Raw genomic sequence first — 71,626 nt, forward strand, 5'->3', positions numbered from 1 at the left:
GGCACCCTCCAGCCTCTCAGCTTGGCCAGAACTAGTGGTCTGTGATGGGCAGTGTTGGGTCCCTGGCCCCCCCAGGTGACACCTCAGACGCTGATGGTCCAGGGTGAGTGCACTGTGCACCCAGAGGTTGAGGGACAGCTGTGAGTGGAAGGGATTCTGAAGAGCCATCTTCCCTGTAAGAGAGGACATAAGACAGCCCCACTCCTATCTGCCCTCCTTGGCCCCCACTGGGAGGCTGGTGTGACAGACAGCATGCCCAGAGACCTGCACACCCCAGGCCACGCAAGGCAGAGCTGGGCAGCTGACTGCACTGTGAGTCTCAGCTCCCACGTCTGGCCACACTTCCCATGACTACACACGCCGGCGGCAATCAGACACACAGCCACTGGCACCTACAGGTTCCAAATCGCCAAGGGCTAATCTGAAGCTAAGTATGATCAGAAACAGCAGAAAAGGACTGATTTGCGGATTCACAGACACTAGGGCATCAAACGGCTTCCAGGGGGAATGCTAATGTTGACAACACCATTCATCCATCAGAAGTGTGGACGGAGACACTGCTGGGTTTGTTCTGGGCTCTGGGGCGCAGCCAGCGGCCAGTGAGGCATCCCTGGACACCCCACCCTGATGGAGATCACCAGGCCCAGAAGAGTGAGATCGCACACCCGCACTCACGGCTCGCGCTCATTCACGGCTTAGGTACGGGCACATGTGCACACACAGCTAGCACAGACCCAGGGGCCATGTCACCAGGAGCCTGTTGGGGACAGAGGACCTCTAAGCCAATGAGATAGCCCAGTAGAGACCAACTCCCCGAGATGTCATGTCTGAGCTGCTGGCACTGGAATGGAAGGTCACTCTTGAGGAGTGGAGGGGACCTTTTGAGAGCCCTGGGTGGCTCCTGGGAGCTCACTCGTCTCCCAGGAGTGCGCTGTCCAGACTGGGTGCAAACCCACAGCCCCGGGGACAGGTGTGGCATTCCCCCTGCTCCACCCCGGTGGCCACCCCACGTCCATAGCTGGGGTTGCCTTTGGTGCCCTCCACCTGAGGCTGCCCCAGCCCAGCGAGGCTCGTCCTGGGTGTCCAGCTCTTTCCTCTGCGTCCTGGGGAAACTGCAGGTCTCATCTCATCGTCTCACCTCTGAACTGCTCCGAGGCTTGCAGAGAGCCTGATCGGTGGCTTAGATGGCAGAGAGAATGTGGAGGCTCCAAAAGACGGATCCCTCATCTGGCATCACACAAGTGCAAAGAAAAAACGCGAAAACACCAATGTGTTCATCCATTCCAGAACCAGAGGGCCATGACCGCAATCCAACTCCGTTCAAGAACACAAATTGATGACATTTATTTAGTACCGTTTCTTGAGTACTCACAATGAACTAATTGCTTTGTAACTCTCTACCAATGACTATAATATAATCTGTCCTTCTTGCCAGCCTCGTCAAGCAGGTGCTGTTGTACTTCAAGCAGACGAAGAGTCTGGCGTGCTGAGAGCTGAAGTGACTCACCGAGGCCTGACCTACCTCTGATGTGGGGTCCAGGGATGGGTGTTGGCCCTCCGGACTTGCAGGGCCCACTGAGAGACAAGCCTTGGGTTTGACTCACGTCGTCATATGAGGATGAGCCAGAAGCGTCAGGCCCTCCAGGACGCACACAGCTAAGCCCAGTAATCACTTAACATGATGAAGATATTAGAGTTTGAATCCAAGTGATAGAGACTGGGTCCCTGCCCCAACGGGCTTAAAATCTAGAAGAATTACAGAAGTAATCCAAAGTGTCGTCAGAAAGAATGCTAAGAGAAGAAAAGGGAGAATCTGAGGCTGGACGGGATGCTCCCTGAACTGCGCCAGACGGGGTGGCTGGAACCTGGGGTTCTCCCGGTAGAACGGAACCTCCCCCATCCATGCACCCTTGGGAACGGGCTCGAAGGATGAGGCCAGGGCCAAGGGGAGCTGAGGCGCCTCCTTAATCAGTGAAGAAGACACCTTCACGAAGGTTCATGGCAGGTTTGCGGCCGAGGGACGCGGAGGCTGGGCTGGAGCCCACCCCACCTCTGTCGGAGCTCCTGACCACCTGAGGCCTTGTCCTCCCTTCTGATAAAGGACTGGTAAATATCCTCCTGTGGAGAGAATCCATGCTACACTTTCTCAGGAGGGATTGAGGGTGGAAGAGCACACAGTGAACGCACATGCTCACACGGTGTCTGGTACAGCAAGCCTCCTGGTGGAGGTGAGTGGGAGGAGTCCCTTCTCCCAAGAAGATGAGAGACCGGTTTCAGGCGGGTCTTCCTCGAGAGTCTGTCCTGCTGGGACTAGAGTCAACACGGATGAAGCAGGAAGACGCGAAGATCGGGTGAGCAGGAGGGGCGGAGTCTGAGGCCCACGTGGAGAGGCCTTGCTGGCACCCTCGATGCAGGGATGTCAGCCCAACGGTTCACACGCGACTGTCCCTTCTCTGGTGCCATGGGGCTCGTGGCCCAATCCCACCTGTGCCACACTCTTTGTCTCATTCCCTCAGCTTCCACACTCCAAGCAGCTGCTCAGCGGGCCTTCCAATCTGCCCCTTGGCTGAGCATTTGCACAGACAAATCTCCAAAAACTACACATGCCCTGGGGCCACCCCAGGGGCTCTCATGGACCGTGCCCTGTGTGTGTGCCCATAGCGGCTCTCCCACCCAAAAGCCACAGGATCCCCTGGCAGCTCCATACCAAGAGACTGCAGGGAAGTGTCAGGTCATGTGTCCTTTTCCACCTTGTTTCCTACCTATCTGGGACTAACCACATGGGAACCAAAGATGTGTGAGGACAAAGATGTCCACGGAGATGAGATGAGGGGATTCAGGAAGCCTGGGCAAGAAAGGGCATCACAGCTGAAGAGACAAACACCAGCTTCCGTGAACACAGTGAGCGGCACGTTGCCTGCCTTTGCTGTTGGGGCAAAGCAGGACCTGGCAGGAAGTGAGCAGACGTAAGGTATCCATGGGAACCCTGAAGAGCCCAACTTCCCCCTGACCAGACAGTCTCCCAATCAGATGCACTGCTGACCACGGCGTGGTCTCCTTCTCCCATGCTTCATGACTCTGTCTCGCTTTCCACAGTGGTAATTGATCTTTGTGATTTGGCCTTGATCAATAAAGGCCACGGAGGAGATTCATACGTTCAATTTTCACAAAACGGCAGAAACAAGCAGGGATCTGTGCAGAGCTTTATTTGGACCCTTCTAAAGGAAGCAAACCCATCAGAGGAAATACTTGCACTCCAAAATAGATCAGCAATTTCCTTTTCCCTGTGGGATTTACGTTAGCAAGTTTGCAAACGGAAAATGCATTCGCGACCGCCGGAGTCTTTACAGCACTCAGCTGGGAAGTGGGATGTTAATCCTGTCGCTATTTTAAAACCTGTCTCAGGGTTGGGAGTACCTGCCTGAAATCGTCTTGGACTTAATTCTGCATGACGATGTAGCAAAGCGTGTCAGGAAGAGAAAAGGAGAAAATGCTGGCAAAGGAGAAGCAGTCCTAAGAGGGAACCAGAGTCAGGCTGGGCTCAGAGAAGCATGAACCACGGGGCTGGAGGCTGCAGCCAGAGGGGGGTGGATGTGGGTGTGGGTGTGGCTGTGCTATCCAGAGAGACCACAGGGAAGCTGAAGCATGACAGGAAGCACAGGGCTGTGATTACAGCCCCTGGGGCCCAGCGTAGACGAGGCCTTGTGGAGGCTGCTCCTTTTGCCGGGGTGACATCTGCCCTGGGCATGATCTCTGGGTGGCTTGGCACATGGCCAGGCACCGCCCCACCCATCCTTTGCCTTCTCCCCATGATGTCTGGGACAGATGAGGAACCAAGGAAGTGAGGGCATACGGTCAGCCTAGAATAAAACCCAAGACCAATGCTATGGTTGCCTTCAGCACATTCACACGTGTGCACACTCACACACACTCACGCACGCCCACATGCAGAAACACGCCACATTCACATCACATTCAGGCCCACATGCTCCATCCCACGCTTCTGGGTCTGCCCGCATGCGCACTGGGCACAGCCCGGGCCCGGCTCACAGGCCCGAATAGAACCCGCCACAGGTGAGGGTTGGGTTGGCAGTCCGGGCCACCTGGGTGTCCTGGCACTGCTTACGCACCTGCCTCCTTCCCCGCAGGAGCTCATTACCTTCTTTTTCCACCAGCATTCTCTGCCCCTCGTCATCCAGGCCTGTGGCTGGACATTGCCCTGGGGCGAATAGGCCGTGTGGGTGACACTGAGGGGAGGGCAGCACGCACCCCCTCTGCTCCACGAGGGAGACTAGTCCAGCTGAACCCCTCGAAGGCGCCCTACCGCATGTAGCCCATTTCAAATTCTAGCTGCTGTGATCGCCAAGAAACCGGTTTTTTAAAGAGCTGAGCTAGTTACTTTTTACGCTTCTGTAGAAGTTCTGTATCGCAGAGCAAATCAGAGTGGCTTTCAGTGGCATCTCCTCCCTGCAGAGAGATGCCCAGTCCACCAGCACCTGTCACCATTTCTTCTGACAGGGAGAACTGCTGAACGGCGCTGGATGGCCGGGTGAGCATATGGCAGCTGCTTCCAGCGTGGTGCTTGAACAGCCACGTTTCTGCTGACGGCATGAATCAGAAAGTGGGGGAGATGTTCATTTCCACTCCTATACTCCGTTGGGTTTGGTCGTGGGGGGAAGTGTCTCTGTTCCTTGCTTCCCCTACATGTGTACTTGCACTCAGTCAGTCACGCCACAGTGGCTCAGTAAGTGGCTCTCTCGTGTGCAAATGCCATGCCGGGCCCCGGAGACTCGTGGGAATCACGGCGCCCACATGGTCAGACACACGGCTCCATTCAGACAGAGCAGGATCCAGCCCAGAGCAAGGCCACATGCTCCTGGGAGGCTGCAGAAGACTGTCGAGTGGTCAAGACCAGAGGCTGGGGGTCCCAGCTCCACCGCTCACCCACCGCGGGGTCCCCAGCTGCACCACTCTGTTCAGGTGGCACTGTTGATACCAACCCACTAGGACTTCATGAAAACCGCTGCTTGTCTGGAGTCTAATGCTCAGCGAGCAGCGACATCACCGGCCCTCAGAGGCACCGAGAGGGAGAGCGGCCAGCGGAGATGGTGCCCCAAAGACTCGGGCTCCAGTGGCAAGTGGCTGAGCCACGAGGGGCTTCCTGTCCGAGCTGCCCCCACAGGTTCCTGAGGCCATGTGGTCATCTCCTTGAACCACACATGCTGGGGAACCAGGGTCAAGAGGGTCGTCTGCAGGGGCGAAGCCTAACCTGGACAAAGGCGCTCTCATGGCCACACGACAATGAGGGAAGAGCCTGAGTTAGGCAGTGGAGCCTCCTCTCTTATTCCAGTGCCGTTAGAAGAGCCTTGTGTCTACCCTCTGACCCAGGGGACCTCTGCATGAGGGCCCCCGAGCTCACCACGGGCAGGCCGGGTGTGAGCACTAGCTCCTGCACCCCAATGACCTGCCACCCACCAGTGGTGCCAGCCGAGAGGGCCCCAATAGACCCCGCAGTGCAGCAAGACTGGTGGTCACCTGGAAGCCTCCCTCTCAAGCCTTCCCCACCCCTACCCAGAGCCAGGTGAGCCAGATCTGGGCCTACAGCAGGGACGGATGGGGAATCAGAGGACGGGGTCTGTTAGGGACCCTGGGAAGTGTAGTGAAAAACACCTGTTCCAAGTTTGGTTTCCAGGAGACGTGCGCTGGCTCACGCGTTCCTCAATTCCCCATTTGTTCATTCAGCGTATTTGTCTACACCAGACTCGAAGATCATGCAGGGTTCGTGGTCAAACCCCCAAGTCTCCCAGAGTCCTGCTGCTGCCCTAGGCTGCGGACTCCCCTTGAGGCCCTAAGATAGGCCTCGGTGGATCCCGGACCGCCCAGCACTGCACTCAAAGTGGGAACCCAGCCGTCACCAGACACCCCTGCTCAGGGGGACCTGGCCCCACCCACAAGAGGATCACACGTCCACCGTCCCACAGCCTGTGAAAGGTCAAGACTGCTGACAGGCAGCATGGGAAGCAACGGGTGCCTCCCAACAGGCCCCTGTGGGTGACCATTAGAAGCGAAGTGGCCCCCAGGGGGTTTGGTGGTCTTCCCAGCTGGAGGGTGGAGCCCCAGTCATCCTTGTCAGCCCACAGAGCAAAGGCCTTCACTGGGGAGAGAGCAAGCCCGAGTTTTGAACATACCTGAATGGGTTCTCCTGCAGCGTAACCAGTCTCCCAGCTCTGGTCCTGGAGCAGCCCTCTGGAGAGGCCCATGCAAAGTTCTCAGCTGGCTGCGTTTGGCACCCCAAGGAACAGAAGCAGAAGGGCCTGGCTCTCACTTAGCATGTTTCCTCCCAAATCCTTCTCACTGATTTTATCCAACTTAAGGCCTGAAATTTTACATCAAATTCCAAGAAGCTACTCCTCTGTCCTTGCTTTCTGCTTATGTATTTGTTTCCCAAGGCGCCCAGGCCACCTGCTTGTGAAGAAGGAAGGGCAAAGGGGTGAGCAGCGCCTGGTGGGAGAGGAGGGGGAAACTCACATTAAATCTCAAAGCCCTGCACCCTTGCCTGGAGCTTACACTGTATCTGACCCACAATCGATTGTCAGGCTGCTGCTCTCTGCCCTTCTGATTGGCACATACTTGGTTCTCACATTTCCCAGGATGGGATTCAGGTGTCTGCCTCGTCCCCGATGAGGGAAGCTGGTGGCTCTGTCCTGGGATAGGATTCAGGTGTCTCTGCCTCGTCCCCGATGAGGGAAGCTGGTAACTCTGTCCCGGGGTGGGGTTCAGGTGTCTCTGCCTCGTCCCCGACGAGGGAAGGTGGTGGCTCTGTCCTGGGATAGGATTCAGGTGTCTCTGCCTCGTCCCCGATGAGGGAAGCTAGTAACTCTGTCCCCAGGTGGGGTTCAGGTGGCTGCACTTCGTCCCCGATGAGGGAAGCTGGTAACTCTGTCCCGGGGTGGGGTTCAGGTGGCTGCACTTCGTCCCCGATGAGGGAAGCTGGTGGCTCTGTCCCGGGGTGGGGTTCAGGTGTCTCTGCCTCGTCCCCGATGAGGGAAGCTGGTAGCTCTCAGCATCTGAAGCCCAGGCGGGGTGGGCTGTGGGTCTGAGCGGGGGCCCTCCCTCGCCTGGTGCTGGATGCGTAGCAGGACGGGGCAGGAGGGGCAGGGCTATGTCCCCGCTGCCCTGGGCTGAGACAGCTGCTCCCTGGTCCACAGGCTGTGCCCTCAGCCCGAGGCTCGCAGCTGACTCGCGCCCTAGCCTCCGGGCTGGTCCCGGGTGAGGGCGGGTGGTCTGCTTCCCGCTGGCCGCAGCCGCCCTCAGACTGGAGACCTGGCAAGTCAGCACATCAGCTGCTTCTCGTCCCCGTGAGCCGTGCGACGCTGCCCTGCTGGCACAGAGCTGTGGACACCAGGGAAAGCGTCCGGACCTTCGATGTGCCCAGGTCCTGTCTGCCGCTCCCTTCACGCGAGTAAGGCAGGATGCCACGGAGAAGGCCAGCGGGGCCACACCAAAGCCTTCACCCTGTTAACAGGCCCTCAGGGCCACAGGGCGGCAGAGAGGTGACCTGATGAGAGACCGGTCCAGTCCCTGGGCGCCGCTGGCTCCACGGGGCTCTCATCAGCCTGGACTGAGGAATCACTCTTCTTGCAAAAGCCTTGGGGGATGGGCAGCACTTGATGTCTTAGGAGATGAAAGAGGCAAATGCTGCCAATTACGTATTTTCCCCCAAACACACGAAGAAGACCTGTCAGCACACAGGGCAGGCTGCAGAGTTCGTGCACCACCCCTGCCCCCCGCCACCAAGGAGGCGCTTCTGTTTTGCTGTTTCGACAGAGGGTGGCCGAGCACCAGCCCTGCGGACTTGAACCCTGGAGGGTCTGTCGGGACCAGGGGCAGACCCCACCAGCCCTGCACGACCTGTGGGAGCAGAGGGCAGGGGTCCGGAGTCTGTTCTCCAGTGATTCCCTCGGAGTCCTCTGTCCCCTTGAGAACTTTCCGTCTGGCTGATGCAGAATCTCCACATTCCTGGGAGTTCTGACCCAGGCCCTATGTCCGGGCCCACAGCAGGCTCTGCTGCCTCCCAAAGGGCCTGTCCTGCTGCTCAAAGTCCCCCTGAGGTCACCTTCTTGTAGACTAGCCCTTTGAGGCTCCCCTCTCCATTGCTGATGAAAACCTGGCCACCAGCGATTTCAGCAGGAGCCCCGAATGGCTTTTTTGGAGCAGAGGTTTGAGTAGGGCCTGGAGAGGGGGCAGGAGTCCCCGAGGAGAGGGGCAGCTGGACACGTGAGCTCTGGGGCTGCACAAGGAACCGCTCCCTCCTGCTGCCCCGGAGCCCACAGGGCCCAGTTCTCACCTTGTTCTGGGGATCCCACCCAGCAGAGGGTGCCATTGGCCACGAGCGAGCAGTGACTGCTGCTGTCTCTGCCTGAGGGCCTGTGTCTGCATGTATCTCTGTGTATGTGTCTGTGGGTATCTAGGTCTCTGTCCTGTGTGTCTGTCTGTGTCTGTGTCTACTTGCTCACGGGACAGTCAGAAGCCACAGCCCACGCCTTTCTCTGTCTGGCCTACTTTTGGGGCCACAGGGAGGTCAGTGTCTTGGAAGATGAGCCCCATAGGACCTCTGACTCAGAGCCACTTCCTCCTGCCCCCACCCGCCCCCAAGGCTGGGAACACAGGCACCCACAATGCAGACCCACAGCCTGACTCACCCACCTGCTTGTGTCTAGCTGGCTTGGGTCCCGGGAAGGGCAGTCGAGGACATGGGAGGGAGCCATGAGGAGGCGGATCCCAGGGTCCCTCTGCGCCCAGGGACCTTGCCGCCTTGGGGCCTGCAACACCCTCTCTGCCCAACGCCCTGATTGCTGAGGGGAGAGGGGTAAACCGTGGCTCCCCGGGGCTGACGCAAGTGCGGCTATCACTTTGTGTCCGCTCCTTCTGGTGTGAGCGTCTCATCTTGAACTCCCCCCTCACTTTCTTTAAGGTGATTTTCATTGACTGGGTTTTTAATGTATTCCAAAGTATTAGTCTCTTATTTTATAGTTAGAGCTCTTCACAGTGTATTTAAGAAATGCTTACTCCAACGTCGCGAATAACTCACTGACACATTCCAGGCAAAGTTTTTGAGAGCACCCCTGAATTTATGCCATGGGTCCAGGTGTGGCTGGTTCTGTGTATGTTGGGAAGCAAGGGTCCTATTTCTTGTCCCACACCCAGCGATTCCTCTCTTCTTTCGGGAGGGAAAACCCCACAGGAGAAAAGGGCAGTCAGATCCAAAAACATCCTTGGAGAAGGACAAAAGGGCTCCCAGGCCAAATGTCCACCCTGGGCAGGGCCCCACGTCTAGGGAGACGTGAAATTCTCCAGAATGAATTCCGTGTGGGATTGGATTGATTTCAATCCACTGTTATCCGAAGGAGAAACATGAGAAACTCTCTTCCGGGGGTGAGTGTGCAGTTTTCACAATCAGCTAAATGCCATGGATGCCAGACTTTGGTGGTTTTTGTTTCCTTCCACTGTAAAGGTCAGAGTAGGGGACTGTGGGCCCCAAGCTGAAGAGAGGTGTGTGTTTCTGTATATGCATGGGTGTTTGTGCGTGTGCGTGTGTGTGTGTGTGTGTTGCATGACCCTGTGTTTGTGCATATGTGTCTCCCTGTGACGGAGCTGATGGCAGAAGGGTTTCCGCTCCAGACCCCATTAGGCCCCTTATCCATGAGTGTAGAGACACCGGCCCCCACATCTGTGTGCCCGGGGGAGGGGGTGCGGTGGGGAGTCAGAGGGCGACCCGGGGGCTCACGTGGAGCATCTGCTCCCAGAGCCACGCGGTTTTCCTTTTGGAGGCAAACCCCACCTCCCCAGCCAGGAATCCGGCTCTGGGAGCTTCACCCTGGGCCCAGCACCTTCTCTCTTTTAGAAGCAGGAGTGAGTCCCAGGCCCGGGGAAGGAGCAGCCTGTCTCATGCAGGTGTAATGTCTACCCCACGCATCTTTTCCCCAGCTCCTCGGCAGGTCCAGGTGTCCACGCGACTGCTCCCCTCCCTCCCTGGCACCCTCTCCCCTCCAGGACAGCCTCACGGGCCAGTCCACCCACTCAGGGCCTCCTCCACTGTCACTCAGGCGGGAAGATCCAGGGTGGTCTCCCTTCCTTTCCCCCTTGCGTGGGCCCTGCCTTCTATGTCCCAGAAGGGCTCCTGCAGGTTAGCTTCAGGCTGACGTCTGGCTCTGCCATTCCCAGCAGCTCATCCTCCTCTCTCAGGTGGGACACATAACACCTGCCACAGAGGGTAGCCTTGGGGGCAGGTCTCCCGGACGGGGGGACATGCAGGCACACATCCCCAGGTCCTGGGCAAAACCCCTAAGTAAATGCAGAGGAAAGAAGGGATGTGTGAGTTAACGGTTGTGGGCCCACAGCGTAATCCTGGTCCCTAGTTAACTGAAACCCCCTCCCACAGAAAGCTGCTCTCCACACAGAGGCTGGAAATGCTTCTTAATGAACAATTTGCTGCAAACACCTTTCACTTCCAACCTCGGTCTTGGAATCAAACCTGGCATTTGAAACAATAATACAGAGAAGGGAGCTCTGTTAGCCAGCAGGACATTAAGAAAATCAAATTAAGTCATGCATTTTAACTCCCTTGCCTGCCTGGGCTCATTGCTGGAGAAAGGGAGAGAGAGCATGCAGCTTTGTGTAGTTTGCACAGTCCAGAGTTTTACTTATAAAGCCCAAAAGAGCTGTGACCAAAATGGGTAGACCAAGCAATTCATTACAGATGAGGATCTTCAATGCTCATCTTTGGCCAGTGCAGACAGAAGGTGCTGGGCTAAAGAGTTTAGTCTGTACAAAAAGGAAATTCATTTCATTTAGGAGTTTCTCACTGATAAACCCCCGGGCAAGGGACGCCTCTGGCCACCTGGCAGGACAGCCCATATGTGGTCCCAGGAGAAGGAAACCGACTGGACACCCCGATTAATTAATCTCTGGAATCTGAAGACACCAAAGCGTCAGGTCACAAGACCAGTTGAGTGTTTGCCTGTGTGGACTTGGGCACGAGAATAAGCAGATTTGTGGATGATCCAGGAAATCTGAAGACAAATGATGTCGTAGCTTTGTGGCTCTTTGGACCCAACTGGCCTGGGAGACACGTCGTGTTCTCACCTCTTCACAGTGGACCGGATGGCGTACGTCACAGCCCAGCCTGGGCATCTCTTCTTGAAATGAGCATATTTTGTGTGGGGTCTCTCCATCGATTTTCTGCATGGACATATCCTGAACACATCTTTCTTTTCTAAAATCTGTTGAGATCTCTAGTTTGCTCATAACTTCTGTCTCTACTGGAACCCTGGTTTTTTTGATGCCATGGACATTTCTTTATATGCATCAATAATTACACTTTGAGTGTAGATATGCTGGAGCCAAACATGTTGAGCAGTCCACCATCATGAACTGCAACAGTGATGCCCAAGCAGTCGTCACGGACACACGTTCGCTTCAAAACCTAATGAGCGCAGGAAATGTTTCAGGCCAGTTCTCTGGGTTCTAAGACCAGGATGTGGATGTCAAAACATGGTGAGTTCCTCTGAGTATTTTAGTGTTGATGTTCATAACGTTACATTCTAGGGTTTCTGTACTGAGCATAGACTGTGTTTAAAGTCAAAAGAATGTCACACAAGTAACAAAAAAGAAAGAAAGAAAGGAAAGGAAAGGAAAGGAAAGGAAAGGAAAGGAAAGGAAAGGAAAGGAAAGGAAAGAGAGAGAGAGAGGGAGGGAGGGAGGGAGGGAGGCAACCAAGCCCCTCATTACCTCGTACCCATTAGGGGGGCCACTATCAGAAAAACAAAAGCACAGGAAACAACCAGGGCTGGCAACCCGCATGGAGAAATGGGGACCCTTGTGCACTATTGGTGGAAGTTGTGAAATGGTACAGCTGCCATGGAAAACAGTAGGGTTGTTTTTGTTTTTGTTTTTCCAAAAAGCTAACAATAGATCATCATGTGATCCAGCAGTCCCACTTCCGGTCTATCCCCAAAAGCACTGGCAATAGGGTCTTGAAGAGATATTTGTAGGGGCGCCTGGGTGGCTCGGTTGATTAAGCGTCCGACTTCTGCTCAGGTCACGATCTCGCCGTTTGTGATGCCCGAGTTCAAGCCCCACGTCGGGCTCTGTGCTGACAGCTCAGAGCCTGGAGCCTGTTTCGGATTCTGTGTCTCCCTCTCTCTCTGTCCCTCCCCTGCCCATGCTCTGTCTCTCTCTTAAAAATAAATAAACTCTAAAAATTAAAAAAAAGAAGAAGAGATATTTGTACAGCCATGTTCACAGCAACACTGAATAGTGTTCCAGCTGATAACTGGAAGCAACTCAAGACATTGGCGATGGATGAATGGATAAGCAACACAGGCACACAATGGGATATTACTGAGGCTTTAGAAAGGAGGACATCCTGTGATGTGCTACCACATGGGTGAAACTTGAGGACACTGTGCTGAGTGAAAGAAGCCACACAAAGAAGGACACACACTAGGACCTGCTCGCATGAGGTCCCAGAGTCATCAGACTCACGGACACAGAAGGACACACACTAGGATCCACTCACACGGGGTCCCAGAGTCGTTAGATTCACAGACACTGAGTAGACAGTGGAGCCGGGGCTGGGGGAGCAGGTGTTACACCATGTCTGTGTGTAACAGGGCCAGTGTCTCAGTGTGGGGAGATGGAACATTCTGGAGATAGACTGTGGGGATGCCTACACAATAGTGCGAATAGGCTGACTATCCTTGAACGATTGGTTTAAAAAGACTAATATAGAAAATTTTATGTTGTGTGTTTTTACCACCAAACAGTGAGTCCCCTCGAGCTGCCGTCACAGATCACTCAGCCTGAGTGGCTTAGGAAGAGCAGACGATTATCCACCAGTCTGCGGGCAGAAGGTCCAAGATCAAGGAACCAGCGGATCTGGTGTCTGGTGAGGTTCACAGACGGCGTCTCCTCGTGTGTGTGCAGGCTCGGTGGAAGGGGTGAGGGGCCTGCTTTGCAAGGGCGCTAAGCTCCAACCCATGACCTAATCACCCCAAAGGCCTCAGCATCTAACAGCATTACACGGAGGATTCAGTCTCGGTGTATGCATTTAGAGGGACACAAACATTTGGTCTGTAGCAGACCTCTTTTCTCTCCTAAATATGCTGGGTAGGGAATCTGTCCACAGAGTCGATTCCTGTGGGCCGGGCCAGGCTCAGTAGGTGCCCCTGCCTTCTCTCCCAGTCCTGCCAAGAAGCCAGGACGGTGGATGATGTTGCCTGAGGCTCCATGGTGGTGACATCGCCTCCCTTTCCAGGAAGACAGCTCCTCTCTGGGGCGTGGGGAAGGGGGACGGCCACCTGCCTGAGGCCTCGACGCTGCCAGGAAATCAGGGTGTTGGCTCTGGCTCAGTGTAGGATCTTCAGGCATTAGTGAGTAAGAGGGGCTCCTTAGCTTGTCCCCCACCCCCACCCCCATCTCCCACACCCCTATCACGTCCTCCTGGCAAAGTAGCAGGCTGCTCTGACGCTCTCTGCTTTCAGAGCACCCAGGTCTCTGCGGGAAATTGCTTCCCGTGACCTCCCAAATTCAAGCTCAAGTAACCAACGGCATGCACAGCCTCCCCAGACTGACATTTGGGGGCACACAATTGTCCCTCCACATATCTCAATAAAGCAGCTTAAGAAATAAAGGCATTGCGTGCATAATGACTGCTTTCCAAAGAGTACAGTGTAAGAGGAGGGGAATCAGTACCTTCACGGTGGAGAAATCTGACAGACACAACCTCAGTCAAGTGACCCAGGTCACATCCAGAGCGACGAGTTGTTTTGACAGCATGAACCCTACAGAGTGTGGTGAGCTGCTTCCCTTCTGTGGTCTGTGTCCCAAATGCCACCCCAGTGTACTCCTGAGAAGAGCACAGAAAGATCCTGACTGAGGGACCTTCCTCCTTAAAACTGCCAAAATCACCACAAAATGGGAGAAGTCTGAGAATCTGCCAAGAGACTTCTAAGGGGATGTGCTAACTAACTGGAAAGTGGTATTTTGGATGGGATTCTGGGTACAGATCGAGTACGTGGAGGAAAAAGGCAAGGAAAGCTGACATAATGTGTTATTTTAGTTAATGATAATATACCGATATTGGTTAATTAATTGTGACAAATGGGCCATACTAAAGTAAGACATTAATAATAGAGGAGCCTGGAGGTGACGTATATGAGAAATTATTCTCAGGATTTTGTCTAAATCTAAAAATAGTCAAAAATTAAAATTGTATTAAAAATAATTTTTTAAATAAAGGCAGGGCTCTCTGATATCAATATGTGCCATGAAAATGCATTCATTAATAACCAGGAAAAACACCCTCAATGCACCGGCATGCACACACACACTTAACATAGCCACAGGGGGCAACCTACGTTCACACACACTTAACATACGCACAGGGAGCACCTACACACACACACACACACACACTGAACATATGCACAGGGTGAGAGCCGAGGAGCTGACTCTGGCATCGCAAGGAACAGAATCCAAAAGGCAATCACATTGCCAAGTGTTATGCTAATATAATTATTGGAATTCCTAGTCAAAAACAGTTAATTGAATAATTAAGATAGATTGACCTAAAAGCTGATTTAAAATTAACCTGATATGTGCACATTATCTAAATAATGACTCTCTCCTACGACCTAGCCTCTCGTTAAAATAAAATCCCTTTGGGATAAATTATACACTTCGCACGTGATTGGGAAGAACAAGCCACACTCAGCCCCCCACTGATGAATGTGAGGGAACCAAGTGAAAGTGAACAAGCCTGGCCTTCCCGGTGTGGTGCCGCCTCTCGCTGTAACCAACTAGCCTCCCTCCCACCTGTCCTCAGGAAATGCTGGGGGCCCTATAAAATGGCACCAGCGAAGGACCTCAAACCACTAGGTGTGCTGCTGAAGCTCCTCCTAGAGGGGAGTTGGGCAGGGGAGGACCCATGGGGCTGGGGTCTTGCAGGTGCACTGATGCCAGGGAAGACAAGTGCACACCTCCAACACATAGGCACCTCTCGCATGATGTGGATGCGTCCAGTTCGATTTTCCAGAAGCGAGGACAGCAGGGCCAAGGAAGAGGAGGGGCTTATTGGAAACCCATCAAGGAACCTGTGGCCAGGGTGAAAGCAGAAGCTATGCTCAGGGTCGTGTTCCCCACTGCACAGCTCCTCCTCTTTCCCTCATGATTTCCTACAGGAGCCCATGGTGAGGTGTGCCAATCTATGAGGTCCTGCTGGAGCACTCCAGGCTCCCAAGGCTATGCCCCGGGCTTGGCCCATGGTAGGTGAGCTGTTTTTGCTCTCCCTGTATCTCCAGACAGCTGCCTGCCGGGATCCCGTGCTCCTGGAGGAAGACCTCACGGGGCACGGGGCTGGGTCCTCACTCATCGCGAGCCGGAAGTTACCTTGATAACATCGTTTAAAATGGGTCTCCCTCTCGACATTGTTAGGAGACAAAGAATCTCCCTCCTTAACATCATTCAGATTCTTAGCAGAGCGAGGAAACACGGGACACTACAAAATGATCTATTACTGAAAGGGTTTTTAACATTCTACTGAGGAAAACCACTCACCGCCATGCGTCCGTCCTCCTGGCCATCAGCATAAGGCAGGGATTGGTGACATTCTTTCTGTATCTGTCTGATTTCTCCAGAACCTTCTCTTCAAAGAGAAATCTCTGTACCTCCGAGACAGGCCAGAAGAAAAGAGGGGGTGGGAGGTGGGAAGTGGTGATAAGGAAAAGCCGGTGGTCACTTTCAGTCGCAGGCTGAGCGTCTGAGCTCATCTCCAAATCTCCAGAGAAAGTAAACACCACCAGGAGTCAGAGTGGTTGGCCCTGACACACAGCGTAGGGCAGACGGAGCCACCAGCCAAGCCGCCACGGCCACTTGCAGAGAAAGAAACCAGAGTGGGGGGGGGGGGGGGGTGGGTGGCACCATCGAACACAGCTTGGAAAGGGTCACTAATGTAAACAAGAAGACACACTTCTCAGAAAAGTGAAGACGGTTTCGTGGTTCTCAGAGATTTGCAAATACTGTGTGTTCTTCAGGAAGCACACCGAGGCAATCGGCCTTTGAGGGTGATAGTGGAAATGACTCTGAGCTCAATCACTGTTTCTGGATTACGACAATCCAGCACTCACTCCTTAACCACGCTGAAGATGACCAGGGCCCACTCGCCAGATTCCGAGGGGAGCAGGAAGGGTGACGGGGCGGCCCCCGGACCACAGACGGCTCGGCAGATGCGCGCTTCACAAATATTTTCTGCCATTCTGGGCTGTGGATTGTGAATTATCCTTTTCCTTTCTTAATTTTCTCCATTATGCACTAAAGTTTCTCACTTTAAGGGAGAAAAATTATCTGTTTTTCTTATGTTCCTGGAGCTTTGATATCATACCTAAGAAATCACTGCCAAATCCAGGGAGACAAAAGCAAAATGAACTACGGGGACCTCATCAAGATAAAAAGCTTCTGCACAGCGAACGAATCAATCAGCAAAACTAAAAGGCAACTGATGGAATGGGAGAAGATATTTGCAAATGACATATCTGATAAAGGGTCAGTATCCAAAATCTTATCAAACTCAACACCCAAAACACAAATAATCCAGTGAAGAGATGGACAGAAGACAGGAAGAGACACTTTTCCAAAGAAGACATCCAGGTGGCCAACCGACACATGAAAAACTGCTCCACATCACTCATCATCAGGGAAATACAAATCAAAACCACACTGAGATACCACCTCACACCTGTCAGAGTGGCTCCCGTTAACAACTCAGCAAACAACAGACGCTGGCGAGGATGCAGAGAAAGAGGATCTCTTTTGCACTGCTGGTGGGAAGGCAAACTGGTGCAGCTGCTCTGGAAAACAGTGTGGAGGTTCCTCCAAAAAATAAAAACAGAACTACCCTACGACCCAGCAGTTGCACTACTAGGAATTTATTCAAAGGATACAGGAGTGCTGATTCCAAGGGGCACGTGCACCCCAATGTTTATAGCAGAACTTTCAACAATAGCCTAAGTATGGAAAAAGCCCAAATGTCCATCGACTGATGAATGGATAAAGAAGATGTGGTTCATATATACAATGGAGTAGTACTCGGTGATCAAAAAGAATGAAATCTTGCCATGTGCACCAACATGGATGGAATTAGAGTATATTATGCTGAGTGAAGTAAGTCAGTCAGAGAAAGACAAATATCATATGGTTTCACTCATATGTGGAATTTAAGAAACAAAACAGATGAACCTAGAGGAAGGGAAGCAAAAACAATATAAAACCAGAGAGGGAGACTCTTAAATACAGAGAACAAACTGAGGGTTTCTGGCAGGGTGTTGGGTGCGGGGATGGGCTAAAGGGGGGAGGGGCACTACAGAGGGCACTTGTTGGAAGAGCACTGGGTGTTGTGTGTAAGATTCTATTCCTGAAATTATTATTACGCTATATGTTAACTAACTTGGATTTAAATGTTTAAAAATAATTAAAAACTTGAATAAAAACTCAATGAAATGGAAAAAAACAAAAAAGTCACTGCCAAATCCAAGGTCATGGAGGGTTATGCCTATGTTTTCTTCTACAAATTTTATAATTTTGCTCTTACACACAGGCCTTTGATATATTTTGAGTTCATTTTTTTATGGGGTGAGATAAGGGTTCAACTTCATTCTTTTGTATGTGGGTATCCAGTTGTCCCCTCACCTGTAGTAAGTGTTTGCAAGTTTTTTTAAGATTTTTTCCCGGGGCACCTGGGTGGCTCAGTCGGTTGTGTCTGACTCTTGATTTCGGCTCAGGTCATGATTTCACGGTTCCTGAGTTCAAGCCCTGCATCGGTCTCTGTGCTGACAGCATGGAGCCTGCTTAGGATTCTCTCTTTCCCTCTCTCTCTGCCCCACTCCCAAGCTCGCTGGCTCTCTCTCTCTCTCTCTCTCTCTCTCAAAATGAATAAAGAAACTTAAAAAAATTTCTTTATGTATGATTCTGGATACAGATGTATTTATGATATGTGCACAAAGAGGTGTAAAGAGGCGATTTACTTCTCCCTTCCCAATTTTTATGATTTTGATTTTGATTTTATTTCAAACTATCCGTGTCTTTGTATTTGAAGTGCAGCTTTCGTAGACAGCATATACTTGGCTCTTATTTTTGTATCCATCCTGACAATCGCTGCCTTCTAACCTTAACCTTGACCCACAAACGCCTACAATAAATATGAACCCAGATGGCAGTACAGAAGTTACCAGCACAGGTTGTTCAGGCAGTAAAGTGGGAGGCTTCCCACTACCTGATTTCACATGTACTAGAAAGCTATAGGGATCAGAACACCATAGTACTGGCATAAGACAGACATTTGGAGCAACAGAACAGAATAGAGGGCTCAGAAATAACTCCCCACATTTATGGTAAATTGACCTTTGACAAAGGTGCCGGGAACACACAACGGGGAAACTCTCTTCAACAAATAGTGTTTGGAAAACTGGTTTTCCACACACAGAAGGATGAAATTGGATCCTTAATTCACTCCCCATGTAAAAATCAACTCAAAATGGGGGCGCCTGGGTGGCTCAGTCGGTTGAGCGTCCGACTTCGGCTCAGGTCACGATCTCGCGGTCCGTGAGTTCGAGCCCCGCGTCAGGCTCTGGGCTGATGGCTCAGAGCCTGGAGCCTGTTTCCGATTCTGTGTCTCCCTCTCTCTCTGCCCCTCCCCCATTCATGCTCTGTCTCTCTCTGTCTCAAGAATAAATAAATGTTAAAACAAAAAATTAAAAAAAAAATCAACTCAGAATGGATTAAAAACCTAAATTTAAGACCTGGAACCATAAAATCATTACAAGAAAATATAGAGGAAAAGCTTCTTGAGATTGCCCTGTACAGTGCTTCTTGGCTATGACCCCAAAATTACAGGCGCCAAAAGCAAAAATAGACAAATAGAATTCAGTCAAACTGAAAACCTACCTCACAGCACAGGAAACCATCGACAAGTGCAGAGACAGCCTACAGATGGGGAGAGAATATTTGCGAATTGTACATCTGGTAAGAGGCTAATATTGAAAATATAAGGAACTCATACAACTCAATAGCAAGAAATAAACAACTCGATTAAAAATAAACAAAGGATGCAAAGAGACATTTCTCAAAAGAAGACATGCAGATGGTCAACAGATATATGAAAAGATGCTTAATATCACTAATCCTCAGGGAAATGCAAACCAAACCATAATGTCACCTCGCATACGTTAGAATGGTTATTATTGAAAAAAAAAAAAACAACACTCAAGATAGCAGGTATCAGCGAGGATGTAGAGAAGGGAACCCTCAAGCACTGTTGGTGGGAATGCAAACTGGTGCAGCCACTCCAAAAAACAGTATGGAGATTCCTCGAGAAATTAACAACAGGCCCAAACACCTTTGGGGTGATTAGATCATAGGGTTGGAGTCTTCATGAGTGGATCGGTGCCTTTTCAGAAGAGGCTCCAGAGAGATCTCTGGTCCTGTCCACCATGGGAGGACACAGAAAAGGTGCTGGCCATGAACTAAGAAGGGGCCTTCATCAGAACATGACCATGTTGGCATCTTGATCTTGGCCTTCCAGCCTCCAGAACTGTGGGAAACAAACTGCTGTTCTTTCGAAGTCACCCAGTCTGTGGCATTTTGTTATAGCAGCCCAAATGGACTAAGACAAATTCCCCACTCAGTTTATTTTTTCCATCAGTTTTTGTGGTCTTCAGCATATAGATCCTGTTTATATATGATTTATTCCTAAGTATGTTATGATTTAGAAATTTAGAGTTTAGAAATGTCAATTTCTAATCATTTATTGGTAGTGTATAGAAAAACAAATGATTTCTATATGTTGACTTTGTATCCTATGACCTTGTTACACTCATTTATGAGTTCTAGTAGCCTTTTTAGTTGTTTGTATTTTTTAGTACTTTATACTAGATATCATGCCGTCGACGGAAAAAGTTTTATTTCTTCCTTTTCAATCTGTTCCCCTTTTATTTATTTGTCTTGCTATTTCACACTTGCTAAGAACTGCAGCATGATGTTGGATGGAGAAATGAGAATGGATATCTTCGCCTTGGTCCTGATTCACAAAGAAGGCATTTAATCTTTTGCTATTGATGTTAGCTGTTGGTTTTTTGTAGATGCCTATATCATTTTAAAGAAATTCTATTTCTACTTCTCTGGACCTTGTTTTATTATGAATAGATGTAGAATTTTTTTGAATGTGTTTTCTATGTGCCATGTTTTTTTTTTAACCTGCCAACATAATGGAAGTGGATTGCATTATTTTATTTTTTGTCCCACTGGCTTCTATTTTTAGTCGTTTCTCCAGAGTTCACAATATCCATCTTTAACTTTTCAGATGCCGCTTACAATTAACATTTTACCGTTTCCGGTGAGAGGTAGACATATTGCGGCCATCTTGGCCACACCTCCCCCCCCTTCATGCTGCAGCGTGCAATAATACATCTACACACCTTATAAAGCTCAGAAGAAATATTACAGTTTTATCTGAAGACTTAATTTTTCTAGAGCAGTTTGGGGTTTACAGCAAAATTCAGAGGAAGGTACTGAGATCTCTCATATGCCCCCTGCCCCCACACACGCACAGCCTCCTCTGTTACGAGCATCCCCGCCAGAGAGGTACCTGTCCTCACATATCACACTCACCCACAGTTCACGGTTTACTCTCGGTGCTGTACGTTGAGTTTGGACAAACGTACAACACACAGGCATCCGTGGCTATAGCACCACACAGAGCAGTTTCCATGCCCCGGAAATCCCGAGCTTCACCTGTTCCTCCCTCCACACTCCCAATGATATCATAGGTCTTACTTTACAGAAGTTAGGAGGAAGAAGCAAAATAAAATGAGTAGCCTTTTACATTTACCTGTATGTTTATCATTTCTGAGGCTATTTATTCTATTCTGAGGATCTAAGTTTCCTTTTTCTGGTATAATTTCCTTTATCGTAAAGAACTTCCTTTAACTGTGAGGTTTTTTGGTGATAATTTCTCTACGTTTTATAAAATCTGAAAAAGTTCTATTTCAACAGTCACTCTTTAAGGGTATTTTTACTTGATATAAGGGAGATACAGAGGAATATAAAGGATATGGGGAAACATCGAGGACACAAAGGGTATAAGGGGACATAAGGGACATAGGAGATATGGGGAACATAGCAAATATAGGGGCACACAGTAGATACAGGGTGACAAAGGAGAAATAGGGGCACGTAGTAGATATAGGATGACATAGGAGATACGGGGGACATAGGAGTATAGGGTGACAGGGGACAGAGGGGGACACAGGGGACATAGGGCACATAGTAGATATGGGGGACATAGGAGAAATAGGGGTACATAGTAGATATAGGGGGACATAGGGGATATGGGGGGACATAGGGGATATGGGGGGACATAGGGGTATAGGGTGACAGGGGACATAGGGGAACATAGGGGCATGTAGGGGGATATAGGGAGACATATGGGATACAGGGAATATAAGAGATATAGGGAGACATAGAAATAGGGGGACATTGGGGCGCCTGGGTGGCGCAGTCGGTTGGGCGTCCGACTTCAGCCAGGTCACGATCTCACGGTCCGTGAGTTCGAGCCCCGCGTCAGGCTCTGGGCTGATGGCTCGGAGCCTGGAGCCTGTTTCCGATTCTGTGTCTCCCTCTCTCTCTGCCCCTCCCCCATTCATGCTCTGTCTCTCTCTGTCCCAAAAATAAATAAAAAACGTTGAAAAAAAAATTAAAAAAAAAAAAAAAAAAAAAAAGAAATAGGGGGACATAGGGGTATAGGGTGACAGGAATATAGGGTGACAGGGGATACAGGGGGACATAGGGGAATGTAGGAGATATGGGGAACATAGGGGGATATAGGGGACACAGGAGATTTAAGGGGACATAGGGGCACATAGGGGAATGTTAGGAGATATAGAGGGACATATGGGATACAGGGGACACAGGGGACATAGGAGATATAGGGGGACATATGGGACATACCGGGAAAATAGAAGATACAGGGTCCTAGATTGAAAGGTCTTTTTGTTTTCTGCACCTCAACTCTCATTTGTCATTCTCTTCTGATCCCCATAGAGTCTAATAAGAGGTTGGCTGTTCATGAAAGCATTATTTCCCTCTATGTAAAGTGCCACTTTTCCTCTTTTGCTTTCAATATTTGTTTTTGGGCTTTGCTGACCATCTGTTTGATCCTGCTGTGTCTGTGGCAGTGTCCTTATTCTGCTTGGCACGATCTGTCTTCCCACACGTGGATGGGTCCAGCCACGATTCCTTCCAATATTTTGGTCTATCGTCCTCCCTCTTCTCTCCTCCTCTGAAGCCACTGCATGCACATTGGAGTCTGATCTTACTAAGGGTGCCTGCGACTCTGTTATCTCCCTACGCTTTTCGCTGCTCTTTCTCACATTAGACCATTTCTGCTGCTCTATTCATTATCTACTCTGTCACCTCCGCATAGCTGTCAAGTCCATGTCATGAATTTGCTATTTCTGATATCGTATTGTTGAATTCTAGATTTTTTCAATTGTTCAGATTTTTCTGCCAACATTTCTGACTTTTTCATTTTTTACAAGCATAGTTATTTGTCTTCACTGAAGATATTTATGACAACGGCTTTAAAATCTTTCATACTTCCCCTGTCAGCCAAGACAAAATTAACAAGGAATAAATTCACCCTTCTTACTATAAAACTAAGGATTGTGGTGGAGGGAGAGATATATTGAATAGTTGTTTTTAGCAAGTGGGCCTCAGGCAGCACCAGACAGAAACCACTGGTACGTGCAGCTGACAAGGTGAGCCCTGTTTTGGGGCTGCTGTCTGCAGAGAAAGAGTTCCGGCTTCAGCACAGGGTGGAGAAGCCGGTGATCTCCCTGTGTGAAGGGATGGCCCTGGGAGTCCGGGAAGGGTAGGTGACTCATGCTTACCTGGAGGACCACGAGAGAAGAAAGAACTGTGGCAGGAGGGAAAGAGCTTTGCAGATTCTCAATGGGTCCCCTTGAGTCTTCAGCTGAATACTGAACTGTGTGCAAATGTAAGGGAACTACCCAACGGTACAGAATAAAATACCAAACGAGAATGAGAGGGAATAACCCGTGAAGCTCACGCGGAACCAAGAATGGCTTTGTGTTCCAACCAGGTAACATGTGGCTCAGGAAAGCCTCGTAATGCAGAGGATACCGTGTGGAGTATTCAGAATGCCGTTACCCCAGGAGAGGAGCATGATCAGCCCGAGACTGAGGTCACTCCGATCCCATCTCACAGTGCTTAAAATCAAACATAAATGTACAAGTTGTTTCAAAGTCACACAACTCTATCCCAGGAATAAGCTCAAGAATGGTTTCAGGAATACAAAACCGTCCAGGAGCCAACAAAGAAAAATATGCAATGTCTATCAGCCAAAGGGAAATCACCTGGTACAGAAAACAGCAGGAAAACACATCACGTGATGAGAAAAGTCATTGGTTGAAACCGACACACAAATGGCAGATGAAGTAACTCATGGACAAAGACGGAATGTCATTACTGTCACCGTATCCTGTGCTCCAGAAGCTATGAGAACATGGATGATGCTCAGCAGAGACAGGGAAGAAATGAAAAAGACCTAAATCAGACTCTGAGGGACGAATCCTACAGGGTCTGTGAAGAAAATTCACCAGATGAGATTAAGAGCAGATCAGGCACTGAGAAAGAGAAAGTTAATGGACTTGAATACATTTAATAGAAACCATCCAAAATTAAATATGGAGAGAAAACAGACCAGAGAAAATGAGCAGAAAGTTAACTGGGGGATGTCTTCAAATGGCCTAAAATACATGTCATCAGAGTCCCAGAAAGAGAAAGAAAAGAAGACAACAGGACAAAATATCTGAAGAAATAATGACTGAAAATCTACCATATTTGATTTTTAAAAAACTGTAAACCTGCATGTCCAAGATGCTTAATGAACCCTGAGTCGAAGAGGTCTGAAGGAGGCACATCATAATTAAATTGCTTATAGAGGATTATAACAAGATAATCTTAAGATCAGATAAAGACACATGCTACCCACAGGAGAAGGAGGGAAAGGTGAGGCAGATTCCTTATTGGAAATGGGGCAACAGGGGGAGGGGACCAAGGCCCGCAAAGCACTGAGAGAAAAGTGTTGATTCATGGTTCTATGCCCAGCAACAAATGGTGTGAAGAAGGTAAAACGACTTTCTCAGACCTACAGAATCTAAAATAATTCATCATCACCAGCATATCAACACTAAGAGATGTTAAAGAAAGTCCTTCAGGGGCGCCTGGGTGGCTCAGTCGGTTAAGCATCCAACTTCGGCTCAGGTCACGATCTCACGATTCATGAGTTCGAGACCCGCATTGAGCTTTGTGCTGACAGCTCAGAGCCTGGAGCCTGCTTCGGATTCTGTGTCTCCCTCTCTCTCTTCTCCTCCCTGGCTTGCGCACTGATCTGTCTCTGTCTCTCTCAAAAATAAATAAAACATAAAAAAAAAAAAAAAAAAAGAAAGTCCTCCAGGCAGAAAGAAGATGATGCTGCACAGAGACCTGATGTGAAGAAAGAGGTGCGTTCTTGGGGGGCGTCTAACACAGGAAGGACAAAATGCACGGGGATAGCACCACTGAGGCCACAGGCAAGGGAGGGAGCTGTGCCGCTGTGAGGTTACCAAACTGTCATCAAGGGGGAGTGATATTACGTGAAAATGGGCAGTGATAAGTTAAAGTTGTGCATTACAAACCCTAAAGCACGCGTGTGAGCGCACGCGCACACGCACACACACACACACACACACACACACACAATTACAGGGAACCAGGAAAGATATGATTAAATGGAATCATAAAAAATGCTCAAGTTATTCAAAAGAAGGCAGATTAAGAGGAAAAGGGAAATGAAAACCAGATGGACAATAACAAAAAATAGCAAGATCATAGATTTAAGGCCGACTCTACTCAACAGTAGCATTAGATGAAAATGCTCTACAAACCCCAATCGAAAGGCATAATTTGCGAGACTGAGTAAGAAAGCAAGACTCAGCTATGTTCTGCCTGCCCCATATCCACTTTAAATAGAAAGACACAAATAAGGGGCTCCTGGTGGCTCAGTCGGTTAAGAGTCTGACTCTTGATTTCAGCTCAGGTCATGATCGCAGGGTTGTGGGATCGAGCCCCATGTTGGACTCCACACTCAGTGTGGAGCCTGCTTGGGAGTCTCTCTCTCTCCCTCTCTCTCTCTCTCTGCCCCTCCCTCAAATAAATAAATACTAAAAAAAATTAAAAGAGATTGGAGAACCCTACCACTAACGCTAACTGAAAGAGCTGTAGTAGCTGTGTTATTATGAGATGAAATAGATTTCTGACCCAGGGACAAAGAAGGTCCCGGTGCAAGTCCTACAGTGTCACTTGTCAAGGGGACATAAGGCCAATGTCTCTGCAGCTAGCCGCCGAGAGTCGTGGTGCATGAAGTACAAGCCCCACCTGCTGTCCTCACCCTGGGGCACCCTGGGCTCTCTCTTCGTTCACGTTCCTTTCTCTGAGGAATATGTCCCACTGACTTAGTCTTTTGCATGTCGGGTGGCGATTTTGAATCGTGTCCACATTGTGAATGTGGTCTGGAGGCGGTTCTGGATTCTGTTATTTTTTGCCAGTGCTGTGTCTCATTTGGTTCAGCGGGTGGTGATGTCAGCTGCACTAACTCAGGTCCCTGGGGCCGCAGCTCCAGCCTCCGTTCAGGTCTTGTCCTTGCCCGGTTGCTTCCGGAATGCTGTGTGTATGCGGTCCGGTCAGTCGGGAGGGTGGGCAGGCAGGGGTGCAGATTCCCTGTACATTTCTTCCCCAAACCGCAGTGGCCAAGCTCCATCAGCCGTATTGATCTCATTCTCCAGGCCACAAAGACCGGTTTTCCCCTCAGACTGGCTCCCGCACGGCCCAACTGCATGCGGCCCCTGCACGTGGCCCAGCTGGAGGTGGAAAGGAGCATTCTCTTCTGCGCTGTTTGCTCCTCAGTACCCTCACGAGGCTCCTGTTTGCACTCTGTACAGATTTTCTAGTTGTTTTCTGTGAAGGAGTGAGTGTGGTGTGATCTTACAAAAACCATCACAGGAAGCAGAAGCAGCAGTTACCCGTCCAATTTTAGAACTGCCTCCGGCATGAACTTCACATCCTCTGGGTCACGCTTGGGGAAAGTGTACATTTCATCTGCTTCAAAGTCACATGGCTTCATGGCACTGATGAGAAACACACTGCTGTCTGGCAGGGGACACTGCAGCCTCGTAAACAGCCATAGTCCGCTGGTCCAGGGCTGGGGCTGGGGTGGGCACCGCGGGGAGAAAGCAGCGACAGAGGGCACCTGGCAGGCCTCTTCCATTTCAGATTCCGGGTCTCGGCACAACTTCCAGCTCTGGCCGAGGGGCCATGCCCCTCTTCCCTTCAACATCATCCCCTTCCACCCCGACCTGAAGTCTCCGCAGGACCTGCCTGACTTAGTCTCCCCTCCACCTCGTGGCCGCTCCTTGGCCCAGCCCCGTGCTCAGCTCCTTGCCACCTCTATTCCCCTCCACACCCGGAGGCTTCTCTAGACGGCACCCCACCCCTCCCCCACTCAGTGCCCCTCACAGGGCTCTCCCTGCTCCCTCCGGCCCCAGGTGCAGCCCCTCCGGGCCCAGCCCCCACCCTGCCTCATCCACCAGGACTATCTCAATGTTCCTTCTTCCCCCAAGAAGCCTGTCCTGACTCCCCAGCATGAGTTAGGGGCCTTCCACTCTCCTTACACTGCCCTTGTCTTCTTCAGCGCTGAAAGTCTGAGACCCAGGTGAGGCAAGCTTCCCTGTCCCAGCCAGACCCGTCACTGGGAAGGGGCACGGAGAGCCACACAGCAGCTCTGCCACGGTCAGGGAGAGTGAGAGGGGCCCCATGCTCTGCTTGCCCCGTGCAGCCCTCCACTCGGCCCAGCCTGGCCATCTCTAAAGGAGGCCCCACAGACCCCATGGGGTTGTCCAGTGGTCCCACTGAGCTGCCTGGGTGACAGAGTAGGAGGAAGTGAGGAGGGGACCTGGGCCGAGAGCCAAGAGCCTCAGAGTGTGCTGGCCGTGCCACAGCCGAGGGGCTTTGGGGCCTCAGGACCCACACGCAGAGGGGTGCTGCCACCCCATCACCGATGGGACACCCTGGCTGGGGTGGCTCAACAGCTTGGCCAGTCACATGGCTCTAGAGTGGGGAGCAGCCAGCCCAGTGGGATGGAGACGCTCCTGGAATGCTGCAAGCTGGGCCTCGGTCCGACCTCTCCACCCTTCTCTCAGGAGCAGCTATGGGGCCCAAGAGCTCTCTCTCTCATCCCAAACACTCGACTTTGCTCCTGTTTGAAGCTGACGGAGCACAGCTCAATGCCCCAGGAAACGCTAGGCTTTGTGAGGGTGAGCGGGCCCACCCACCTTGCAGAATAAGTGTGGCACGTAGGTATTCTGTAGACACCTTCGTTTTACCCAGCCCGTCTGCTGGCTATGAGTCTCAGGGAGGGAGCAGCACCTCGGCACACCTGACACCCTCCAGATAGTCACAGCCCTTGTCCCCAGTCTCCAGCCCTGCCTGCTCTTGCCAGTACACTCCCCACCTGCCCCATCCCCTTCCCTCCTACCCCGGCCCCCAGAACCCTGACCCCTGCTCCTCTAGGGCCAGTCCACAGAGTCACCAGGTCTCTTACCGCAGTTCCTGGGCTGTGGCCTTGACTCAGCCTAGCTCTGCTTCCTGACTCATTGCCCTGTGACCTGCTGGAAAAACAACAGTATCAGCCGTGGATTAGTCCCCATTCCCTGGGCTTCTTTCTGATACTCTCTGGAAGTCATGTGAAGAGCCCGGAATGTGTGTGTCCATCTTTTCTTTAACTATTTTCTGAGCAGGGCTGATTTTCAAATCATAAGTCACGCCTCTTTTGGTCAAATGCAGCGATTTCTCCCAGGTTGCAAATTAAATATATTTATTAAAAATAATTCTGCTGTGGGGCTGGCTCAGTCGGTTGAGCGTCCGACTTTGGCTCAGGTCATGATCTCACAGTTTGTGGGTTTGAGCCCCTCATCAGGCTCTGGGCAGACAGCTCTTGAGAGCTAACCTGCTTCAGATTCTGTGTCTCCCTCTCTCTCTGTCCCTTTCCTGCTCTCTCTCTCAAAAATAAATAAACACTTAAAAACATTTTTTAAATAATTCTGCTACAATGAAAACAGGGCTGGAGCAGATCTGGCCACAGTTAGTGTCAGTCCCCTACCCCTACATGCCAGGCCTGGATTACAGCCAGAGAAAAAAAGAAAGACAAGAATTGATAGGGAGAATGGGATGGCCAGGTGGGTCCATGCAGATGGTCACGTAGCAGAGAAGGGAGGAGGAAGGACAAAGACCTCAGTGCGGGGCCTTCGGGTTGGTGGAGGGGGTGGCACCCAATCCCCGCGGAGGCCAGCCCGCCTCAGGGCTGTGCCTCAGGGCTGTGCCCAGATACAGGGGCACCAGCAGCTGTTCTGCTGCACTGACTCCACTGGCAGGAAAACAGAGTGGGAAATGGACCTCAGTCAGTGTCGTCCGGGGACCCCTACTCAAGGCCAGACCTGCAGGCTGTGCCCGCTGCACCCGCTCAGGTGCCCCCGGCCGCAGGGCATCGCCACAGCCCTATTACCGTAGCGATAATGCAGAGGTGTGATAAAAGCCACCTGTCATTCATAAAATGTGGCGTCGCCTTTTTGCAAAGCCATAAGCCATCCTGGGGCTCAGCCAAGAAATGGCCTATAAAATCCTGAGTAATGACCTCAAAGCATACTTTCCAATATAAGGAATATTCTAGGCAGCTGTTTGCAGAATATTTATGTGCAATAACTTTACACACACCCCCGACTTTTAACATGTTCATAGTCTGACTCCCTCCGCCAGCAGCTTCCCCCCCCCCCCCAACCTTAGTAGCAGTAAAGCATCCAGAATGTGCTTGACAGTCCTGGGAGCACAGGGCCCTGTCCCCTGGGTGACAAGTGGCAGTGCTGTGCTCAGGTGCAGTGCCCTTTGCCATCGGATGCCTCGGCACGGCAGGGGCCTAGCAGAATGCCAGCTGCCTTCGGGATCTCCAAGCTACCAGGGAGGAGGAGCTCAGCCCTGTCCTGAATCTGTTCCTACGGTAACGCTGGGAACAGCAGGTTTTGTCTGGGTTGGACGAGGGTGGGCATCCTCCCTGGCAAGGGCTGGGGAGGGTGGGGGGGGGACCCCCTCGGACCACATGCCCCAGACAGAGCCTGAGGTGTGCAGAGGACAGGGAGCCTCAGGAGGAGGGCCCACCTGGGGCTTGCACCTGAAGGTCAAGGGATGATGAAGCTGGTGAGTACAGATCTTGAACTCCATCCCAGATGGACTCATTCCCAGATCAGCTGTCTTCCCAGAGGAGCCAAGCCTTGCCCGAATGCACTGGGGGAACAAGGCGGGTGGGCCCATGCCTGCCTCGGGCACCGCTCTGCAGCCAGAAGGCAGCTAAGCCTGCTGGTGCCCCGAAGTGCTTTCTCTGCCCATCCTATGTGAGGGTTCCTTCTGCCTGCGGGCAAGGGGATGCTGCCAGGCCAGCAAAAATGTCTGCATGCTTCACTCTCTTGAGCCACAGCTCCTGGATGAAGGAGCAGGGCCAGCGGCAACCCCAAATCCAGACTCAGCTGCCCAGGCCCCACAGTCTGTCCAGGGTGTGTCTCTGGGAAGGAGGGGGCAGTGGTGCCCAGGGCCTTACAGCCTCGGCTCCCAGGGGCAGAGAAACTGCAGGGTGGTGAGCACAGGCCAAGATGTCTGCCAGCATAAAGACACTGCGGCTGAAATGGGCATCCATAGAACCGATCGGTCAAATCTGCAACAGCAAAATCCCCATCAGCTCCTGTCACATGGGCTCAGCGACTTCAGTAATGTCGGGTGCGGGGCTTCACTGCGGGCCCCCAGCAGTGAGGTGGTGGCCACTACCAAGGGACTATGCTCTCCTGGTTGGCAGGCTGTTGACTGGACGAGTGTGGAAATAATCGCCCTTCACTTGCCTAAGGTTTCAATCCTTGAGGGCCTGATTTTGATTCACAGAGGGCCTCAGTAACTATTTTAACTGGGGGTAGGGTCCCTGGGTCCCATGCCACGTCAAGCATCCACAGCCACCATGGGAGGTTTTAAGGCAAACTGTGCTATGACCTTGGAGAACGCAGGGCAGGTGCCACTGCAATAGTTAAGATGAGGCCTGTCTATGCGATTCTTATTTTATGTTGGTGTTTTACCCAGGTCTGGACCACTTTATTGAGGCCCCGGTCCCACATTCCTGCCCCTAAGCAGGCATTCTGTACCAGGAGCTGGGCAGGGCTGGGAAGCACAGCAGAGCCGTAGCTGAGCTGGGTACCAGCAAGGGCAGGTCAGGGTCCATGGCACCAGGAGCCAAGCCACAGGTGGCTCTCCATGACACCTGGCCAACTGTGGCCGTATAGTCACTGTGGACTGCTAGGTAAAGCATACGGGCACCTGTGCTGGTGAAAATGTTCCAGAATTTACCGTGGCCAGTGGTTATGCATTTATGAACACACTAAGACCACAGGAGTATACCCTTTAAATGGGTGACTTGGGTGCTAGGTGAATCGCATCTCAGTGAAGCTGTTTGAGTGAACAAAAGGAAGAAGGAATGAACAAGGAAACAGGAAAAAGGAGCAAATTAGTGAGCACTGCCTGACATTGGATGCTGGGGACTGCGGCCAGCACCGGGGCCACCTCTGTGAGGCTGAGCAGCCTACCTCACTCGGGGAGCTGCGTCTGCCCTTCTGTGAGACAGTGCTCTTGCCGCCTGCAGGCCTGGGGCCGCTCGAGCGAGGGGATGTTTTTTTTTTTTAATTATTTTTTTTTTTAATTATTTTTTTCAACGTTTTTTATTTATTTTTGGGACAGAGAGAGACAGAGCATGAACGGGGGAGGGGCAGAGAGAGAGGGAGGCACAGAAGCGGAAACAGGCTCCAGGCTCTGAGCCATCAGCCCAGAGCCTGACGCGGGGCTCGAACTCACGGACCGCGAGATCGTGACCTGGCTGAAGTCGGACGCTTAACCGACTGCGCCACCCAGGCGCCCCAGAGGGGATGTTTTGAAAGCAAACGCGATAACACAATTTCAGTCTGTAGCACAGACTGACACGTGTTGTCTGGGTGTTTATATATTAGTAAAAGATTTCCTGAACCAATGGGCATTTCAGCAATGGTCAGAGGCTCCTTCTCAGCTACCGGGAGTGGGTCTGACAGAAAATGGGAACTGTGCTCCTGGGTGAAGGTCACGGCCTCAGCCTAGATCTGTGGGCCTACCACCCTCTCAGCAGTGGAGGGTTCACTTGGAGGCCCCTCTCTCTCTCCAAGTGGAAAATGAGATCAGCCTGACAGATGGGCCAATTCTAGACAATCCAAAGGAAGTGGGAGTCTGTGGACTCCATGAGTCATGGGTGACTGAGCCAGGCTGCTCAGGGCCATGGGGCCCTAAGGTCAAGGTCATGGTGAAGATGCCCACGGACAGGGGCTGGGGCTCTGATGCTAGTTGCTGGCCAGATGCAAATGGACACAGTGTGGAAAATGCTACTGCGTCCATACACAAGAATGGGACGTTCCAGGCCCTCGGGGGGAGCCGTGGCAAGAGCCGTGGATCCCGCAGGCATCCCTCTCTCCCTGAACAAAATGAGGAAAACCAAAGGAGTAGATAATACTGACAAGAGACTTCTGCAGGGCCAGCAGTGAAGGAAACATTCCTGTGCAATCAGGGCGCAGGGGGAAACGAGGCCTATTTCTAGGCCTGATGCTTGGCATTTGTGCAAAACTGGGTTTTGTATTAGTGCCCGCACACTGGAGCCTGGAACCCCCTGACGTTTGCTACCCCACCGCTCCAACATGTGCTGGAGCCCCTGCCCACGTGGACGGTTGTCTGGAGTGGCCTTGCTCTCAACGGGTCCCTGGGACAGTGTGCGCTGGTGGGTCCCACCTCGGAGGGGTAATTGGGGTGCCACCTCATTGTGTCAGAATAACAGCAAGATCTATGTGGCCTCCTCTGCTCTGCAATTGTGAAAACGAGTCCCAGAGCAAGAAAGGGGCTGTCCAAGGTCACAGAGGGGCCTCGCACAGGTCAGTACTGCAGGCCCCACTGTCAATGTGTTTTCATTTTTTTTTTTCTCTAAATACACATTTTTGGGCACCTGAGTGGCTCAGTCAGTTAAGCGTCCGACTTCGGCTCAGGTCATCATCTCACAGTATGTGAGTTCGAGCCCTGCGTCAGGCTCTGTGCTGACAGCTCAGAGCCTGGAGCCTGCTTCAGGTTCTGTGTCTCCCTCTCTCTCTCTGCCCCTCCCCTACTCATGCTCTGTCTCTCTCTCTCTCTCTCTCTCTCTCTCTCTCTCTCAAAATTTTTTTTAACATTTATTTATTTTTGAGACAAAGAGAACAGGGGAGGAGCAGAGAGAGAGGGAGACACAGAATCCGAAGCAGGCTCCAGGCTCTGAGCTGTCAGCACAGAGCCCGACGCGGGGCTCGAACCCACGGACCGTGAGATGATGACCTGAGCCAAAGTCCGACACTTAACCGACTGAGCCACCCAGGTGCCCCCCTTAAAAATTTTTTAATACAATAAATAAATACACGTTTTTACTGAGGTGTGGCTTACATACACAAAAGCTTTATAAAGTGAAAACATGTGTGTACTTTGTACTCAGATCCAGAAATAAAAAAGATCCCATGCACTTACAAACATCCACTTGCAGGCCCGCAGAATCTCGGCAGCTACACACCCGTGCTGATACTTAGTACTGTCAGTCTTTCCATTTCAGGCACTGGGTTCACTACGTATGGGTATTATAGAAGACAGTTGACCTGGAACGACACGGGGGTAGGGGCACCAATTCCCCACACAGTTGGAAATCCATGTGTAACTTCTGACTCCTCAGAAACTTAACTACTCATACCTTACAATTGACCAGAAGCTTTACTGATAACGTAAACAGTTGATTGCCGCATATTTTGTATGTTACACGTATTATATACTGTATTCTTACAGTAAAGTAAGCTAGAAAAGAAATGTTACTAAGAAATCATAAGGAAGAAGAAATGCATTTAAAGTACTATACTGTATTTATTGAAGAAAAAAAAAACCCTTGTATAAGTGGACCCATGCAGTTCAAACCCATGTTACTCAAGGGTCACCTGTAGTTATACTTCTCCTTTCCTAATGCACGACAAATGCTGAACTTATCAGTGATTAGGTGTTCCTATATTCTCACATATGCACTGAGGCTACAACTTTCCCTCTAGTTCCAGCCTTACCTGCATCTCTGTGCTGGGGTCTGCCTGGGAGAACTGCAGAGGGTGGCAGAAGACCACTGGCCAGTGAGCCTGGGCCTCGATCTGGCCAGAAAGCGCACATCCCTCATCCTCATTCCACCACTAGAAGTGCAGGTGTCCATCCAGTGAGACTCCTGTCAGGAGGAGATTCCCCCAGGCTGGCTATCTCCTGGGAGCCCAGGGACCCCTCGAGTTGGGCCACCATCAAGGGACACATCCCAACACCACTGCTTGCCCCGTGAGTCCAAGGAAGGGGAAACAACCTTGTTGTGAGGCCCAGGGCTCCAGCCAGTCCTTGCTCCCCAGATGGGTCAGAAAATACCACTAAGGAGAGCTGCTGAGGGGCTGGGCCTGCTAGACACATCCATCAGTCCACCCTTGGCTGCGAAACGCAGGTCACAGCCCAGCTCCCTGGCCTCTCATGGTCCAGGCTAATTAGATCAATTACAGGGGCACCTGGGGCACCAGAGCAGGTTGTGCCAAATGGTTGGGGTGAGTGGGGTAACCCTGGACCCCTCTCACTGTCTATCCTTCAGGAAGCAACCAACGGGTAGCTGTGTTTTTTATGGGCAGTGACAAAACTCCAGCCCAGAGCCCTTCACCTGCTCTGCACTGAGTGGCCAGAGGCCAAGTAAGGGCCCCACACATGCCTGGTGCCTACTCTGCTATTACAACTGACATTAGGCTGCTCTTACAGTCAGCTAACACTTCAGAGTGAGTTCCCTCCATGCCGGCCTCTGCTCTGGGAGTTTCTACATATTGTAGTTGCTTCTTAAAAGGTCTATGAAGTAGTTAAGTATTGTTATTACACCCATTGCAGAGTTGGGGAAACTGAGGCATGGAGAGAGTGACAAACTGCTGGGTTCTGAACTCCTATAGCCTGACCCCAGGCCCACAGGCACCGGCCCTGCTGTGGAAGCCCAGATCATTTGGGGCTGCTTCTCTTGCACCTGAATCCTCCTCTGAGCCCCCCACCCCACACACACTGGACCCAGAGACCCCAAGAAGCAGCATCACAGCCGCCAGAGAATGGGTTCATGCCCTTGCAAATCAGGCTTCGATTATAATCCTTGTCGGGAGATTCGGGTGTTGGAGAGAAACAGAGCTTGACAACTATCTTCTCATTACAGAAGCTCCCCGTCTCCAGTTCCTGGCAAATGACAGGCTGGCGCAGGCAGGGCCCAAGACAAGCCAGGCTGGAGACACAGACGCTAATCACGGTGGACACGCCCAGTGACAGAGACCTGTCCACAGCACCTGTCACCATGGCCCTGCGTTGGCTGCTGGCTGCTCCTGAATGTTCACTGTTGGCAGCTGTGCCTGGAGCTTCCTCCCAGAGCCTGGGCCTGCACTGAGGCTGCTCCCTTCCACAGAGGGATGGGGTCCACTCAGGACAGGAGAGTCATGGTGGGAGTCTGGGGGAGAGTGCTGTCCTTCCAGAAGGTGGCCGTATGCGGAAGGAGCAGCATGGAGGGTGGGGAGCATGTGGTCCAGCCTGGGGAACGCAACACTCCCTGAGAGCCCCAGCTGCAGCCCAGAGGCCATGGGAGACATGGGAGCGACGTCCTTGGAAGGCTCACTTCCTTTCGTGCTCGGCCCTGGGAGTGTGCCCAGCTTGGGGGGACTCTGAGTTTGAGCTGATCCTGGGGCTGGTTTCCCAAGGGAAGGCCCAGCCATAAGTAAGCCTGGGAGGGTCCCCCGTCGCCCTGCTTCCTAAAGGTGCTCTAGCCCCTCCCCCTCCTCCATCCTCCTGTCTCTGTGCGTGCCGAATCTCATACCAAGTCCGCCTGCTGCCCCGAACCTCCCCGACCTTCACATCTCTGCGTACTTGTTTGACCGGGAAAACTTTGGCTACACTAGTCTGTAAACTTACCTCCATGAACAGCATGCTGTGGACAGATTCCACTGTTGTCGAACATTCTTCATAAACACGGCTCCTAGTGATGAAACAGACATTCACCACACGATTGCGTCAGGACGCACCTCCTTGCTAGTAGGCACTCACCTGGTTTCCAGCGTGTCACGATAATGAAGTGAACCTCTTCCTGCACGCAGCTTGGGTGGGGACTCTAGCTACTGTCCTGGGAAAGATTCCTGAAGGAGAACTGCTGGGCCAAAGAGCACGTCTGTTTACTCCAAGGCTGCATGTGTGTGCGTGTGTGTGCATGTGTGCACGCTCACACATACGTGTGTGCGTGTGCCCACGTGTGCTCATGCACGCGTGTGCGCACACACTTGTGTGCTCGTGTGTGTGCACGCATGCATGTGTGTGTGTGCGTGTGTTTACGTGGGTACGGGTGACAATCTCAAACCTATGCAAAGGTTGCAAGTGTGGTGCAAGGATTTTTTTCTGACTGCTCTAAAAATAAGCTGCTGACTGGAAGGCTCCATCACCCCCAGAATCTTTCCACAAACGAGGACACTGTGCTACATCAGGGCGGCACAACCATCAAAATCAAACCAGGAAAGGGACACGATGCTTTGTTAATCCCGTTACACTGCACTAACCTAATCCTGGGCCCCATCCAAGTTTTGCCATTTGTCCCCATGCTGCCATTAGAGAAAGAAGGTCCAGCTTAGAGCTGTGTGCTGGCTTCTTTACCCTCTTTCTTCTCAGTCAGGAGAAGCTCTTAGTCTCGTCGGGACTCTCGCGATCTTGGTGCATTTGAAGAATACAGGTCAGTTATTTTGTGGAGCGTCTGTCCATTTGGGTTTGTCTGATGTCTTGCCATGATTAGATGCACCTCTAGCAGGAATGCTGCACAAGAAACTGTCCTAATCACACATCAGGTGGCAATTTGTCCCCTTACGGATGATGTTCCTGTCACCTGACTACCCCCGTGTCCCCTAGTCTTCTCCACTTATTTTCTTTGCAGTTAATAAGAATTTTGAGAGAGGGGCACCTGGGTGGCTCAGTCAGTTGACCATCTGACTCTTGATTTCAACTCAGGTCATGATTTCACGGTTCGGGAGTTTGAGCCCTGCACTGGCCTCTGTACTAACAGTACGGAGCCTGCTTGGGATTCTCTCTCTCTCCTCTCTCTGCGCAGCCCCCCCCCCCCCCCCCGCCGCCTCCCCGTGCATGCTCCCTCTCTCTCTCAAAATAAATAAACTTTAAAAAAAAAAGAATTTTGAGAGGAGGAACTTTGAGTCTATTTCAATGTTCCATTTCTCATGGAATTTTGAACTTATTTGTGCATTTCTTTACATCAGTTTAATGTGTGGTTTCTAGTATATGCAAGCTGTCCCTAATTTTACTTATTCTGATGCTGCAATTGTCCTACAGTTGGCAGGTGGGACCCTCCATACTGGCTTGTGTGGTGTTTGATGTGTTGCCACCATTCTGGAAGCATTTCCTGTCTCGCACAGTCTGATGTTTCCTGCTCATCTTTCCCTGCTCCAGCACCAAAATGAGCTGTCGGTCCAAAAAGTCCTCATTTCTTTTAGTGCAAGGGGTACTCGGGCCAATCTCTCGGGGTGCTGTGTGCAGAGTGCCAGGTTGCCTACTTGCGGGCTCCCCAGTGGATGCTGCCTCCTCCAAGGAAGCTCTGAGTGATGACCCACCATGCTGGCCTCATCCTGCCCTTGCCCCTGGGCTCATTCCCCGAAAAGAATGGCCCTGAAATCTTTAGGAAGGGACTGAACGGTGAAAGGGAAGTAGAAAAAAAGGAGCCGTGTCGACATCTCTCCTTAATTAAGGCTGAAGAAAGTCTGTATTTTCCTACCACCAGTACCACCACGAGAACTTGAAATGCCTCATTACCAACGCTGCATACAATCCTCTTAAAGTCAGTAACAATTTCCTATCTAAGTCTGATTTGCTCAGTAACGATGCTAAACATTTTTCCGTGTTTACTATTCTCATTTTTGTGTTTGTCTTCCATGTCTTTTGCCTTTTGATAATCATTTCTAAGAAATTCTTACATACTAGGGGAGCATGCCTATAAATTTTTTATAATTAAATTACCTTCCTAATTGTTCATCCTTATTTTCGTCTTAATTTATAATTTCAGTGTCAATTCAAATCTTTTTTGTGTGTGCTCGCTTACATTTTTTTCTTAAAAATGACATTTTCATCTTAGAGTTGATAAAACTTAAGAGTTTTCTACTTAGAGTAGACTCCTGTTTTGTCTTGTCTTCTTGTTCTTTTGTGGTTTTATTTTGAAATCAAATCTGCCTAGAATTTACTACATTCTAAGTACATTCTTAGCACATTCTAAGATCTACTTTTAGTGTATGTAATTTATTTCTTGGTCCCATATGATTGACTGAATAACTGTTCTTCATTGATTAATGATGATCCTATTAACATTTAGTAGATTGTTACATGAACACATAAAATTATTGCATAAATTCTGATTCTTTCCAGAGTGATCTATGATCTTCCATTGATATAAATGAGGGCTCCTGCAGGCACACTACCTTTTTGTGGCTGATTGTAGCTTGGACTACAGCTGGAGGCCTGATAAGTAATCTCTGACCTCAAGAGAGACCTCTTCTCTTTTTTTTTTTTTTTTTTAATTTTTTTTTCAACGTTTTTTAATTTATTTTTGGGACAGAGAGAGACAGAGCATGAACGGGGGAGGGGCAGAGAGAGAGGGAGACACAGAATCGGAAACAGGCTCCAGGCTCCGAGCCATCAGCCCAGAGCCTGACGCGGGGCTCGAACTCACGGACCGCGAGATCGTGACCTGGCTGAAGTCGGACGCTTAACCGACTGCGCCATCCAGGCGCCCCGAGAGACCTCTTCTCTTAAAGCGCTTATGGTTCTTCACATTCACTTCTTCTCCAGGTGAGCTTGAATCACATTAGCAGGCTTCAAAGATCGAGATATAATTTTGTCGTGACTCATACGACATCTTTAAAACCCAGGAGAATTAACGCATATGCTATTCAGTCTTTGCCTTCCGGTGATGGTGTCTCTTTCACTCACTGTTTTAATAACCTCAGTGAGATAGTGAGCATTTTCCACATTAAGCCACTGTCTTTCTGGAGAAGTTAATTCCTAGGTACTTACCACTGAGATCAGGCCTCAGTTTGTCCCTATCACATTTTCCAAATCACTACTGACTTTCTTTGGAAACATGCTCATTTCATACATCTTGTTGCCATTGTCCTTACTACAAAATACTATGCATTTCCCACCTCCCCCCACCGCCCTGGCTCTATACCCCAGACACATTTGCTCAGGTCTGCAGTGGCCAGCCATGTAGCCAGCTCCCTGCATCTGGAAGGAGAGGTCCTGATGGGAAGGGCCCACCATGGTGGCCTTGGGGAAGAACCTCCCAGAAGACGCCCAGGCAGCCCTGCCCTCTGATGTGCCCAGAGCCAGCAGGGACCCTCTTCTGCCAAACCCACACCCACACACCCACCCGCAGTCCCTGTGCTCTTTGCTCATGGAAATACCTCCATGGTCTGTGATTACTCACCCACGTTCCCAACTTCCTGTGCTGTAGGCAACTTGTGTCTCTTTCTTTTTACTTCATTTGTTCTTCACATATTTTTCAACCTCCCAGCGTCCCTGTGAGAAGGAAGGGCAGCGAACAACACTGAACACCACCAGCTCATGACCATCATAGCCTGCCGTCTCTTACAGGGGAGCCTTAGAAACCGAGACCCTCCCCACACTCACTTAAGGAGCAAATACGCAGTACGAGATGAAGACCTATAGCACACACACCTCCCTCCCGTCTTTTCACGAAAGACTGCGCTCAGTGGCGGTCAGAGCGACACTGCATGACGGTCACCTCTCGCTCATCTCTCAGGATAACAGAGGCCCGCGCTCCCACTGTCAGCCTGTGGTCATGGGATCATGTGCCCCTCCTTGCACAGGGGGCAGACTAGGCAGAGACCTGGCTTCCGAGGTCCCGGGGCCCTTTGGCCCTCCTATGACCCCTGGTGATCTGCATCTGGGCGGCTTCCCGAAAACCCATCTCGTCAAGTGTATCCGGTCTCCAGCAATTGTTTCCTGAAGATGTGGATTACAGAATGCAGGGACCTTTGGTGAAATCTGCATTGTGCATTTTCCTGCAAGGACATCTCCAAAGACATTTTAAAAATACATGTGGAAAAAAATCAGGTTTTCAAAAATAGTAAATGTTACAAACTAAGCTGCACATTTCCTCTTTTCTGTATAAAACAGAACACGCGTGGTTATTTTTAGCTCCTGGAGCTCCACTGGGAACGTGGAGCATTAGTATGTGCCAGTGTATACACAGAGAAGTCCTTGTTTTGTCAGCCGCTCAAGCCCTGTAAGGGCACGTGTCTTCCTAAAGGATGCGTGTAAGCAAACCACTGTCCTCCCTTATGCTGATGCTGGTCTGAGCATGAATGGGCTGAGGCGGGAAGGAGATGGGTGGGTGCTGTGGACACAGATCATTTACTCGGCAGACAGTCCCCACTTCCTGCCCGAGGGGCTCTGGGACTGAGGAGTCAGTGGGAGGGAAGCAAGATGGACGACAGGGTCCTGCACTGGAGGCACTCCGTCTGGTGGAGGGAGGAATGCCATTCTCTCAACCCTCTTGGGGTCTCTGGCCTGGGCCTGAGACTTAGCAGGAGAAACACACACAAGTTTATTTTACATAAGTTTTTCATCACATGGGAGGGAACCCTCATAAGGAGAATGAAGACCCAGGATTGGCAAAAACGAGAGGTTTCATGCTAGTGTGAACAGAAAGGGACAGTGGGAAAGTATCCAAAATACCTGGATAGGAGTTATTTCAACAAGAATTCTCTCGGCCTGGGCTCCCATCCCCTTGGCAAGACCACTTCCTTCCCCCTGGTGCAGGGACAGCGACTTCACCCTGGTCTGTGTCCTGCTCTCAGGAAGAAAGGGGGAGATACAGACGTTCTTCTTGTAGCTGCTGTTTTTCAAGTGCCTTTTGCTCAAATCATCTTATGCCAAAGTGGGGTGGCCGTCTTGGGGTGGCGTGTTTGGCCACCGTTTACGGTGAACAAGTAGGAAGACGAGTGACAGTTTGCACCGTGCTGTGTTCTGGCTGAAAGACACATAAGGGAAGCCCTTCCAAACCTGCTCCAGACAGACTCCAGGCAAAGGCTGGGGGTGGGGGCTGTAAAGGACGTTTGTTTTCAAAGTCATGAGTCCTACGCAGGAAAAAAAAAAAAAACAAAAACAAAAACAAAACAAAAACACACGGCAACACGGCACATACTTTGTTTAACTTGTGAGGAACACGTAAGATATTACAACCAGTTCAAGGCAGAGTTCAGACACATTTGTATACAGGCAATCAGAAATGCTGAAATAAATCTACAAATAGATGTCAGTATCAACAGGGCAATTGCATTCCAAAGGACAAAATTTAGTTGCATTTCTATGGGCGATAATTAGTTGCATTATTATAAGTTTTCCTACAGTTTAAAAGCTGTAAAATAGCTCAAGGCAATAAAAGGCACAGGCCCGAACTGAATCACAAAACCTAGAGGGGAACGACAATAATTTTTTTGTTTTTCTATCTTAATGTTTCACATTTTTTTCTAACAGGGCAAACATTCAGTTCTGTCTCAGCATGGCTAGGCCTCTGCATGAGGTGATATGGTGTCTTTCAGAAAACTGAGCCAGAGACCAGTGCACTGGGAATGGGGTGAGGGCTGCAATCCCAGGGAAGGATTAAGAGGCAGGAGCAGGAGTGTCAGTGGGAAGAAAGGGGAATAAATACAAAGTGATGCCCTTTGGTTTTGTTGGTGGTGGGTTTTTTTGTTTTTTTGGGTTTTTTTTTTTTTTTTTTTTTTTTTTTTTTTTTTTTTTGGCTTGCCACAGATTATAAAGGGAACAGCAAGATGATGGCTCACTGAGTTATCTTCAGGGAGACTTTAGGGAACCACTGCCTCTCTAGACCATCTAGAGAAAAGGCAAGCAATTTATCTGCCAGTCTCTTCAGGTTGGTCAAGACCCTTCCAAGCATCTACTGGCCTTTGCCCAAAGCAGGAGCTGTGACCACCGGGGAAGTCATCACAATAGAGGCAGGCTTCTCGAACCATAAAGAGGTGAACCTGCACACACTCTGGCTGGTCCATGTGAGGTGGAGCGGATGGGGCAGACAGAAGGGGTGGGGTCGATGGGGCCAGTGAGGCAGGTGGGGCGGATGGAAGTGATGAGGGAGCTTGGGGCACAGCGAGGGCAAATACAGGCTGGCATCACCCCCACCCCGCTCCCCGGTGGAATATGTATGATATTCCTCAGACACTCCTGGCTGCCCAAGAACAAAGGAAAGGGGTTTAAGTGCTTGCCATGGTGATGTGGGAAACTGCAGCAAATGAAAAATTAAATTTCCTTACTGCCTACAGCCCACTGACAAGTCCTTGAGACCCGCAGAACGACCTCCCTCTAGGAGCTCAGATGCCTGGATGATGACACTTTGCTGGGGCCAAAAGAGAACCCTAGCTTAACATTATCCCAACCTCAAGGTTCCTGTAAGTCTACTTCCTTTATCTCAACTGCCCCAAGATACATGCTGGCAATCACACTCCAAACTTACGGCCCCCCGATAAACATCTGGGGGGGGGGGGTCTCATGACCGACGTTTTACTAAATGGTAATAAACGGTGTTTCCCTAGCAACAGCTAACCCCTCAAGGTCCCAGAAACCTTGTTTCCAAAATTCCTTAGAGATTTACTCTATCCCTGACCCCCTCCCAACCTACGGGTAAAGATTGAGTTACCTGTCACGACCCCAGAGCAGCTCTTCCCGCCATGGGTCCTGTCCACATACTTTAAGAAAATGACCTTTTTGCATCAAAGATATCTTCAAGAATTCTTTCTTGGCTGTTGGCCCCAGACCCTATGAACCCATCACCCCAAAACATCATCAGGACGGATGAGACAAGTGGGACAGACGGAGAAGATGGAAAGAGCGGAATGGGCGGGCCAGATGGAAGGGCATTCCTGCCGGCAGAGATCATTTTACGTCTGTCACCATGTTCTACTTGCCTGCTAACAGTACCTGGGCAAAGTCTGAGCTTCTGTGGCATCTAAAGGAAGGAAAACACTCCCCAACCCGACCATCCCTGCCCAGCTTGCCAGAGGCCAACACCAAAGCACATGTGGCCCAGGGGCCCAGTGGCCCAGTCTGGGCTCTGGTGAGGACACGTGGATGCCAGGGAGGACTGCTGTCCAGAGACAGCTGGGAGCTCTGTCTGGACTCTGCCCCGTGGCCTTCTCCTTGTGTTACGTTCGCCTGTATCCCTCTGCTGTAATAAACCACGGCCCTGGGGCACCTGGGTGGCTCAGTCGGTTAAGTGTCCAACTTCGGCTCAGGTTATGATCCCATGGTCCATGAGTTCGAGCCCCGCGTTGGGCTCTGTGCTGACAGCTCAGAGCCTGGAGCCTGCTTCAGATTCTGTGTCTCCCTCTCTCTCTGACCCTCCCCCGTTCATGCTCTCTCTCTGTCTCAAAAATAAATAAACGTTACAAAAAATAATAAATTTAAAAAAATAAACCATGGCCCTGAGTACATCAGCTCTCACTGAGCTCTGAGAGTCCTACTGGGGCACCCCCTACTTGCAGTCTGTTCCCTCAAACCCTGCAATAATGTTAGCTCTATGCGCATGAGAGCACTTGAGAGCCCGGAAAACTATCTGGAAAAATGCTGAAAGTAGATACCTCTGGGGTGCAGCACGCACATGTGTGTTCTCATCAGTCTGTATGTGTATGTAAAGCACCTGTAACACACCCGCCTCTGCTCTGCCACTCACGTGGTTGCGGGCTCAGCGGGCTCATCACTTCAGTGAAACGCAGTAGACCACTTCTTACTGTGAGCTTCACCAGGACACTTAGGTTTGCACCCAAGCACGTTTATGCCGCTTGTCCACACTCTCCTTACTGCTGAGCTCGTTTATTATTATGGAAACCAGCTTCCGGCTAGTGCTAATGAAAGAAAGTGGTTTCTATGAAAACCAGGATAAACTTGACTTGGAAAATCAAGATAAAGGCAAGTTGAAGTTCTTTTAAAAATGGATCTTGAATTAGGTATAGACAAGATAAATATTAAACAGAAAATAATTTTTGAATATTTGGAAGAATTCTGGTCTTAGACTGCCTTACAAATACACTCGATTCTCAGTCCACTTTAGAAAACCACTGAAACCACACATCTTAGGAAGACAAATTAAGGATGCGGTTTATACTAAAAATGGAGACTAAGAATGCAGTTGTGAGACAAGTGCTCACTCAGACTCTTCAGCCCCATACAGAAACATCCAGAGTTGTGACAGGAGCCAGAAGTGGCCACATTAGGAAGGCGGCTAGGGGTGTGGTGGCCTCTGGGCGGGATACTGACCAGGAAGGAAGCAGGGGGCTTTCTGGAGCCATGACATTGTCATGCATCTTGTCTGACTTTCCACGTTTGTCACAACTTACCAACATGTGCAGTTAAAACCTGAAGGTTTCACTCTATGAAAAGTGATCTCAATAAAGTTGTTAAAAATTAATGCACAGATAGCTACATATATATCTTTTTTTTTTTTTTTCTCAACGTTTTTTTTTTTTTTTTTTTTTTAATTTTGGGACAGAGAGAGACAGAGCATGAACGGGGGAGGGGCAGAGAGAGAGGGAGACACAGAATCAGAAACAGGCTCCAGGCTCCGAGCCATCGGCCCAGAGCCTGAAGCGGGGCTCGAACTCACGGACCGCGAGATCGTGACCTGGCTGAAGTCGGACGCTTAACCGACTGCGCCACCCAGGCGCCCCAGCTACATATATATCTTAAGTCAAGATATATGTAGCCTGTATCTCCTTCCTGTCTATTACCTATTTTCACAGCTTTTATATTTAAATGACAGATCATGTTGGCTTCACAGAACTGTTTCTTCTAGCCATATATGAAAGGCCCACACTAATATCATCTTCAATGGGGGAGAAACTGAGAGCTTTCTCCCTGAAATTAGGAACACGACAGGGTTGGCCACCCTCACCACTGTTGTCTAACATAGAGTTGGAAGTCCTAGCTACAGCAATCAGACAACAAAATGAATAAAAGGCATTCAAATAGGCAAAGAAGTCAAACTTTCACTTTTCACAGATGACATGATACTCTACATGGAAAACCCAAGAGGCTCCACCAAAAAACTGCTAGAATTGATACATAAATTCAGCAAAGTCGCAGGATATAAAATCGATGTATAGAAATTGGTTGCATTTCTATACACCAGTAATGAAGCAACAGAAAGAGAAAGAATCGATCCCGTTCACAATTGCACCAAGAACCATAAAATACCTAGGAATAAACCTAACCAAAGACGTAAAAGATCTGTATGCTGAAAACTATAGGAAGTTTATGAAAGAAATTGAAGACAACAGAAAGAAATGAAAAAACATTCCATGCTCATGGACTGGAAGAACAAATATTGTTAAAATGTCGGTACTACCCAAAGCAATCTACACATTCAATGCAATCCTTATCAAAAGAACACCAGCATTCTTTGTAGAGCTAGAACAAACAATCCTAAAATTTGTATGAAACCACAAAAGACCCTGCATAGCCAAAGAAATGGTGAAAAAGAAAAACAAAGCAGGAGGCATCGTAATCCCAGACTTTAGCCTTTACTACAAAGCTATAATCATCAAGACAGTATGGTATTGGCACAAAAAACAGACACCTAGACCAATGGAATAGAATAGAGAACCCAGAATTGGACCTACAAATGTATGGCCAATTAATCTTCGACAAAACAGGAAAGAGTATCCAATGGGAAAAAGACAGTCTCTTCAGCAAGTGGTGCTGGGAGAACTGGACAGCAACATGCAGAAGAATGAGGGGCACCTGGGTGGCTCAGTCAGTTAAGCGGCTGACTTCAGCTCAGGTCATGATCTCACAGTTCATGAGTTCGAGCCCCGCATCGGGCTCTGTGCTGACAGCTTGGAGCCTGGAGTCTGCTTCGCATCTGGGTCTCCCTCTCTCTCTGCCCCTCTCCCACTTGCACTCTGTCTCTGTCTCTGTCTCTGTCTCTCTCTCTCTCTCTCAAAAATAAATAAACATTGAAATAAATAAATAAGATGCAGAAGAATGAAACTGGACCACTTTCTTACACATACACAAAAATAAATGCAAAATGGATAAAAGACCTAAATGTGAGACAGGAAGCCATCAAAATCCTAGAGGAGAAAAGAGGCAACAATCTCTTTGACCTCGGCCATAGCAACTTCTTACTCAACACGTCTCCAAAGGCGGGGAAGTAAAAACAAAAATGAACTACAGGGACCTCATCAAGATAAAAAGCTTCTGCACAGCAAAGGAAACAATCAGCAAAACTAAAAGGCAGCCGACGGAATGGGAGAAGATATTTGCAAATGACATATCAGATAAGGGGTCAGTATCCAAAATCTTATCAAACTCAACACCCAAAACACAAATAATCCAGTGAAGAAATGGGCATAGGACATGAAGAGACACTTTTCCAAAGAAGACATCCAGGTGGCCAACCGACACATGAAAAACTGCTCCACATCACTCATCATCAGGGAAATACAAATCAAAACCACACTGAGATACCACCTCACACCTGTCAGAGTGGCTCACGTTAACAACTCAGCAAACAACAGACGCTGGCGAGGATGCAGAGAAAGAGGATCTCTTTTGCACTGCTGGTGGGAAGGCAAACTGGTGCAGCTGCTCTGGAAAACAGTGTGGAGGTTCCTCCAAAAAATAAAAACAGAACTACCCTACGACCCAGCAGTTGCACTACTAGGAATTTATTCAAAGGATACAGGAGTGCTGATTCCAAGGGGCACGTGCACCCCAATGTTTATAGCAGAACTTTCAACAATAGCCTAATTATGGAAAAAGCCCAAATGTCCATCGACTGATGAATGGATAAAGAGGATGTGAGTTATATATAAAGTGGAATACTACTCAGTAATGAAAAAGGATTGAAATCTTGCCATTTGCAACAACATGGATAGAACTGGAGGGTATTCTTCTAAGTGAAATAAGTCAGTCAGAGAAAGGCAGATATCATGTTTTCACTCATATGTGGAATTTGAGAAACATAACAGAAGACCATAGGGGAAGGGAAGGGGAAAAAATGGTTACAAACAGAGAGGGAGGGAGGCAAACCGTAAGAGACCCTTAAATACAGAGAACAAAACTGAGGGTTGAGGGAGTAGAGAGGTGGGGGAGAGGAGAAATGGGTGATGGGCATTGAGGAGGGCACTTGTTGGGATGAGCACTGGGTGTTGTATGTAAGCGATGAATCACAGGAATCTACTCCCAAAGCCAAGGGCCCACTGTATACGTTGTATGTAGCTAACTTGACCATAAATCATATACATTTTTTTAAAAGTGCTACTTCTGTTACTTTCACAATGAAAGAATCAGTGTATTTTAAATAAAATAAATTTTAATAATTTTCATCATTGTCAGGGGTAGGAGCAGGATCCTGTATGAAAGGGAAATACCATCCACCTTAGACTAAGAACTTTTCCAGTTAGAGATTTAAGTGAGGTTGAGGGAACACAAATGTCCTGGAGAGTTGCCTAAAATACAGAAAATGTTCCATCTTTTAGATTTCTAAGCAGAGGGCAGAAACTCACCCCAACTCTCCTTTCATGATGGGTGACTGGTGCCCAGGACCCAGGAGGGGAGCCTGCGTGGCCACAGCTCTCTAACCGGCCACCTGGGGCCATGACAGGACCCCTGGAAGGCACCCAGGTGGGCTTCCTTGTTGGGCAGAGGGCTGCCACTGTTAGCAGTGGTGGAAGACGTGCTGAATATAAATGTGACAATGTTTCTAAACATTGTTGGAAGAGCCAATTTCACCCTCGCACGCGCTGCAATCGGACATGTGGCCTCTGACTGCAGGAATGATCACAGAAGCAAACGAGCCTGCGAGGCCCCCTCCCTCTCCTCTACATCGGCCTCAGTATTCGCTTCTCATCCTTCCCTCAGAAACAAGTCCCCAGGCCCCCAGTGGGCTGCAGAGACCCAATACCAGGCTGACCGTGATGGTGTTGACTTCTGGAGGGAGTCCTGCAGACGGGACAGTCAGTGCCTTCTCTGCAAGCCCAGGTGTGATACACGGGGCAAAGTCCCTTTGCCAGTGAGGCAATGAGGCCAGGGGCAGATGGCTGTGGCTCTGGAGGCTGGACTGGCCCTCCTGGGCCTGGGACCCTGGTACATCTCTGGTGGGGACACTGCACTACACCTGGGTCCACAGTGGCCCAGCTGACTCACATTTACAGGGAGCAGTGGATGGAGCCCCGGCCAGTGTTCTGGGCAGTTCCAGGCAATGCTGCAGCACGGGTCACTTCCCACCCTGCACCTCCCAGACAGGGGACCTCTAGCCATTGAGATTCTTCTGCCCATTCCAGAGTTTAGACACTACTGGGGGGCCTGGGAGACCTGATGGGACAGACTCACTCTTGTTAGGACTTAAGGTAGGAAAAGCCCTGAAGTAGGCTCCCTAGGAGAGAGAGACTGATTTCCTGACCTCGGCCTGGGAGTCCAGCGCTACCTGTGGGGCTGATTCTGGCCTCACCCCAGGACCCAGGAGGTACCTAAAGTGAATGTAGAGAAGCCTTCACCAAATCCCAGTGAAGAAGAAGGATGCTTCACTGATTGGTGGGATAAAGGAGTGAATTGCTGAGAGGTGCTGGGTGCAGGCCCTCTATGGGTGGGGGTCACTTGTGCTGGTGCAGGACCCCCCCATACACCCCCACCAAAGTCAGGGCTCAGCACAGATTCAGCATAGACTCAGCACAGACCCAGCACAGACCGAGCACGGACCCAGCACGGACCCAGCACGGACCCAGCATAGACTCAGCACAGACCCAGCACGGACCCAGCACGGACCCAGCACGGACCCAGCACGGACTCAGCACGGACCCAGCACGGACCCAGCACGGACCCAGCACGGACCCAGCACGGACCCAGCACAGAGTCAGCACGGACCCAGCACAGACCCTGCACAGCTGTGCCTGGCCTTGACCCTCTCTGATGCCAGGCTCAGCTTGGAGGCTGCAATCTAGTCCCTCCGCAGCTGCTCTGGGGCCAGGCGCCCGCTGCATTAATCCGTGCACTTCCAAGATCCCAGGGTCCGAGACCAGGGAAGGCAAGGAGGTGAGTGTATGGCGATGTCTGGAGATAGCAAGTCCAATGGGGCCACAGAGGGGACACCCTTGGACAGTTCGGGGAGCGCCAGCAAGTTTGGGCCACTTTTAAGGGTGGTGTGGGGGTAAAACAGACACTCTCTCACTTACAGTACCTGCAGGAACACTCCTTCCAAAGGAACAAGTCATACACAGTGGACACCGAGGAGTGGCAGCTCCTCCCTCTTACTCGGCCCTTTTCAGTGTTGGCATCACCAGGATTACAGCCTTTTCAGAGGGATCTCTGTCTGGTTTTCAAATTGCTGGTGATCACTTTGTATTAAAGGTAATCTTGCATTTGGGGAGAGGACTTAGAATACGTATGAAGGCTCGGGCAGAACTTTGAGAACACGCTCTGTGCATCTGCATGGCTGGAGCGCAGGGGCTCGTGGCCTGACTCCGGACACGTCCAGACAAGTCTAACTGCTGTGGGCAGCGCTCAGCTTCATACCAGAGAAGTGGGCCCCTCCAGAGGGAGGAGGAATGTGAAGGCTTTTGTGGTTTTGTCCTAGCATTCCTGAGTCTAGACATGGGATAAGAACTTGGGAGGATTCTCAGCGTGGGGAAAGAGAGCTAAGGGCATGTGATATGAGCACAGCGCGTGCAGAAATGTGGGCAGCAGGGATGGGAAAGTCTGTACGGCCATGCACCTGGGCCCTTGTGGATCCTCTCAGCCATCGCTGCCCCTGAAAAGGCCAAGAAGCCACACTTATGCATGATTCCTGAATCCTTGCGCAGTGGAAGCCTTTTACGCGGGAAGAAACTGAAGAAAGTCTTTTCAGCTTGGTGGCCTCACGTCAGGGAGGACAACCCTGGGTCCAGGGGAGCATCCCCACTGGGCACGACCACTGGCAACCAGCATCCTGGTGGCCTAGGTCCTGTGCCTGTTCCAGCTTCTTTTCCCAGACGCTTCAGGGCCCCCGTCTTGTACAGGAGAAACACGCAAATCAGAGGGCAGGGGGACAGCAGGGCGAGGGGACCTGCCATCTGCCCACAGAAAATGCCACGAACCAACACACAGTTTTCCATGCGACTTACACAACCCTGCGTGCCAAACGGCCCCACGGTGGCTCTTTCTTCACCTAGATGCCCTGACCCAGGCTACAGGAGGTCATCTGGTTTCTTTCCAAAACATCCCAGGTGCACACTAGGGCATTCATCCATGTATTTTAAGGTCTAGGTGTCCCCCCACACCCCAGTTTTGTTGATCTGTGGTGTACTCTGCTTAGGGAATTCCCTCCTTAAGCTCCCGGAGGGACTTGGGGCTCCCTGGGAGGCCGGGGTCCTACCTACACTCAGGCTGCTGGTGTCTACCGTCCAAGCAGGCCCGCAGGTCCAGGGCAACAAGGGGAGGAGCGGGTACTCCCTTTCCTCACGAAGGCAGGGCTGCGACTGAGTCAAAGGGAGACCAGCACCTCAGCCTCCCAGAGAAGAGCGGACTCCCATGCCCCTGCACCCACACTCCCAAACACGCACAGCTCTCAGATGGGACTAGTCCCTGGCTGGCCTGACCCGGCTCCACATGACCCTTCAAACAACCACAGAGAAGCCAAAGAGGCCCAGGATGAACTAAAACCCAAGTGGGGAGGAAACCTGAAGACATTAGCAACCGTCCACGACACAACACTGGCCTGTACCTCCTACGCTGCCTGTTCGTGACATCGTGCTGCACCAGCCATTTGACGCCAGGTCCCCTCCTCAGGCCTCCCCCCGAGCGAACGGAAACTGCTCCCAACCTTCGTTTCTCCGTGTACTGGTCTGCCCCTGTCCCTAAATACAAGCTGCAAGAGGCTGAGGACTAAGCCCGTCTTACCCTGAGGCCACCAGGTAGAGCCGGACAGTGTGTGCCACCAAGGGGGTGCTTTGTCCACCAGGCCTGGTGCCCAAAGGGGCACACCTGCCGGAGTGGGCACACATCTTCTAGCCATCTCCCCAGTGGAGGCCTTCTTCCATCGGCACAAAGGGTCTGTATGAGCTAGAGGTGGCCCTGTGCCCTCCTCAAGCACACAGGACCCACCCCAGTCACCACTCCCGGTGTGTGCAGATCCCCATCACTGTCACATGGGGGTGAGGTCGCTCCTGGGAGCTGCCCTTCATCTCCTCCCCATGACCAGCCGCCCTTCATCATTTCTCAGCCATGAACCTCACACACGTGTTAAGATGCAGGCCTCCCGAACAGCACCCAACAGATGAGGAGTCTCCCCAGTTGTCGTTGTCAAGCATGACTTGCCCACACGTTTCTGGCACGTTTCAAGCACAAGATAACCAGCGTGACTCCAACAGGCTGAAATAAAACATAGTGGACACATCAGCAAGTGTGGCTAACTATGGATAAGTGGTGGAATTTCCAAAGCCTTTTAAAAATATTCAGAGAAAAACTTGAAGCATCCCATCGTCAACCTCTCCATATCCCTAAGAGGTACTGGAATTCATAACTGGATACCACTACTTTAAGATAATGGATAAAAGTAGAAACCTCTGGGGGCACCTGGGTGGCTCAGTGGGTTCGGTGTCTGACTCTTGGTTTTGGCTCAGGTCATGATCTCACGGTTTCGTGAGTTCGAGCCCTGCATCAGGCTCTATGCTTGTGGTGCAGAGCCTGCTTGGGATTTTCTCTCTCTCCCTCTCTCTCTCTGCCCCTCTCCCCCTCACACTGTCTGTCTCTCTCAAAAATAAACTAAAAAAAAAAATTTTTTTTTTAAAGTAGGAACCTCTGACTTAAAAACATACGTATTTTTCTCAAGGTTTATGAAAACTTTCACACACACATAAAAGATGTTTTATAATGTCCAGGGGTGCATGGTTGGCTCGGTCGGTTAAGCATCTGACTCTTGATTTCGGCTCAGATCACGGTCTCACAGTTCGTGGGATTGAGCCCCATGTCAGACTCTGTGCTGCTGGCCCAGAGCCTGCTTGGGATTCTCTCTCTCTCTTGCTCTCTGCCCCTCCACCACTCATGCTTTCTCCAATCAACCAACATTAAAAAAAAAAAAAAAGACTTACAATGTACAGACATAAAGGGATACTCCATCACTATTCCTAATTACCGTTACTAATGATATTATTATTAATACTTTCACTACATTAACACTTTGGTTCCTCACGCAATTCTATTTTTTCCATCCCTCTATGCATCTATCATCAGTCTTTTTTTGCCAGCTACCGCTTCACCCAGTGTTGCTCAACAGCAAACACATGCCGAGTGAAGAAACCACCAACCGGTACGTGCTGTGTGATTCCACTTACACAACATTATGGAAAGCGAGGCCAGACACTTGGTTCCGGGGCCTGCTGAAAGCAGAAGCTGTACAATAGTCGTATCACTAACCTAGCCTCCCATCCCATTCCCATTCTTTTCTTGTGTTTCCCTAAGCCCTGTGCATGACTCATCATTAACTGTGCCCTTTCCACTTTATCCCTTGTTTGCACATCGATTATAAGAATCTGACGGAAAACAGATGATAACATTTTTCTTAAAACTATCTGACGTACCAGGCAGATCCCAGATGGCGCCTCACTGTCCAGAAGAATGCATACCTTCAGTGGTTTCGAGACTACCCTCAACTTTCAAGAAGCCCATAAACTTCCCTTCACATACTCGCATTCCTAACCAATCACATATAAACTGTCCCTAGATTCAACAAGGCAAGGCAGCTTTGGGAATGACCCCCTGCCTCCTCGTTGGGCTGCCCTTCTGATAATAAAGCTTTCTGTGCTTCAAGAACTATGTCAATTATTGGCTTAGCACGCATCAGGTGCCTCAACAAAAGGACAAATCTCTATAGGGACAGAAAGAGGACGGGGCGCCTGGGGGGCTCAGTTGGTTGAGTGTCCAACTTCGGCTCAGGTCATGATCTCACGGTTCGTGGGTTCAAGCCCCACGTCGGGCTCTGTGCGGACAGCTTGGAGCCTGGAGCCTGCTTCAGATTCTGTGTCTCCCTCTCTCTCTGCCTCTCCACCACTCACGCTCTGTCTCTCTCTCTCAAAAATAAAAGGAAAGAAAGAAAGAAAGAAAGAAAGAGAGAGAGAGAGAGAGAGAGAGAGAGAGAGAGAGAGAGAGAGAGAGAAAGAAAGAAAGAAAGAAAGAAAGAAAGAAAGAAAGAAAGAAAGAAAGAAAGAAAGAAAGAAAGAAAGAGGAAGGGAGGGAGGGGATCAGAGGTGCTTGGGACTGGGGTATGAGGGCCTGGTTGGAAAGGAGCACATGGCAACATCTCTGGTGATGGAGAGGTTCCACGTCTCGAAGACGGTCATGGTTACAAGAGTGCTCACATTTGCCTAATTTTGTCAAAATGTACATCTAAAGTGGCTGCATTTTATATAAGTTATACCTCAAAGGGTTTTTCTTTCTTTTTTTTTTTTTTCCACGTTCATTTATATTTGAGACAGAGAGAGACAGAAGAATCCGAAACAGGCTCCAGGCTCCGAGCCGTCAGCACAGAGCCCGACGTGGGGCTCGAACTCACGGACCGTGAGATCACGACCTGAGCCGAAGTCAGATGCTTAACCGACTGAGCCACCCAGGCGCCCCAAGAGTTGATTTTTAAAAAGAAGTAAATGCTGCTCTGGACTCAATACCTCTTCATTATGTGACTCCTCTCTTCCTCTCGCCTGCACACCACCCACCAAGTCACACCTTCGCTTTGTGTCTACAGTCCCGGAGCACTGTCTCGACAACATCAACACCCTCTTCGTTCTCTCTAGGTGCCTGCCTTGCTGCTCTCTCCTGTGCTGAACAAGACAGAAACTTCAGAAAACAGTACATTCATTTATTCATTCATTAAGCTGGTCAGGCAGCAAGTATTTATTGTGTCTGTCAGCTCCGAGTCCTGTATTAAGAGAAGCTGGGAGTACAAATGACAAAGTCCACCCTGTACTTTAGAAGAAGTAAAGAGACACAGAGTGAAATCAGCACAGTACTGCTATCAGTAACCGGTTGTGCCAAGTTCTGGAGCACAGTACGCGTCTTCTCCACTGTCAGGAAAGGCTACCAAGAGATGATACCTGAGGTAGGTCTCCAAAGACACAGTGCAGATGGAGGAACGAGGGAGCATCCGAAAGGGCATCAGACAGACGATAAATTAATGACGAGATGGGAAAATGGATGAAACAGCATGGCACTTGGGGGAGCACAGCAGTTCAGTAAACCTGGAATGCAGGGAGCAGGGCAGAGGCTCCTTGCAGGCAGAGAAGGGAGAGAGAGGGGGAGGAGGGGCAGGCAAAACCAGTCCATCAAGTAGGAGCTTAGGCTGGAGGAAAAAAAATGTATTAAGGTACAGATATTTACACAAACACCCTATACACACATACGCGTGACTTCGTTCACAGGTGCTCTGATAGTACCAACTTCCATTACCCAATTCTTTTTATAGACATTATGGTAATAAACAGTACAATTTTAGTACTTTAAAACCAGCCATTCACATACTTGAACATGTTTATCTGCCAACCTGACAACTCCACTTACTCCTGAAGGGACAAAAATGGAGAAGGATAAAGTGACAAAAGAATTTTGGGGTTCATCCAGAATACCAACTCTTCACCGGGGGCGGGGGGGGGGGGGGAATCAGAATTGCCAAGGAGAGTTACACAAGATTTGTAAAGGCCGTGGTTTGATAATACACGGGTATAATTACAAAAAGATTAAAAAATTACTATTTAAAACCCTAATGTATGCTCATGATCGAAAAATATCAAAAAATATACAGTGTTCTTCATTTCCATGTAAGACGTTATTTTTCTCAGCCAAGTTGCTTTTAAGGAACATTAATGAAAATCACATTCTATCACAGTACACACGAAACACGAAATGCCCACAAATGGATGAGGAGGAATGCTGCCTATTTTCCTTTCTTTAAACACAGACAGTTGACAACAGTCAGGCAGTATGTCCGGGCCACGGGGACTCGGGCGCGCCGTCTTACTCCCTATTCTCTGCAGTCCTGGGAAGGCTCGGTCCCCCGGCGGGGACACGGACAAAGCGGCGCAAGAGAGGGGCGCGGAGGCAGACCCGAGCGCTCGCAGCCGGGGTGGGGGGGAGGACAGAGCGGCCACCACCGGACGGCGGGGCTCTCCCTCCCGAGGACACCGAGGGGCACCACGCCGCCCGGAAGGAGGTCGTGGCTAGCGACTGGAGGTGCCACGTTCACGGGGGCGGGGAGGGGACGAGGGGAAGGTGACAGGAGGGAAGGGAGCTGGACGGACGGGACGGGAGGCACCTTCTCGCGATGTCATAGGGCGGGGACGCGGATGGGGGCCGGGGGCTTCCCGTCGCCTCCCGATGGAGTCACAGGCCTGCGCGCACCCTGAGCGCACAGCGCGTCACCCTAAGGCTCGCCGACTGGAACCCGAGCCCAAGTCGAAGCCGGGGCCGGCTCTCGACGCGCGCTCCTGCCCCGCGGCGGCCACGCGCAACAGGCACCAATAAACACCTGCGGAAGGGGGACCTGCGGACTAGACGGACGACAAACGCTGAAGGACAGAGGGCCAGCCTCCCCCTCAGCCCGCCAGACTTCCATAGTCTTGGCCTCCAAACCGCGCCTGCGCAGGGGCTGCCGCCACAGTACGCCTGTGCCGGCCTGAGCTACACTCCGCGCCTGCGCAAGTCCAGCTGCAAGCGGCGTCTGCGCAGCGCTGTCTTCAACGCATTTTCTCCTCAGGCACATTCAAGTTTCTCGCTGAGCAGCTACACGTCGTCCGCTCAGTTCGGAGGCACACACAATATCTGGGTTTTCTTTAGCTCGCTCGACCACCATCTTGACCCGATCTTCCCCCACCCACCCCCCGTGTCTCCGCTCGAGAGCGCAGGAGCCGCCTCCCCGTTTCCTAACGTCCTGCAGCCCTGTTGTGCCGCGCTGCGCGTGCGCGGAGCCCCTCACCCCCTCAGCCGTTTGGGGTGGAGGTGTCGTAAGGCAGTCCGTTCTGCACGTGCGCAGAGCCTCTCCTTCCTCCCTCAGCCGTCTCTACAAGAGTGTCGTGCGGCGCCCTGCGATAGGCTCTACGCGTGCGCTGAGCCACCCCACGCAGACGGCTCCTGTGGTGGAGTCATGTGGCGCTGAGCCTTTCCGGTCTGCGCGTGCGCGAGACCCGATTTTTTTTTTTTTTTTTGGGGGGGGAGGGGTGGGGGGGGGGTCTTTTGTGTCTGAGTTTGCACCTGTGAGGGTCGCCACCTGCTTGGACACACAGTTCTTCGAGTTTTTCATTTTTAGTGTAACCCTTCACAAGGACGTCATGAATTACGTTTTCTTAAACACTAATGATCTGTTTTGAACGTACATAGGAACGGTCACACTTTAATGCCCTCGTGGTGGCCTCGGTACCACTGATCATCTTGACCTAATTTGAGTTCCAAAGGCCCGAGGCCAGCGAAGCTCCTCGCTACCTTGCGGGGTCTTTGTGGGGGAGGTCGCTACTCCGCAAGGTTCTCAGTCACCAGGAGCCCAGTTTGGACTCTGTGGGGAGCGTGGGGTCAGACCAGGGGGGACCTTGGAGGAATGAATCTGGGAAGTGGGTGGAAGCCACTCAGAGCTGGTTCACTGACGACTTCAGCACCAGAAGGAGCATTTCCAGTTTTAGATGGGGAAATCTGCGGGGGAGGGAGTCAACTAGGGGTGTCGCAGGAATCACTGCCTTTGCTCCAAACACAGAGGGCAGCCAGGCTTCCTTTGATGGCCCGCGGGAATGCGCGGTGCTTCACAGTCCAGAAAGTGGGTGGGAGAGGCTGGGTCAGAAAAGCCAAAGAACATGGCCCAGCGTGCAATACAGAGGGGCCTGTGTCAATCCCGGGGATAAGTTAACCTGCACATAATGGGCAGAGAAGGTACACACACCATGGCCAAATAGGCTCTGTGCAGTCTGGGGCTGAGGGGACAGAGTGATGCCTCCTTTACCCTTAACGTGAGAGATGGGCTGGGTGGGGTTGCAGAGGCTTCTGTTCAGAGTTTGCCCCCTGTGATGGTGCCAGGGAGCCCCCTCACACTCCACACCCCCTGAGAAGCCCAAGCTTCTCACCACTGTGTTTCTTGAGATGTGGGGGCTGTGGCTCTCGGGTTCGTGGGGATGGGAATGGGGAGATGAGTGGGAGGTAGGTCTTAATCACTGTACGTGCAGGAGTGATGTATTCGTAAAAGACAATGAAAACAAAAGCCAGAGAATCATGGCCACTCCTGCAGCCCAGTGTTTGAAATGAGACTGAGCAGTCGAGGCCCAGGCTGAAATGGAGGCTGAGAGAGAGCCTTCAGGAGGAGGGCGGGGGACCCGGCACCTCCAGGGTGGAGGGGAGGCGAGGAAGCCTTGGACCTGGCAGACTGTAGGGGCCAAGCAGCCGAAGCAAGGTCCTCGTGGGCAAGTTTGAATGTGCCCTGCCTTACAGGTGAGAGCAATGTTAGACCAAAATAGGTATGTTATCAGTCCCAGAACGTCTTCTGGCATTTCTATTATAATTTGGTTTTAGATTATATTTCTGCTTGATCTGTCTCTTTCTCCTAAAAATGGAATACAATATAACAATTCTGGCTATTTCAGTTCTGGTTCATCAAGATTTTAGAGCACTAAGATTTTATTAGCTAATTAGAATTAATTATAATTCTGGGATACTTAACAATGCCATTAGACAATTTTCACTGTTGCAAATGGAGAATGAAATCAAGTGCATGTGACACTAACAGGATCTGTTCATCATCAGCAACTTTAATGGAGTTAAGTAAAGTAGCCCTGGGTGGGAAGACCCAGTCCATTGAACTGTCTTCACAGCCCTTTCAGAAGCCCCTAACTTAATTCTGGGGTGATGAAAGCGTTTCAGAGATCAAGGAAATCATGATGGACATAGATGAGACAGCTCGCAGAATCCTTCAATACGATCTTTTCAAGATCCATCAGCAACAATGTCTAACCCGGATGGCTTGGTCCTGAGTTCCTTCACGATCAATACACCATTTATCCTGGTTTATCTGAATTATTTGTGCAGAAAATTTGTTTGGCTTACCTGGGAAGACTTGTTTATATGCACATTTCTTTTTAGACAACCCTCTCTATTGTCATAGATTATTTTCTATCTATTTTTGAGTAATTCCTGGGAATAATACAGAAGAGGCATTAGAAATGACCATCACCTGGATTCAGGTCCCAGTGTTTCCTCCAAAGTGCTCTGCTAAATGAGGTGAGAATAGAAACTGCTATATTTTTAGATAAAATTTCTTTGGGAAATAGCTTCTGTTTTGTCAGTAATCCTCTGGCTGATTTTTTAAACTGATATTTCCAATGCTACTGAAGAGTTTTGGGATAAATGGATTGTAATAGAGAAAAGCTGTTCTAGAGTGCTGCATTGCTGGTGGGCCTCGGGAAATAAGGGAACGGAGGAGATGCCCACAAACGACGGGCCCCCCGGGCCAAGAGAGAGCACCTGAAAGCAAGGCAGGAGGGAGCACATCGGCGGCAGGGCCACACCGGTGCCTCCCATGAGGGGAACTGGATTATGCTAGCTGTGCCGCACGTCTGGGACCAGTCTGTTCTGTCCATTTCTGACAACGTGAGGAGTTTGGTGCCCTGCCGGTCCCTCTGCCTCTCCCAGCTCCTATCAGATGGTTATTTTTATATTGCAAAGCTAGTAAGATATCTCTTTTGTTCCGTAACCATAGTTAAGTCTCCCTTGGCCTCAAGTGTCTGTGTGGCAGTGTATTTAGGGCCCAGGACAGCAGTGCCTCCCTGCTGGCCCAGAAGCATGAGCCTGAGCCAGTGGGAAGGAAACCTTGCCAGCACTAAGGCCAAATACTTTTTCCATCTGTGCCATTTCTTCTCTAACATCATGCCACATTTTAAGTTTCTTTATATTTACACTAATAGCTTTAGTTCTTAAAATTTATAAGCGCTGTTCTTTTTGGTACAAGGATTAAATAAGGCTGACACATCACAGTCTCCTTCTCAGCAGTCTCTAGGAGGCTGGTCCTAGAAGGCTCCCTCTCTTCTCTCCCCGTCTGGAGTCTCCAGGATTCTGGGCCATCCCTTCCCCGAGCTGTCCCCTCCCTCCCACTGCCATGCTCTCTTGGTCTGGGACCTGCTCTGTTCCACATCTGTGCTCACAGGGAGCTGAGAGTTTCCTGCAGCAGCAGCAGCTGAAAAGCCCCAAGCAGCCTTACGGCTCACACCTCAGTGGCCAGGTCTTTCCGGAGACATCTAGGGGAATACTGATTCATGGGCACTCCTGAGGGGGCAGAAGGCTGGCCCTGGGAGCACGTAACCAGTCCCTGCCCAGAATACCGTGTAGATGGCAAGGGTCACCTCTGCAAATGCCAAGACCGGGCTAGGCTGGCCTTCCCCGAGCACAGAGTTGGAAGACGTTGAGGGTTTCACGGTGCAGGAGTATTTGCCCAGGCTGCTTCTGAACAGACCCCCCGCCCTCCATGGAATACACGGGGCTGTGTGTGTGACACGGGGTACAACTCACAATGCCCAGGATAATCCCGGAGACATCAGGTGACGGGTGGTCATGGGAAGTCTGTGAAGCTAGAGACAGTCCCCACGGGCCACCCGGCCACAGCCAGCTTCCTCCTGGGACTGGCCCAGGAGGCTGCACAACTGCAGAGTGAGGCCTGGATGGAAGGAGGGGAGGAGGGCTTTCCGGTCACTTCTGGATTCTCCTTGGAATGAGGAGGCAGCCCGTAAGACCCGCATTCAGGCCCCGCCAGCAGCTGCAGGAGCTTTTCCTCACCACCTCTCTGCCATCCACACGGACAACGTTGCTTTCAGGATGTAATTGAGGAAAAAATAAACATTACTGGAAACATTACAGGATGTGACACTTGCTGCCCTCTCTTTCCAAAGCTGTAAACGTGATGGATGACCCATTGTTGGATTATTATGAAAGATGAACCAGCTTATGAATTTCAACAAAACCTAAAATATCATCAGTGAGCCCAGTGAGCTTAACGGTTCATAAACCAGATGCTTAATTGTTGTGACACAGAAGGTCGAGAAAGATTGCCTGGCCTTTTTCCAAAAGAGGTTAGCCCAAGAACATGGATTTCCTCAGTAGCCTTCCGGTTCCTTCTCCTCCACGTGCTGCAGCCAATGTCCTGGAGTGTCACAGGTCATGAAGATAGGGCACAGGATCTGCTGGCAGGACAGGTGTGAATGGGGACACACAGAGTGTGGACAGAGAGGGGACGGCGCCTCTCAGGACGGCAGGCTGCAGGATGTTTACTGCACGGGGGACTGTGGTGGGTCGGGCCGGGGGAACATGTTGGAGGACACGGCCAGCATGCCTGTAACCAACGGGACACGCCGCACAGGCAGGGGGGATGTGGACCCGAGCGCATGAGGAGGCTGGGCGGAGCGTGTGAGCAGAGACGGCAGTGTTGAGGGAGGAAGGCCGTGCAGGGCTGGGGCCGCGGGCTCTGCTGCTGAGGTCCCTAGGGGAAAGGAGCCGGGAGGCCAGATTAGAGCAAACAGAACCAGGCACGAGGTGAAGGGGTGAACCAGTCAGGGGCAATTCATGGTGTAGAGTGCCGCTGGTCAAGCACAATCAGAGGGTGGCAGAGAGGGACCTCACGATGCGGAGGCCATGGCTTTGTGGACAGAGCGCGTCACTGCCACGCAAGGGAGGGGTGGCCCTGTGCAAGCCTGCTGTGGGTCTGTGTGAGGCGCCGTGGCCACCCTGTGTGGCCTTTTACCTCTTCTGAGCCCAACCACCAACCGGGTCTAGGACTTTTCAATAATCGGTTTACACTGAGGACTGTGAAACCTCTTATCAAGTTGTGCCTCTGGCACAAGGCTCTTCCCACCCTCTTGCCCCTCCCCCTTCTGCTGACCTGAGTTGTGCTGTGTTACTCAGCTGTTGGAAAACAATTAACCCTAAATTATTTGCATCCCTTTTATTTAGGAAGAGCCTGTGAAATATGAATTTTAATGGCGCAGTTCTGATGATCAAAGCTGTTCGCGCTCAGCAAATTTTCAGGTCTAAACAGACGTCCTAAATTATGAGGTGCGGTTCAAGGCAGCCTGCTTCTGATACCCATTCTCATTCCAAACTGGGCTCGTCCGAGGCCCCTTCCAGAAAGCCACACGGCGTACATGGTGAGGCACAGACTTGAGGGAATCAAAGAGAAGAGGAAATATGCACACAGTGACGTTTTTCTCCTGGGTTCCCCCCCAGCCTCCAGAGCCGAGCTCCCAGCTGCCTGTGGGGGCTAAGCTCTGTCACGGCCCGAGGACAGTGCCGGTGTGGCGCTCAGCCTCAGAACTGTCACCTGGCCTTCCCATGTACATCACCTTCCGGGAGAGGTGGCAGCTGCTGAGCACAGGCCCAGAGGGACCCGCAGAACTGCCCAGCAGCTGGTGGGGAGGCCGGTGGGGCAGCGAGCCCCTCCCTTCTCCCTGGTCCTCATCAGTGCGGATCCAATGAGAACACTCAAGGCGTAGAGATAACACATGGGTCACCCAGCAGATTTTATCCTCGGTGACACGGGCCTGCATCAGAATCACCTGGGGTGTTCGTAGAAGACACAGACTCCAGGGACCTGCCCGAACCTACCAATCCGTGCCAGTGGGCCTGCCGTTCCCATGAAACAGGCCCCTTCAGGGAATCCCAGGTTTGTTCAAGCCTGAGAGCCACAGGCATCTGAGTAGTGACTAAGGTGGCTAGAGGTCAGGGAGGCTGCTCCTGTTCTAGCTGGTGACTTGGGCAAGTCCCTTTGCCGGTCCATCCTAGTCCATTCTCGTCGCTCCCATACAAATACCACAGCCTGGGTGGCATATACACAACGACATCTATCTCTTGAAGTTCTGGAGGCCCAAGATCAAGGCGCCAGCGTGACTGTGTGAGGGCCAGCTTCTCACCGCAGTCCTCACCCGTGGAAAGGTGGAGAGCTCGCTGGGTCCCTTCCATAAAGGCATTAATCCCCTCTGAACACCAGCACCTGAGTGTTCTTAACTTAAAAGGCACCACATGAATTTGGGGGGCACTCAAGCATTCAGTGCAATGCACCTTCAAAGCCTCAAATTTCTCTGATGTGAACTGGAGTGACATGGTATAGAACTAAAGATTCTTCTGGTTCTAAGTGGTAGAAATCAAAAGCAAACCAACAGCCAGAGAAAATAAAAGTTAAAACATAATTTTATTGGCCCAGTTCATTGAAAACTTCCTAAGATCCCAACAGTGTCCCTGGGCCCCATCTTCTGTCTGCCTCACTCAAGAAGCCCCTCGCAGAGGGCAGCCAGGGAGCAACACTGCCCCGGGGCTGGTGTCACCCTTGGAGCTGGCGACCTCCGCCCTCACATGTGCGTCCACATCAGCCCGGGAGATGGTCTGACCCTGGACCAGGCATGTGACCAGAGGGACGGGGACTCTGATGGGCCAGCCTCTGCAGGGAGCTGCTCCCACAGGTGCCCCCGGCCCCAGCGGGTGGAAGGGAGAGAAGAGGGAGTGGCCCCAGCACAGCTCACTCAGGGCCACCAAGGCCGCGGCTGCCCTCCACAGGGTAGAACTGGGGGTGCTGGTGCCATTCACTGGGAGCCTTCCAGCCCTGCTGACAGGCCAGGTCACGTTCACAGGTCCTTCCAGGACACAGGGGCCTGATGCGGACGTGCTAGAGCAAAGGATATCACCATCACACCCTGTTCTGATTCTGTTGGCCCCTCGGGTGGGTTTCCCGCCCCTGCTGGATTTGGGGTCGGGCACTGGGGTATCGAGGCAGAGACCTCCTGCGAAGTTATGCATCGCCCCTTCCCCCAAAGCCTGTGAGAGAGGTTGTACTGGCAGCCGCCGGGGAAGGATTCAATGAGCAATCTTTTATTCTGCAAAGTAAATATAAAACGCCCAGGTCCCTGTTTACTGGAAGGTAAAGAAATCATAGTTATCAGAGGCAGAAAAGTAGTCATTTAACTTGATATGAGGCATATACTTAAAGTGTCTGAGTGTTTCCTGATGGAAGTATTTTCAAGGGTACTCGTCTCAGCTGCTGGTTCTGTTGGTCGGCCACACAAGACACTCACACCCACCTTGGAGGAGGGCCCGGGGGACGGTTCACAAGGACACGGGAGCAGGAGAGCCCTGCTGCCCAGGGCCACCCCTGCAGAGTGAGGAGCCAGGGCCTCTGTTGGCAGCAGCGCCTGGTGGGGGCCACCCCAGGGGGCCAGCTCAGGCCCCCAGCACCCAGCTTCATCAGCACGCACCTCAGCTCCCCTGGGGGAAGACCCTTGGGGCTCAGGGAGCAAACCCGTCACCAGCCCAATGTTCTCATTTGGACTGCCACCCGCATTGACATCTTTTCATGAGGTCTGAGCCATTTGCAAGGACTGTGTCCTGTGTGCTCTGAGTAGACACCGTTACCGATGGGGACTGGAGTTCTTGGGCAACACGTGCCTTCCTCTTACATCACCCTTGGCTCACTGGGTCCCAGAGGACAGGGCTGTGAGGCAAAGCCAGGTGAGCGACCAGTTCTTCAGCAGTGAACTGGGAGGTCAGCTCTCAACCCAACCATGTGTGGAAGCCATGTGCGGGTGCTCTTAGAGGCAGCTCCCTCCCTCCCCTCCTGCCGTAAGAGACGACGCTCTCCCAGCTGTGAGCTTAATTTGCAGAGGACTCTCAGCTCTGGAGCCAGATCACACACACACACACACACACACACACACGGTGTCGTCTGGAGCACCAGACAACCTGGCTGGACAAGCTCCCTGCGCCCCAGACAGAACTCCCCTCCTAAGGGACTAGAGACGTTGCTTCTGGCCAGTTGCTAAGTGCCTCACATGACCCCCACCCCCATTTTCCCTCCACCTCTGACCACCCTTTTACGGGAGGGGACACGCCAGCAGGGAAGGACGAGGTTCTCCTGCCAAGCCTCCAGCCCAGATAGGCTGAATGTCTCTCCCCCTTGGTGGGTCCCCTCACCATCACCCTGGGGGTGTGACATCGCTGAGCAGTCTCACACACAAGTTGGTTGGATAGGTACCTAGGGCCACAGCAGTCCCCTTCCAGCCCAGAGGACAAGCCGGTGGTTTGTAAACTATTGTGCTCAGAAAACACTTTACAAACCGGTCATGCCGGCAGGCATCCTAGAAAGGGTCAAGTCAACCACACAGGCTGTCCCCATGCAGCACTGGGCTGCTTTGGCATAGACGCATTTACAGCAGGGTTCCCGGACGACCTGTGAACACACAACCATTTCTGATGGCAGAGCCAGGCATTCTTGAAACCAGAGCGTCGTGTCAAATTGTGCCACTAGCTTCACACGACGCACTCAGGCGAGGTGCTGTCTCGAGGGCTGGTGGTCACACAGCGTGGCACAAGCACGACTCTCCCAACCCAAGCAGGGGCTCCCAGCCCTCAGAGCTGCGGGCAGGAGGCACTGGGGACAGTGGCCTGTCCATCTGCAGCATCCCCGTGGGGGCAGCCGCCTCCTCCCCACTGCACCGTGAACACCGGTGGGGTTTGCCCACAGCCCGACAGCCGAACCACGTGGGCCAGATCTGTGGGGTCTTCGTGACTGGTCACCCTTGTACCAGGACTGTGGGAGCCGATGGAGGTGCCCCAGCCTGACAAGGGCTGAGATGCAGGTTGACCCTCCAGGAGCACAGGGCCAGGGCCGGCAGAAGGCACCAGTTCTAGAGTGCCCCCCCACAGCCCTGGGTGTCACCCGCCCACTCAGATCTGCAGCTGCCCGGTGAGCACCCCTCAGCGTGGCTGTGGGTGAGGCGCACGGGCCCCTCAGGAGCCCTGAGCTGCTGGCAAGACAAGCAGAGGTTGCACAGCCCTGATAAGAAAACCGGCGGAGACCTTGCCCGGACTGGGAGGCTGGTCGGAGGCTCGTAGGGTGAATGGTTGGGGAGCTGCAGGGGAGGGCGGGGAGGGGGGCCGGCCTCTAATTTGACGTGCACGGGAGAATCTCCTCTCCGCAGGCTGTGGATGCAAAGATGCCGCAGAGTGAATTACCCAAATTTAGCAGCTCCTGTGAATGAGCGTGCACCATCCCGCGCAAGTTGAGGAGCCCAGGCATCTGCTTGGGTCTGGGTCTGCTCTCTGTGTCTCTCATTCTGGGTCCGTGGTGGCGGCAGAAGCTCCAGAGAGAGCCCAACCCCCCAAGCGCACTGCAGAGCTGGCCAACATCCCACCCACCAACGTCCCACTGACAGACAGTTTCCACACGTGGCAGCCAAGGGCAGGAGAGGTACCTGCTGAACAGGAGTCAAGTCTGTTCCCGCCTTGGCAGCCGTGAGGCTCACCGCAGCGCCTGCTGCGGTCATATGCACGGAGCAGCCACACACCCCGTCACACACCCCGAGGAAGGAGTAAGACTGCATTCCCAGCTCTCTGCCCCAAGGTTAAAGTCAAACTCCCTAAGGCAACGCACAGCCCCTTGAGCACTGCCCCCACTTGCCCCAAGGTCACGCACAACCCCTTCCACCCCTTGTAGACGTGCAGTCCCAGCTTGGCACTTTTGTACCGTGGCGTGCAGTCCGTGCGGACAGATGCTGCTTCTTCCATCTGCACCTGGAAAGTTCTATTAACCCTTTAGGCTGGGGGAAATCAGCAGGGTGTATTTGGGGAGGGACGGGGTCCCATTTCGAGCTCCAGGCTTCCTGCCAGAAATGCTAGGAGGAAGGTCCCATGGGAGGGTGCCGAGTCCAGTCGCTGGACAGGGGGGTTGGGGGTTTCTAGCAGAAAGACTGTGGATCAAGTGGTCTGGGGATTCCTGCCCGGAGGCTTCACACCTGCCTGACTCTGAGTGGAGTGGGAAGGAGGGTGGGGAAAGTGAGTGCCAGGAGGTCAAGGGATGTTCCCATTGGTACCTGCCCAGGAGTCCGAGGCTGTTATGCTCATGGGCAGAAACCAGGGCCCAAATGAGGGGACCACGTTCGGGGGCTTGGGTGACAGGTCTCAGCTGCCAAGCACCTGGGCAGTATCAGCTGGACAATGGCCTCGAAGCACCCTTGCCTCTGAGAACAAAGACATTGCCAATGTGCCTGGGAGGAAGGCAGCCTGGTGCGAGCCTGGCAGTTAGTTGAGCACAGCAGCTGTGGGCGCCGGGAGTGAACAAGGACTTGGGGACAAAGTTCTGGAACCTGGAGCACAAAGGGAAGGTAGAATGGCAGGAGTAAATACGTGTGAGGAAACTGACACCAGATTTGCCCTCGGTTGAATGTGGCACCACTCACCGTGCTGGAGGCCACTGTGGCCACGGTGAGTGGCCATCACCTCGCCAGAGGCTATGATGGTCATTTCCTGGCTGTGAACCTTCACAAAGCCCTGTCTGGCCTTGGAGAAGAGGGAATCCAGGAGGCTCCTTGCAGTGCACACCGGGACATCAGGATCCGAGCAGACAGCACGGTGCGGGACGGCCTTGTCATTTGTCACCAAAGGCTTCGGCCTGGTGTTACGGACGGTGCTGTGAAAACACACCTCGCCAGGAGGGCTGGGAAGTGTGCATCTTTATTTTTAAAAACTTGAAATCTAGACCCAGCCTGTGGAGAGAGAAAACATACTGCTCCCAGGACTCTGGACAGAAGTCTGAGCAGGGAGCTGGGTCTGGGGCCCTGAGGGACCCAGAGCCTTCCCAGAGGTGGGACAGGCTTCAGGGGGTTCCTGAATTCACCGCTCTCTTCTCAGAGAACAAAATGCAAAGGCATGTAATGCCCAAAATTGAGGTTGGTGACAGAGATGGGCCATTCCATCAAAAATGATAAATTGGCATTGTGGGGGGAAGGCTATTATTCCGAGAGCAATAATGTGGTCCCCTGAGTTCCAAAGCCCGGCTTGGGGTGCGACTTCTCTGAAATGACAAAGGAGTGACTTCCTGGTGACTTTCCCCAGGGTTTCCGTGGTGCCCGAAGCAATTCCATCTACCGCCTAATGCACCTGATGTCCACCTTCTCTCCGGATTAGGTCCCCAGCCCTGGGCTTCACGGAAGCCTGAGGAAATATCTTTTGGTAGGCATGAGGTGATGTTGGTGGGGAGAGAGACCGGGAAGGAAGTCTTCTCTCCACGGAGCACTCATGTGACAGGGAAAGCTGGCACCAACCCAGTCGGGGGGAGCTCGCTCTGATTTGCTGTGCACCTGGGAGGTGAAGTTTGTATCAGCTAAAGCACCACATCCTGGGATTGTGTCATTCACCCACATTTGCTCAGTATCTACCTAAGTTTTTACTTAGAATATGTTCTTTTAAAATAACTGGTGTTTATCAGATAAATGTATCTACACGGAAATTTTCAGTCCTGGGTTTGAACTTTTAGTAATACATTTCTCTTAATATACCTTAAAAATGAATATACAACTGTTGTCAGAAACAGAAGCCGAGACTTGGAAATAAGGCAAGCTGTCAAGAACTGCTCAGGGGGTGGGTGGGGGCGCTGAGACCTGTCCAGGGGCACTTAGTTCATGTTCTTGTTCACTGCTGAGTAGAGACCTCAGGCTCAGGTACATCACCGTTACCCTGGCAGAAATGCAGTAATTTCTGTCTTGTGGGACAGGTCACCCCACAATTCTTACCAGTCAAATGATCTCATCATAACATTTCTTTGTTAAACTGCCTATAAACACCCTGCATTCCAGATGCTCTCAACAACCAGAAGTAACATCTTGCTGATTTCCTCATCAATGAATGAGTTAATTAAAATCTTTGACATGTGACCATTTTCTGGATGTTTGAGAGTTGTTACTTTGTCTCTTCAAAAATTATATTTGGCAATCTTTAACTTTTTAAAGTGCACATAGGTATGTACCACTTTGAAGTCATTATGTACTCCTTCCAGGACTAAAGTCTGGGACAAGGAAGGAAGGGAATAAAAGCCATTGGGTGGTCTTGTGCAGACCACCCTGATGGGAGAGAGGAATGGCTGGTTTGTAGAAGAACACTGATTCATCTATTCATCTATTAACACATCCACCCATCCATATATGCATCCATCCATCCATCTATCCATCTATCTATCCTTCCATCCATCCATCCATCCATCCATCCATCTATTCATTTATCCATCCAACTATCCATCTATCCATCCACCTTCCATCCATCCATCCATCCATCCATCCATTCATCCATCCATCTATCCATCCATCCACCCATCCGTCCATTCATCCATCCATCCATCTATCCATCCATCCATCATTTCATCCATCCAACTATCCATCTATCCATCCAGCTTCCATCCATCCATCCATCCATCCAACCATCTATCCATCCAACCATCTATCCATCCATCCATCCATCTATCCATCCATCCATCCATCATCCATCTATCCATCCATCCATCCATCCATCTATCCATCCAACCATCCATCTATCCATCCACCTTCCATCCATCCATCCTTCCAGCCTTCCTTCCTTCCTTCCTTCCTTCCTTCCTTCCTTCCTTCCTTCCTTCATTATGCACCTCACCTGTGAGGGTCTCACAGTGACCTTGGGAGAGACCTATGGCAAGAGGCAGACAGAGGGGGGTGTGGGCCACTAGACAAGGCTGGGCCACTGAGTGGGCGGGTGGTGTCTGTTAAGAGGAAGTAACATCTGAATAGGCCTTGGGGGTGGTGGTTAGTGTTTTAATGAGTGGAAGCAGGGGAAGAGCAGGTACTCGTATATTTCCGGAGGAGATGGTGTGGAAGGAGGCACAGAAGTGGCAGGGCAGAGCGTGATGAGTTGAGGAAAGTTCTGGGCTCATGGAGGATGTGAGGAGGTATGCTCATGGGTTAGCTTCACTCACTGTGCACGTGTGGGGCACACGGATGTTCATCAAAGATGGCACGTAGCAGGGCCTTGAGGCACCTGAGCATGGCCCTCTGAGGGCCCAGCGAGGGCCTGGCTGCCTCGGGGACATAGGATGCCAGGTCCTCTCCTGCCACCTTTGGGACCTGGCTGTTCATGACAGGATGACACGTGGGCTCCACACGCGCGCGTTGAAAGTGTCCTCCTTCTTTGCAAATGAATGCTTGTCTTGTGTCCCTGGTGACAAAGGATATTTGCATAACCAAACACCCCTTTCTCAGCCTGAGAAATGTCTGTGTTCATCTTGGCTGATAAGCAAACCCCCTCAGTGACTCTGTAGACTGTTCAAGAGGCCCAGCCCTGACCACCCCCCTCCACCCCCCACAGTGTCCTGACCTGGAAGCTGAGGTCCCGGGAGCAGAAAGGGCTGTGAAGGAGAGGGCTGGCCCTGCGCTGGGAAGGAGCAGGACTCAGGGGGTGATGGAGCCTCCAGAGGAGTGGACCCTAGGGAAGCCCCAGACTCGGCTGTCTGTGTTCTGTGACTATTCCACATGCTGGCCTGCGGCTCCACCCGTCCTCCGCCCCACCTCGGGCCACACACAGGACATGCTGCTCAACCTTCATGGGCTTCCTCTTTCTCCTCCTGGGTGGTCCCCCAAACTCCCTGATTTTGTCACTTCTTGGCATAGCCATCAAGACAGCGTGAGGCCACCCTGCTTGTCAGTCTCAGAGCATCTGAGGGAGGCCCAGAGACAGACCCAGATCTCCTGTCTGCAGACTGGCCGAGAGACTGTGGGGTCTCTGTGCACAGGCAGAGGGGGAGCCCAGGCCCCTGAACACGGGACAAAGGGTGCTGGGGGGGCTGTCATCTGGTCAAGTCAGCAAATGTCTGGGGTGGCTCTGGAGGAGGCACGTTCCCGATCAGCACCTAGTGGGAAAGAGGCTCTGTTTGGTTGCTCATGACTATTTCTTACAGTTTTAAAAAAACAAGCTTCTGTGGCCCCAGTGATCTTCCCACCAGGCACACACTTTCAGCCTAATCAGAGCACCACGTCCGAGAACCGAGGGGACTGTGATCCCCACTGTCCTGGTTTATTACTGTCACCTCCCCATCGGAAGTTCAGGACCAGCAATGGAAAGGCCCAAGACACACAATAAATAGAGAGAATTTGCCTTTTCCCTCACCGGGTGCCCGTGTCTCTTGTCTGGCACACGTGCTCATCACCGTGCGTGACCAGGCACGGGCAGTGTGTGCAGACCCACAAGGACGCCTGGATGAGGACTCACAGAGGCTGCCGGTTTGCAGCTTGCTCTGGCTCGGGGTTTGGCATCATGCTGAACGGGGCCCCAGGAGGGTCTTGGTGGCAGCTGCTCACCTGGGGAGTGAGGCAGCTTCCTGGCCACACGGCACCCTGCCTGACTGGTTAGGGGAACCAGCTTCCTCTGGTTGGTCTTGAGTCGGAAGTGATGGGAAGCAACGATTCAGGCTGACCCCTAACTTTGCAGCCGCTGAGCAGGTCCCGACCTCCTGGGCCAGTTGCTGCCAATGTGTGTGTGTGCGACCTCTCAGTCCTGCATTGTGATCTGGCCGGGCCACACGTTGTCCACTGTCACACCTCTCTTGCAGGAAGAAGCCAGATCCGCCAGCCGTTCCAATTCAGGGTCCACTTGGAGGGAGTGCCCGTGTCGTCAGGCTGGTGCACCCAATCTTAAGGCACTGCCGGGGCCTGTCAAAGTCTAGGGTCTCTAACACAGTCCCTCAGACCCTGCAGAACTGTAGGGGCCTCTCTGGAGCCATCAGATGGGGGTGAGGAAAGGCCTGGGGGAGATTCTAGGCCCCCACCTTGGCAACTCCCTAGCGACTGTTGTGATTTTGAATCCACTTTTATCTAAAAACTTATTGCAAATAGAGTATTAAATCATTGAATCCAAAACACTTCGATGTGAAAAACCAAGTTCAAAGGGGAAATGGACTTGAGTTGCCCCCTACCTCAGGGGGAGACCCTGTCTGTGAGATCTTTAAACGGAGCCTTCTGGAAAGCAAGTATCCTTAGGTCAGTTCGGCCCTGTCCTGGTGCCTGAGGGCACAGGTGTGTTCTCCCCTCTGCCCTGGCTGCCCCTCCCCACCCCAGAGCACCCTGGCTGTGTAGGGGCTCCTGTGCATTGGGTGGGCATCAGATGCCTCCTGCCAGGGGATGCAATTTCCTCATTGTGTGGGTGTCGGCCTTACTCTTAATAGCACCCACACCATTACCAGGAGGAGGAAACGGGCCCACTTACTCTGTGCAGATAAGAGTTCCATTAATGTTCTAAGAATTCCATTAACGGTCGCTCTGACCTTTGCTAATTCCAGCATCATTAGCCGTGCATACGTTTCAAAATCTCCTTAATGCCAAAAAGCAGTAATGGGTGTCTGCTATGCTTGCTTAATGAGCCATAAAATGAACCAGTGGGTGATGTGTTTCTTGCCATCAAGCCCCTGGTTAAGTAATGGCCAGGCCGCTGGAATGAGGCTCTGCGTCCTGTCACCAGACAGCAGCTCAAGGCGCTGGCTCTTCTAATCACAATTGATTAAAAGGTAAAAATATTTGTGTGCACACACCTTATTTCCCACATCCTAGAAATTCTTCTCAGTAATTAGTTTCTCCATCATCATTTGGGGAGAATGTTAACACCATTGATCTTTGTTTAATTATGATAAATCCTCACAGGAGGCTCCCCACCGGCCAGGCCTCCCGCACCCCGACAGGCCTGCACCGCCTGCCGACAGGTCCTCACGCCCACTGTCAACCTCCCTGCTCAGACCCGCCTGGCTGCTGTCCCACCAGCCACCATCCCCAACTCCGTGTTGGCAAAACCTGTGTCTTCTCCTCAAGGGGAAACGAGAAAAACACGTACCCGAAATTCTGATGCTCAAACAATACTCTTCTACATTTGCTCACATCAAATAACATTCTCAGTGTGTGTGGACATTTTAAGTGGTTTCTTTCTTAGTGCACATGTAATACTGTTTTCACAGATAACAGCACTATTTTCTCAAGATCTGAGTCATTTTGGAAACTGTTGCATTGTATTCCGGTAACTTCGAAATTCAAGATTCACACTCCATCCCTCCAGGGCTGGGATATCCTTTTCCCTGATCCATCCACTTTACCAGGTAACGCCACAGACATCTTTAAGAACGGAAGCTTGCCTGTTTGTAGCTGCTATTATGTGTTTGTTTCTCTCTTCAGTTGAGTAATGTCTTTACAGGGGCAAAGGAGACGAATAGCTTGAAGGGGTCAGATTTACAAAAAGGTTGTGCAGGTCTGCAGGGTGGGTTCCTTCTGCAAGGAACAGGGGTCAGATAGGGTTGTTCTCACCCCTGTGTTTTATGACCTCCTCCCAGGCGTCAGCTACCCTGTGCAGTGCCCCCCCCCGCCCCCCACTTTGT

General features: G+C 51.3%; 1 long non-coding RNA gene across 3 annotated transcripts; it reads right to left on the reverse strand.

The window, feature by feature from the left end:
- Positions 1–27,724: 27,724 nt before the first annotated feature.
- LOC131500793 (uncharacterized) lies at positions 27,725–40,536 on the reverse strand. Of its 3 annotated transcripts, none has more exons than XR_009256465.1 (4): positions 38,837–40,536; positions 35,281–35,344; positions 32,815–32,939; positions 27,725–27,836 (listed from the first exon to the last, which is right to left on the reverse strand). It is a non-coding gene; the product is annotated as an uncharacterized LOC131500793 (long non-coding RNA). The 3 variants fall into 3 exon arrangements; XR_009256466.1 differs by lacking the exon at positions 27,725–27,836 and having other exon boundaries at positions 32,724–32,939; positions 38,837–38,928; positions 39,088–40,536; XR_009256464.1 differs by lacking the exon at positions 27,725–27,836 and having other exon boundaries at positions 32,724–32,939.
- Positions 40,537–71,626: the final 31,090 nt, after the last annotated feature.

This window comes from Neofelis nebulosa, chromosome 18 (assembly GCF_028018385.1).
Source record: "Neofelis nebulosa isolate mNeoNeb1 chromosome 18, mNeoNeb1.pri, whole genome shotgun sequence".
NCBI lineage: Eukaryota > Metazoa > Chordata > Mammalia > Carnivora > Felidae > Neofelis > Neofelis nebulosa.